At 34.0% G+C, this 72,089-nt stretch overlaps 2 protein-coding genes across 2 annotated transcripts in view; one reads left to right on the top strand and one right to left on the bottom strand.

Annotated features, from left to right (window-relative positions):
* The first annotated feature begins 48,988 nt into the window (after positions 1-48,988).
* Positions 48,989-50,595, top strand: LOC112024867 (probable BOI-related E3 ubiquitin-protein ligase 2). Its single transcript, XM_024057517.2, has 3 exons — positions 48,989-49,299; positions 49,390-49,765; positions 49,884-50,595. Exons 1-3 carry the CDS (start codon positions 49,244-49,246, stop codon positions 50,541-50,543), a joined length of 1,092 nt encoding a protein of 363 aa, XP_023913285.1. The 5' UTR covers positions 48,989-49,243; the 3' UTR covers positions 50,544-50,595.
* A 19,207-nt stretch (positions 50,596-69,802) lies between these two features.
* The window catches only part of LOC112024870 (mitotic-spindle organizing protein 1A), a 5,012-nt gene continuing 2,725 nt past the window's right edge, over positions 69,803-72,089 (bottom strand). Inside the window, exon 2 of the mRNA XM_024057521.2 lies at positions 69,803-70,172. Coding sequence (XP_023913289.1) covers positions 70,157-70,172 — 16 coding nt within the window. The 3' untranslated portion in view covers positions 69,803-70,156. The remainder of the gene's footprint in view (positions 70,173-72,089) is intronic.

The raw sequence follows: 72,089 nt of genomic DNA on the forward strand, positions 1-72,089 counted from the left end.
AATAAAGATAAGAAGAATAAGTAGTTAATATAACATAATTGAGCACATACCCATTGGGCTTAGGCCTTTTGGGTTTAAGTGTGTCTCTATATGTTATATTAATTACTCAAGGAAGCTCCCCAAGGTGTTTATCTCCCCAACAATTGACACGTGGTTCCCATGGATGGCGTACGAGAGACTCATGGATGACGCATTGATGAAGTGAAAAGCCCATTAGTCAAGGGGGAGTGAGTAGGACTTGTTCAAAGCTCACAGAGAGGCAGAGACTCAAGTGGTGCTAAATAATGGTATGGTGCGAGGTTCCCATGGACATGAACGTGCGGGGTTCCCATGGATGTGCGTGCAGGGTTGACACGTGGTTCCCATGGATGACGTACGAGAGACTCATGGATGACGCGCTGATGAAGTGAAAAGTCCATTAAGCAAGGGGGAGCGAGTAGGACTTATTCATGGCCCACAGAGAAGTCTTGAAGCCCACAGAGTGGCAGAGACTCACACGTGAGGGGGAGATTGTTGGGTTACACGTGTGAGTGAAGTCCCACATTGAATAAAGATAAGAAGAATAAGTAGTTAATATAACATAATTGAGCACATACCCATTGGGCTTAGGCCTTTTGGGTTTAAGTGTGTCTCTATATGTTATATTAATTACTCAAGGAAGCTCCCCAAGGTGTTTATCTCCCCAACACAAAAATAAATGCAAATATTTCAACAAAATATAGTTCAACTTATACTCCAAAGAATTTAAAATCCTTTACAGGTAACATCAATCTATAAAATATCAACTTTGATTTAATTATTTGTTATTCATTTAATGAATTTAACCAAAAAAAAAATTAAGCATAAATATGTGCATAAACATAAACAATAATTTTAAATATGTAAAAGAAATTAATTAAGTTTATACATTCACTCTCAATATTCATGTTTTTGTTTTAGGCTGGAGACAAAATATTGAGTCCTTTTAAGTCGGAACTAAATTTTGAGCAAGAAGAGGTTCAACATTTTTTAAACTTGCATTTTTACCCCCAATTTTTTTTTTTTTAAATCACATTAACTTCAAGATTTTCTCCAAAATTATATTTTGGTTACAAATTTCACCAAAATAAATGAATGCCCCCAAAATTACTAAAATTGTCAAATGTCATTTAAATTGCTTTCACATTTCCTAAAAATCTACCTATGGTTTTTCTTTGTGTTGTGTTTCATGTAATTTGGCTCATCATAAGGATTGGACACTTCATGAAATCACATGTTGGAGCAGCTTTGACTTGACATCCTCTTTAGCGAAGAACCAACTTAGTTGTAGTTAATTCAACAAATGCATTTTATCTTTCTGTCAAATAAAATTGGAATGGATGTAATATTGGATCACCATAAACTCAGAGTTCTTCAAATGATTGATGTATATACCTTGGAAGCACACTTAGTGTAATGAGCCACAAACCCCATGTGACTAAAATACATACAAGCACATGAGTGGTAGTGCATGTTGGAACACCAAGAGTTTGGTGCTACTTTATGGATGTCACTCTAACGTGAGACATGACTTAAATCTTCACGATATTTCCATTGTAAAAATTGAGTAATAATATTGTAATTTTTTTCACCATGTAGATATAGTAGAAAATCTCGCTGACTAACAAAGCTTGAGTGTTGTGTTGGAGATTGAAACCCTAGTTATGTCAATTAACGAATTGTAAAGCTAAGTGAATTTAAGCAACAAATTATGCTAACATGATTTAAATCTAAGCTAAACAATCACACACCATACTGCAAAACATAAAATAAAATAGAAATAAAAATTAAATAATGCATTAATATGGTGACATGGAGAAAACCCTAGACAGGAAAAACTTTCCAAGGGCTTATTCATCAACTCTAAGAAAATAAATCCACTAAGATAAAATGGAAGTTTACAATAGATTTAGCCCTAAATTTACTGCTACCAAATGTAGACTTACTAATGTGACTGTCCGCAACTCCAAAATCGTGGACTCTTCTATCGTGAACAATATTTGGACATGAACTCTTGTTCATTACTTAAAGAAATCTCTTGAAGATTCTTCATTACAATAAGAAACCTCTTAATATAAAACACTTTATTATAAAATAAAAGTTATACCTCACAACTGGCGGATACATACAAAGATGACAAGTGGCACAACATTTGATCTATTTAGAATGATGTATAAAAATAATTCCACGTGGCAAATAGCAATTTGCCTATAATTAAAAACATTTTATTTGTGCCAATACATTTTTCATGAATCAATAATAAATGAAAATTTAAAACTCACCCTTAAACATTCACAATTGATTTGGCCAATACGGAAGAAAAATTTATTGAATATGGCCAGCAACAAACATTTGTACAAAGACAAAGTTTAGCTACAAAATTAGTTGTAGCCTAAAACTATAACATTACTCAATAAACATTACTACATAGTCTGAAAATCCAACTAATATTCTTTACTATATGATTTATAAGTTTATATTTTATGCATAATTTAAAACTAAAATAACTTGCAATTTAAATAATTTATTGATGGCATAGTTATTGATCTTTAATTTTCTAGAAAAGTTTGAATCACAGAGGATATAAGAAGAAGATGTAATCAAATGGTAGATTTATCAAAATTCATCTCCAATAAAAAGATATTGAGTAAGATTGTAACTTAAGGCTATAACTAATTTTGTAACTAAACTTTGTCCTGTATACAATCATTGAGGTTCTAACTGGAAACAAAAAAACTAATGTATGCCAATAAATTTTTTGTATGGCAACCAATTGTTCAAAGGCTCTTTTTTTATTAATTAAAAGCTAATTTTTATTTCAATATTACATCGACTATTTCTCTCTTCACATTTCTATATACAAAATGACCATTTAAAATTATTGTGTGGACTACTCTTTCTTTGTATTTCTATATACAAAAAGACAATTAGAAATATACACCAATTCCAATGTAGAAGAGTGTTTCAAGTTTGAACACCTAAAGTGGGTTCTAGTTAGCTCATCTGGTAAAGTCTCTGATGGTTGAATAAGAGATCTAGGGTTCAATTCCCATCTACACCAAAAATCGATTTGTGTCTTGGTCTGATGATAAAGAGCATTCTCAAGAGCGGATGTCATGGGTTGAAACTCTCTTTAAAAAAAAAGTTTGAACACTTAAAGAAAGTTAAATAAAATCTTTTCAAAACTATAAACTAGTGTAAAATAAAGGCAGACATACAAACATGTGAAGAAGAAAATATATAAAAAAAAAAAAATATTGAGTACTAAGAGAATTACCTCTGCTTATGCCTCAAAGAGAAATAAAGGGAGGGGAAGAAAAGACATTTATTTATGTTTTGTTTTGGTAACTAGGTTGTAAAAAAAAATAAAGATATATGGTAATATCTATGAATGTTCAAAATGTACGTAAAACACCATTGAACGTTTAGATCCCAAATTACAAAAAATCAATTCAAGCTTATTATCAAACAATTAATGTGCGAAACATGAATATAAGCCAAACACAGAATTGATAAACAATCTAAGCCAAATATAATCACATCCACAACATAAAATAAATGGCAAAGATAAAGGAAGAGAGATGCAAACACAAGGACAACACTCGATATATTATCGAAGAGGAAACCGAAGCCCTCGGCGTAAAACCTCTCTGCCGCCCTTCAAGCGGTCAATAATCCACTAGAAAATGTAGTTGGGGATACATGAACAGCAATAGACCCTCCAAGCCTAATCTACCCAGGTACCTAAGCCCTCCAAGCTTCTTGCTCCAATGAGGCTGCACCGAACCTTTTTCTTTTCTAGCTTACTGGATTCCGTTATAACCCATAGCATCAACCAATAATCATTGGTCCCTTCCAAACTACTTCCCTTAGCACCAAATGAACCTTCTCACAGACATGGGTGTGATGAGAAAATGATTTGGTCAAGAACATCTCAAGGATGTATCAATAGAGAGGAAGAGAGTAAAGGAATTTGAAGAGTCTTTTAGTGAAGATTGGGGATGAGGCAATCTTCTTTTTCTCTAGGGTTTCTCTCACAAAATTCTCTCTGGAAGCTCTCTACATTTCGTGGGTATAAGGGTCTATATATAGTGGTGTATGTTTGGAATACAAAGAGTCAGTTTTTCCCAAACAGGGTTAGTTGGCGGCTTGGCCTCGCAACCGGTCCAAGTCGTGAGTTCAAGTCGTGAGATAACAGCCTGGCCAGCTTGAGACTTTTGTCCTGTAGTGTGACAACTGGCGTGACCCTTCACTTCCCTGCATGCTTCTCATATGCACAGCATTTGGCAGCTTGCAAGCGTGAGTTAGCCGCGAGTCCCTACTTCTTTGCACACAGATGAGCAATTCTTCACACTCTCTTCACACACTACCCTTACATGAATCTCACCTAAATACAGGGTTACTAAGTGCTAAATTACAAGCAAATTGGTACGGAATAAAGCTAACAAGATGGTTAATAAATTTCAACCTTACAATCTCCCCATTTGGCTATTCCGTGACAAAACCCTATAATAAACTCTAGACTTAACGCGTGAGTTGGGAACAGTTGGAAAACTCACTCACACCTAACTCTAGAATCTGTGAAGCTTTTGAACCATAAGAATAAGAACTCCTGAAACACAACAACACAATAAGTTCATTGTATGTAGAAAACTTGTAATGCATATGGAGCAAGCACAATGCGATCAAGCACAATGAAATAAAGCAATAAACCATGGCAAGACCAAAATAAGAAATCACTATAAACAAGTGATCACAATGCTCATTCACACTTATAATGAACATCCAGACATTCAAGCTAACAAACACAAGGCAAAACACTTGAATGACCAATACTCAACCAATGCACAGTACATGAAGTATATGCATCTAGGAATAAAAATCCTATAAGGACACAAGAGTAACAGTACTTAGAAGGAAATGCATAACATTTAGTTATAAGTACTGATTTAGCAAAGCACACAGGCTGCATAAAGTAAGGTACAAGCCATAGAGCCTACAAAGTGCATAGAAACAAACCCTAAAAGCTTACAAAAGCAATATGGGTACAAAACATAAACAGAAATCTTAAAAACTTACAAAGGTACCAAGTACAAACCAAAAAAATATAAAGTACTAAATAAAATAACATGAATACAGAAATATGCTAAAGATAGGCAAAAGCGATAAACAAAAGCCTGTTTCTCCCCCTTTTGTTGAACTTCTCCTACCAACAGCATCTCCCCCTTTTTGTCATGGAATAGCTATTCCTCATCATCTTCTATCTTTCTTTGAATTTGATCCAATTGAGCTTGGATAGAAGTGAACTTCATATCCCACGAATGTTGAAATGGTGCAAGATGGATGTAAGTCCGGACATCTTTGTACTCAGCTCATGGATAGATGCTACAATAGAGTCTAGCTTCTCATCGATTGAAAATAAACTGGAGCGCGAACTACTGTGGGATGCTGAAGTTTCTGTCTTGATTCCCTTCTTCTATGGTCAATGCTAGCGTTGAATGTGAGCATGTTGATTGGACATGGTTTTGTGCAGGGAAATTCATTATCTGAAGGATGGAGCCCTTTAAGCTTCAAAATCCTTGAAATGAGACAGCAAAAAGGAATGCATATCCTTGACTCAATTCGTAGAACAACTTTTCGAAGGATATGAAAGATATAAGCATAGATGTCAATCTCTACATCAGAGATCAGATCATAAAGGAACAATGCTCGCCCGAGGTTCATATACCTTGTGCTGGATAGGGGATACAGGTTGTGAAACATGACGATCGTAAGCACCCTCAATTTTGGAGAAAGAGATGAAACATTGACTGAGTTCCCATTTAAGGAAAATTCCAAATCTTTTCTAAGAACTTCCTGAAGTACGTCCTCATTTGGATGTAGATCATCATAAACTGGTGAGGTCCCAAGAATTGGCCGATTGATGTGAAAAATCTCTGCTAGGTATGTGGGAGAGACCGAGAAAATTTTTCCTCTAACCCAGCACTTAAGTTCGTCTCCTTCAACAATTGCATTGGCATAAAATTCCTTTACCAAATTTTCAAACGCATCATCAAGATCAGAGAGAAGATAATTTCAATCCTTGCGGGCAAACCATTGAGAGATGTCGGTGTCAAAAAGAGAGTGTTGATCAACAACTCTTTCAATCAATGGTGTAGCATTTTTGAAATAGTTCTCATGATTCTGAAAAGCAGCATACAATCGAAACTTGTTAGGATCGAACACACCTGATGGGAAACAAATCCTTTTTGGTCTAGGAGAGAAATCATCAATTTCAATAACAAGTTCCTTCCCTTTGCTGCTACCTCCTTTAACAGTTGATCTCTTGAATGGGGACATTTTGACACTGCATCATGGTTTATCACAAACAAGAGAAACCAAACAAGACATCAAACATTATTAGCAATGTGTCAGTTTCACACCATGGATGATGAAGAAAACCCTAAACACTTGAGATTTAGGTTCAAACCATGACAATGAGATTGTGTAAACAACCAAAACCACAATAGGTACACAAGATAGAAAAAAAATCAGTATACACACCATCACAAACACACAATAAAAACAAAAAATTAGAAACCCATGTTCGAACATGATAGATCACAAACCACAATAACAGCTCATAAATCAAGAAAATACTACTCAAATCAGAAGTATGAAGTGAAAGAAAGAAAACCCATACTTTTGTGTTGAAGATTTGAGAAGAAATGATGCAGAAATGGAGGATTTTCAAAGAAATACTCGGAGTGTTTGTGAGAGTAAAATGAGGAAGATAATGAATAGTCACTAATATTCGAGGGAAAAATGAAAAACAATTTTAAAAACTATCTTTATAATGCAAAACACACGTTTTTCGCGACTGAATTAAGTCGCCAGTCAGTCGCTAGGGTAAGCCGCGAAACACTGTGAAACCAAGATTTTCAAAAATTCTTCTAAGTGTTTTTCGTGGGTGAAAGGTCCAGTCGCAAGGGGTACTCAGAGATTTTCGCCACACTGAGCCATGAAAATCATAAATACTCAAATTTTGAAAAATTTTCTAAGTGTTTTTCGAGACTGAGACCTTGACTCGCCAGTAAGCTGTGAAAAGTCTCGGAGTGAGCTCGCGACTGGAACATGTGACTGGTTCTACCCGCGATTGAGTCGCCAAAACAGGGCAATACTATTTTTGAAAATTTTGACATTTTTGTAAAAACAAAATACTTTCCAAAGACAAACTAAAACACTCAAAAATCTTTGGGATAATTACACATTACCCACCTATGGTTTGCCTCTAATTCTATGTGCCCACCTGTGGTTTGAATTTTGACACTTTACCCACCTGTGATTCTGACTGTTACCCAACCGTAACCCACCTCTCCACTCTCTGTTACTCTGACATAGAATAAGTAAAAAACAAACCCCAAAATAGATCAAAACACTCACTCACTCCTAAAACAAACCCCAAAACTCACTCACACCCAAAACTCCCAAAACTCACTCACTCCTACAATGGGCTTCGCTTGAGACTCTTAATTTCAGATCCAAGCCGATGAAGGCACTTGCTAACAATTGCTCCTCCTCTGTTCAGCTATGGGCTTCGATTCGCAAACTAAAATGGAACTGGGTTTTGATCGTGGGTGGGTTTTGATTGTGCATGCTCTTGGGTGCCACCGTGGGTATTGAACCTGGGTTTTGATCTTGCATGGTCCTCTGTTTAGCATCAATAGGTAGATCAAAATCCTCTTTAATTTTTAATTTTTGAAACCTAGGGTTTGAAATTGGGTTTTTTAATTCTTTCTTCGGGTTTTTTAATTCTTTCTTTGAATTTGAGTTTCTTAAACTATTCTTGATTCCATCTTTCTTCGAATTGGGTTTTTTTTCTCTTTACTTTTGTTTCATGAAAGATTATAATAGTAGTTGTGTAACTAGTTGCTAATTTAATCACAATATGAAGTTGTTGAGTTGTTGTTTATATACAGCCACTTTCTTTGATTTTATTTTTATAACTTGTTTGATTTTTGTTGTTTATATACAGCCTCTGTATGTGTGTGGAGAACAATGCAAATGTGAGGGACCACAATGCAAATGTGACCCGTTTAATCTATCTATGGTTTGCTAACTTAATTTATCGAGCCATCTCTCTCATGCTAATTGCTTTCCTTCACATGTCAACTACTTTCAAATTTTCTAATATACTTTCTTGGCTGCCAGCCATATATCATAATGCTTATTGCATATACATGTACAGCTTCTCTAGATGCAATTTAAATGACCTTTTCTTAGCCAATAAAAAAAAAATAAAAAAATAAAAATCAGTGCCGCGTAGTTTCCATCTCTATCTTAATGTGCTAATATTGTATCATTATGAAGTTAAATGTTTATTTATTTTTATTGTCTCTGCCTTAGTTGTGAGCCTTGCACAATAAAAAATTTCTAATATGAAAGATCTCATATTCATGTCTACCAGTATTTTGACTGAACAAAAATTCTTTGTAACATAGTTGTAATGTAATGGTTGAGACTTTGCAAAAGGATAATTGTGGAGAACAACTGGGATACACCTGATGGAAGAAAAATGTGTAGTAGATCTAGTGGTGGAATATGATGCACTTAGCAGTCTAGCCTTTATGGTACCTTTGATTGTTGAAACCTTTGCAATGCATTAATGCTAGACTTCAATGTGAGTTTATCTTACTTAATTTGATTAGTGTTAACAATGGTTTATGCTGTCACACATGCTGAAAATTTGAACTATGCCTCTTGTAACAGATTTGTTGGTCTATAAGCTTGTAACAAATTTTTGCTATGTCTTCATCAACTGGCAATGGCTCTACAACTAGTGGTTTCTACCATGCTGAAAATGGTCATTTATGTACCCTTGAGAATTGTGCTCTATGAACAAGTTGAAAAGCTAGTAACTATGGAAGAAGATTCCTCGGTTGTAGTCAATTTAGTATAAGGAACAATTACATTGTTGTATTTGAATTAAATTGAATTATTAGTTGTGATTTATTGTGAACTGTGAAATTAATTGTTATAATTGTAATGATTAGGTTGGTCCCAAATGTGACTTCTTTCAGTGGGTGGATAACGAAACTTGTAAGAGTGACCGTGAAAGGATAAGTATGATTAAGAATGAACTGCAGCTTGCAAATCAGAGAGAAACGACAACTAGGCAAATGGAAGAAAGATCTAACCGAAGGGAAAGAGAAACTCATGAGCTTTATGTAGAAGCTAGGGAGAAACTTAAGAGGGTTAGAGAGAGTGAGAGATTGTACAAGGTTGCACTAGTTTTGTCATGGTTATTTTTCATTTTTGTAATGTTGTTGTTGTGTTTTGCCTCAGTGAACAACAATGTAAGGGCGAGGAACCTTAATCTACCATGATGCTTGGGGGGTGTTGAAATGTGATTGGGTAATTAAATTGTTATTGTATCTATCTCTTGAAATGGGGATGTTGAAATGTAATTGGGATGTTGAAATGTTATTGTATCTATCTCCTAAAATGGAAAGTGTTGTTTTTGTGCAAATATTCTTTAGTATAATTTTTTTTTTTACTTCATTCTGTGATTGATATATATTGGTACAAAATGTTATGTGGAAATGTTAATAACGTGAATGGAACTTGGAACTTGCCAATGATTAATTACCTTCCATAAAAGTATTCTCATTTGGGTTTGTCAATTCACCTTTTACTTTGTGTTGGAAAGATTGTGCAATAATATAAAAGGAGCTAGCACATTTCAGCAAATATGAAAATAGTCTATCAAACAAAAAGATACTATAGCTTGCATATAAAATTGTGGGATATATAATTTATTGGTTCCAGAAGCAGTGTCCAATTTTTTTAGAATATACCAAAATAATACATAAAAATCCACCAATAACAACACAACTTTGCTGTGTCATAATTTTGCCGTGACATAAAGCTCAAAGATATAATTTTCTTTACTGTGTCAATGCACACTTGTGTAAATCCACCAAAAGCACAACACAGTCCTATGTAAATTCACCAAAAGCAAAGACAAGCACAACATAACAAAATACTTTATCCTATGTCAATGCACATTAACTGCTTTTAATAAAAGTGAACAGTCATTGTCACTTTATGTCACATACATACAAAATTGCCAATATTGTTTTTGGCACATCCTGTGACTTTACACTTTACACATCTTCCACCCAAAACCCAACTACTAGTCCACCACACATCAGACATACACATCTTCCAACCAAAATTGCCAATATTGTTTTTGACACTTGACAGCAAATACTTTAAGCAAATACATTAAGCGTGGGAACTATAACAAAAAAAGTAGTTGAAACTTTAACATCTTCCATCTTTATTTACTGCTTTTGGTGCCCTTGCCAGCTGCCTTCTTGCCCTTTCCACCAACTAGTTGAAACTTTGTTGGCCTTGATACACTACACGTTCTACCTTTAAACCCCCTAGCAGTAGCACCACCACTTCCTTCACTTGGTACACCACTAGTGCTCACAGATGCACTTGGCTGCATAACCAAAATCCAACAGTTAGCACTTGGTCCAACAATAGTAAGTAAGAGGAAAAAAAACAAAATAAAAGAAAGTAGAGGTGCTTGAGATGGGAAAGAATCCCATGTCTCTCTAGGGGTATGGAAGCTCAGTTGTGAGGATGAAGAGAACCAGTTGGCTCTAGATCTAGTTGAAGGTTAAGTTGCTGCCTCAGAGCTATTGTTTGGTGCAGGTTGAGATGCAATTTGACCAAAAGCTCTATATGCAGGCTAAGATCTAGTACTTGCTGGTTGAGATGCAATTTGAAGTGTTGCAGTCTGCTTTGTTTTTGTAGATTTCCTTCCTTGTGCCTACAAAGAGGGTTGTACAAGTTACATACACATGAAATATAGGAGGAAATGAATATAGTTCAAAGCATGGAAATACTTACAACTGTTGATTTAGCAAGTCTATCTCTTCTCTGCAATGGAGTTTCACCAGTGATGCCTGCCTTACACCCTCTTGCATTATGTCCTTCTTTATGGAACTTCCCACACTTGATTGTCTTGTTCATCCTAGAAACTTTATAAGGGTTCCTAGGCTTTTCAGGATCTCTTTTTCTTTGCTTTAGTGGTCTGCCAAGTGGTTTATACATATGAGGAGCAACCGGAGCAGGTTGGTTAGTCTTAACCCACTCAGACTAGCCAGGCATTAGCTGTATTATCTCTTTGTAAGTTTCAACAAATGTCTCTTTCCAATAACAAGGATGCACATATTCCTCAACTTTCTCCAGGTTCTTAACAATAGCAGAGATTCCATGTTTCCAAGGAAGTCCTGTCAAATTCCAAATCCTACAGCTGCATGCCTTCTTAACCAGGTCAACCACATGTCTTTCACGACCATTATCAACCTCATATATGAAGCTGCCTGCTAAAGTAGCACTGAAAGGTATAAACTCATGTCTTAACTTCTCTAATTTGTCTTGAATATTAGGGCAAACCTTTCCAATGTATTTTGCTATACCTTTTTGTTTTTTGTATTGTTTGGTCTTAAGCCTAACTCTAATCCACTCCAACATTGCCAAAATTGGCTTATCCCTAGCTTCTAAGATCATGGCATTAAAAGACTCACTTGAGTTATTAACTAAACAGTCATACAAAGCTCTACTATTAAAGTGAGACTTAGACCATTGTGCAGGGTTGATGTCAGCAAGATACTTCCATGCCTTGACATCCAAATCCTTCAGTTCCTGCATTCTTCTCTCAAACTCCCTGATTGTTGTGGCTCCAACACATCTCCATAATGCATCCTTCAACTCCAAGCCCTTATGATTCACTTTAAAACATGTTGAAATGAACTGAGGCATGTATTATTGAACTTTAAATATATGGGTTAAATATGTTAGTACACTACTAAAGTCATACCTTTTGTCTATCAATGATGAAGACCAGATTAAGTTGCTCTAGATTCTCAATGTCATCTGAAAACTGTTGTAGAAACCAAACCCATGAATCTTTGTTCTATTGCTCAACAACAGCAAATACAACTGGGAAAATGTTATCATTTGCATCTCTAGCTATGGCAGAAAGTATTTACCCCCAAAATCTCCCTTTCAGGTGGCACCCATCTAAACCAATGATTGGTCTACAACCTCCCAAAAAACCAACTTTTTGTGCATTATACCTGATATACATTCTCTTAAATTTGGGCTGTTCATTTTCATCTTCTATTTCAATTTGCAAAATAACCCTACTTCCTTTATCATTCACTCTTATCTTCTCTGCATAATCCCTAAGCTTCCCATATTGCAGCTGCTCATCCCCAGTAATCAAGACAGTAGCTTTCCTTTTTGTCCTATACACCTGACTGTAACTTATGTCAATTTCAAGTGCTTGCTTCACATGATGCTGAACACCAACCACTTTCCAATCAGGATTTTTGTCAAACTCCTGCATAAACTTCTTTGCAACATAACTTAAAGTCACTTGGCTATGTTTGAAGGATCTAGGGCAGGTGCACTCTGGATTGAATGTTTTTATTTAGAATGTCAACTCCCCAGATAGTTGAGATGCATAACACGTCCATCCACATTCATTTATACAATAAACTGATATCTTCTTCTTCTCATTCAGCTTGAATTTGATATCTACTGGTTTCTTTATAGCATATTCCCTCAATGCCTCCCTAAATACCTTAGAGTTTGAAAACTTCATTCCTTTCTTTAACTCTGGTTTTCTCATGTCAATTTGGGCATTAAACTCAAGTTCTTTTGCAACAATTGGTGCTGGCTGATCATTATCATATCCTGCTAGACTTTCCATGTCATCTTCAAGAGGTGGGTCAACCCATTCACCCTCTTCAAGAGGTAGGTCAGCTGCAGTAGTCCTATGTGGGGCTGCTAGATCCTCATGTGTAGATGGCCCAGCATCTCCCTCAAAGGGCCTATGTGAGGCTGCTACATTGACACTACCTCCATCATGTGTAGATGGCCCATCACCTCTCTCAGAGGGCCAATGTGGGGCTGCTGCATTGACACTAACTCCATCATGTGTAAATGGCCTATCATCTACATTTCCAAATACATCATCATCAAAATCTGGCCCCTCAAACCCTTCCTCCAACCAATCAATATCTTCTCCATCACTTCCTTCAACATCCACATTACTCACCTCATGCACATCATCATCATCATTTGCTACTTCATCATTACCAAATGGTTGTTCAATTGCAAGTGGCTCCTCACCATCCTCAACATATAATGTTATCTTATCTATAGGTCATGCAGCATGAATCTCATACATATAAACTACATCATCATCTCCATTTATAAGCCTTAACCCTTGCTCCAAATTACCTCTAAGAATAAGATAATGATATCTACTTGTACTAATTGCGCCCACATTAGAACAAATATCTTGTATTTCAAAATAACTAAGTCCATTTGGGTTAACATTATCAACAAAAGAAGTACTACCTCCTAAATATACCAAATCAGGGTTCCACACAAACTTGCCACCATGATGAATCTCAAAATTGAATGCCAAGTCAGCCATCTGCATATAAATACAATAGAATAAAGTATGAGATGGGCTTGCATGTGGAAAAGTATCATGTGGTCCTGTGATCCACATAAAGCACAACACAGAAACAGACAATATTATTATAAGTTTTTGTTCTGTTTATAAATGTAGTGTAGCACTTTTTACTTCAAATTAATTTGTGAGTATTTTTATTAGGAAGGATTATTTGAGTGGCATAAAAGCAAAACTTTACATGGAATGATACCACCCATTGCCTTATGTGGATGCTATGACAAGATAGAAATAATTTAACTTTTACCAGAGTTGGGATGCCTATCTTAAGCTGAAATCTTATGATACTGCATTTGGGACTATTACTTATACTTCTCTTGTAAACTTCACTGAATACCTTTGATTGTAATTCTTTAGAGGTTTCTCTTGTAAACTTACTATATGCTTAGTTCTCTCCTTTTATCAATAAATTTTTCTTAATATATTACAAACATATTTATGACAAAATGTACTTTAACATTTAAAGACAGAAACCAAATTATCAAGGTCTAATAATAATTTTCTACGACCATTAATAAAATATTTCTATCCATCATTTATAGTTCCTTAGATTTTTATCCCTCCAAAAATTCTACTAATAGAAAGAAATATAACAATCCAACTCTTAAGTACTTCATAAATATCATAGGCAAGATATCTCTTACTCAATTTTCTATTCAAAAAAGGGGAAAAAATATTCTTTTTATAGTTTTCTGATCATTTAAACTTTAGATTGTAATCTCTAGACAACCTCTTGTACATCTCCCATGTACTAGGGATTCTCCACTTCCTTTTCAAAAAAATTGCTATTACTTATGTAATTTTTTTTTAATAAAAAAGGATTGTTTAACAACTAAAAATATTGAATCACAACTTCACAGATACAGTTTTTCAACACGCTAACTTCTAAATAAAATCTACAGTTGGTTTATGTCGGACCGTGTGCCTTACCAATCCATCCAACCACCAATTGGTGAAGGATGAGGGGGCACAAATCTTTTATAGCATTCGATCGCAGACCAAGCCCATTGGTATTGGAGCGAATTGTGAAATCCCTCACAATCCCTCCCTCACAATGCGGCTCCAACGACTCGAACCTATGACCTTGGCTCTAATACCACTTGTCGGACCGTGTGCCTTACCAATCCATCCAACCACCAATTGGTGAAGGATGAGGGGGCACAAATCTTTTATAGCATTCGATCGCAGACCAAGCCCATTGGTATTGGAGCGAATTGTGAAAATGTCGGACCGTGTGCCTTACCAATCCATCCAACCACCAATTGGTGAAGGATGAGGGGGCACAAATCTTTTATAGCATTCGATCGCAGACCAAGCCCATTGGTATTGGAGCGAATTGTGAAATCCCTCACAATCCCTCCCTCACAATGCGGCTCCAACGACTCGAACCTATGACCTTGGCTCTAATACCACTTGTCGGACCGTGTGCCTTACCAATCCATCCAACCACCAATTGGTGAAGGATGAGGGGGCACAAATCTTTTATAGCATTCGATCGCAGACCAAGCCCATTGGTATTGGAGCGAATTGTGAAATCCCTCACAGTTTATATTTATCAATGTCAATCTATCAGACCAAAAGAATATCAAACTTAACTATGCAACATCTTCAGAGAGTGATGAAGAGTAATTACCATCATCTGAAAGAAACTGCCATGTGCTTTGCTGTGTGGTTATACAGTACATTTAGCAAGAACAACTCCTTCCCTTACATATTTTTTTCTCAGTTTCCACATAATAAAAAGATGAAGAAAGTCGTTGGAGTCAACCTTAACATTTGTAGGATAACAACATAAATCTTGCATTACTGAAGGTCAACTTCAATTTTTGAATACCAAAGTACATATTACAAACATTAGATGTATGGTTGTAAATAACTCTCATATGAAGCACAAAATATTTTCATTAGCTTGAAATGAACTAAATGCAAAATTAGACTGAAAATGAAAAATACTAAACTGTGATAGAAGTCAACTTGGTCAATTGCACAAGGAATTAAGCAACGAAGATTGTCCTCGCCAGAAAATAGGTGCGGAAATGAACTAGGAAATGAGGGAGCTGCCTGCATTTGCACAAATAAAACATGTTGTATCAATTTCATGGATATTCCAATGGTCTCTTAACCAGCCATCATAGTGTCAAACAGAAATCTAACAACCAATGACAATAACTATTGCAAAAGTTTTTGCTAAATCCTTTATTATGTTGTATATTTGCTTATGTGATATAACAACAAATAAAAATAGCATAAGCAACTGCTGACGTTCCAAAATTATGCCGAGTTCTTCCTCCACCCCCCCTCTTTTTAGTTCTCATAATATATTTATAGAGTTAACCACAAAGGCATTATATGGTTTAAGAAACTCGAAGAAAGAATTAAAAAACCCGAAGAAAGAATTAAAAAACCCAATTTCAAACCCTAGGTTTCAAAAATTAAAAACTAAAGAGGGTTTTGATCTACCTGCTGATGCTGAACAGAGGACCATGCAAGATCAAAACCCAAGTTCAATACCCACAGTGGCACCCAAGAGCATGCACAATCAAAACCCACCCACGATCAAAACCCAGTTCCATTTGAGTTTACAAATCGAAGCCCATAGCTGAACAGAGGAGAAGCAACTGTTAGCAACTTGCTTCCTTGGGTTGGATCTGAAATTAAGAGTCTCAAGCGAAGCCCATTGTAGGAGAGAGTGAGTTTTGGGTGTTTTGGGCGTGAGTGAGTTTTGGGGTTTGTTTTAGGAGTGAGTGAGTGTTTTGATCTATTTTGAGGTTTGTTTTTTACTTATTCTGTGTTAGAGTAACGGAGAGTGGAGAGGTGGGTTACGGCTAGGTAACGGTCAGAATCACAAGTGGATAAAGTGTCAAAATTCAAACCACGGGTGGGCACATAGAATTAGAGGCAAACCACAAGTGGGTAATGTGTAATTATCCCAAAATCTTTTTGTGTTTGAACAACAAAAATTGAGCTTGTGAAAGCACATTTAAACAAGTACAATCACACAAATGAATATGACATTTATTGAACATAGACTTGTGTGTTATGTGTGGATATCAAACATGAGATAGTCCTTAGTCTAATGTGAAGCTTCAATGATCAATTCAATCAAGGCATACATAACTAGCACTAGATAATGTGACTCATCTCAATTATAGAAGTATGCATATATGACCTCCCACATAAACTTGAGTGCAATTCTTTGCAACTTTTCATTTGGCTCCATTTTCAGCGTATCATTTGATCTTTTTGAATAAACATATCTCATTGTGAGATCGATGCCTGAAATTTTGAATATTTCAACTTGATGTGTTAGTCTTTGGCTTTTTGGGCATCATACAATTTATTTTGGTCACTTTCCCTTTTTCCTAGTCAAATACTAGTATGTGCGACAGGCTTTTGCAGCTTAATATCTCTTTTCATTTGAAAATTTACATTTGGTGAGCTCTTTGAGTAAAGCAATAAAATAAAAGTGGGAAGATATATAGGCACAAGTCTATGCATGTCTCAAGATCAACAAAACAATTCACTAATCATTCATGACAAGATTGAAGATCTATTTATAACAGTCACATAGATTTCAGAATTTCTTCCACAAAAATATGAGTGCATAAGAGACAAGTTAAGCTCGTTAAATGCACAAAACCATTAGTACAAAGGTACAAGGCAAAACATGCTTTGAGACAACACTCAACAAAGTTGATCAAACTTTTTAGATTTTCTACTTTTTATGTGTTTTTGGATTTTTTGACACAAAAGAAGAAAAAATTGATCAAAAACAATGTAAAAACATTTTAGAAAGAAGCAAATAAAAAAGCAACAATTCAAAACAAATAAAAGCATAAAGCATACAACTAAACATATTCGCAAAGCATAGCAAGAATTGATGCATGGACATGTTATGATGCTTATGCATGAGTACCGTTCGTCACCCACACGTCACGTGCGTTTGGGGTGATATCCTTAATGGATTGGGTACGAAAGTTAGGACTGTCAAACCTCTTTGTGAAGCTTTCCAAGCAATTTGTGAAGGCACCAATCATCTTCATCATGTCTATTATTCCGGGATCATGGTTTTGACTTCTTGGTTGCTCACCACCCCAAGACCTCTTGTCATTTCTTCTTCCTCGTGAACGAGGAGCGCTTGCATTGTTCAATGCTCTCAGTTTATGACAGTTAGGTCTGGTATGTCCTTGCAATCTGCAATAGTGACAAATGTGATTTGTTCTAGGACCCCGTGGTAATCTTGGAAGTGATCTTCCTCTAGCTTCATGCCTGGTTTCTGATGGATTACGAACTGTATTAAACATCTGTTGATCAGTCGTATTCTTCTTCTTTTCAGTCTTTACTTATCAGGAATAGACTCTTCCACAATTGGCTCTTTGGCCTTCACAAACCTCACTTCTTTGATAACATTGGTTGATGAGCTACTCTCTCCGGTATATCCTACTCCGGACTTGTCTAAGACTGATTTTTAATGAGCAAACATTTCATTGAATTTCTTGGAGGAGACACAATCAACCTTAGCATTTGTTAAAGCACTTCATGCTCAAGAAATCGAATCTTTGAATAAGCTTCCAGCAGCTCTTCATTCATTTTCTCCACTTCACATTTGGCTTCCTTGTATTGCACTAGAAGAGTTTTGTAATCTTCCTCGGCTCTCTTCATCTTCTTAATGGCTGCATTAGCCACCTTAGCATATTCACTGGTCTTCTCAAGGAGAGAGTTTTAAGTCTCTTGCAGTCCCACTGTTTCTCCAGCTTCCTCATCTTCAGACTCCTTAACTATTCCAATAGACTCCAAATCATAGTATTCTCCAAGCTTCTTCACAAGTGTACCCAAATCATCTGAAGACCCCATATGTGCAATGGTCATAAATGCGGAGTAGTTTCCTTCTCCGTCACAACTTTCCTCTAAATCAGAATTCGACGAATCTAAGTCACTCAGAGTAGTGGCATAGACCTTGCCCTTTGACTTCAAATAGTTGGGACATTCCTTTTTGAAGTGTCCATGTCCATTACACTCGAAACATGCAATTCCTTGAGAAGATTGGAAATCTCTACTATCTTTCCTTCGGAATTCTTTCTTCTCCTTCCCGAAACTCTGAAATTTTCCTTTGTCACCAAATTTCCCACCTTTCTTGAATTTTCGGAAGTTCTTTACAAGATACGCCACATCTTTATCTACTGCATCCTCTTCCGAAGATTCATAAGACACCACCCTCTCATCTATTGTCTTAAGAGCGAGAGATTTGCTCTTCTTTTGTGTAGGCAATGACAATTCATATGTCTATAAAGAGCCAACCAGCTCTTGAACTTTAATGTCATCAAGATCTTTGCTCTCCTCAATAGCTGTTACTTTGGCACGAAAACTCTCCGACAGTGACCGAAGGATCTTCCTTACAATTTTAGAATCCTCCATCTTTTCTCCCAAGTTAAATTTGCCGACGACCACCTCATTTAGCTTACTGTAAAAAGAGTCAAAAGACTCATCCTCACTCATCTTTAGCTCCTCAAAGCGAGTGGTCAGCATCTGGAGTTTGGTGCCCTTCACCTTCTTAGTCCCCTCATAAGTTGTCTCTAGAATTTCCCGTGCTTCCTGAGCAATAGTGATATGTGAAATTCTGTAAAATTCTTCTGGATAGATACCACAGAAAATAGCATTCAAGGCTTTACTATTAGCATTAGTCGCTACAAGAGCTGCCTTATTCCAAGTGGATTTGGTAGCCTCCGGCCTAGTCCAACCAACCTCAACAGCATCCCACACAGCATCATCAATAGAACACAAAAACGCCCTCACACGGACTTTCCAAAATGCATAATTATTACCATAAAAAAATGGTGGCACATTTAGGGATTGAGACCTATCCATCTCAAAAATGGGGTCAAGGATCGCACTAAGGTATTTAAACCACATCAAGTGCACCCGCTCTGATACCAATTGAATGTTCAAAATGTTTGTAAAACACTCTTGAACGTTTAGATCCCAAATTACAAAAAATCAATTCAAGCTTATTATCAAACAATTAATGTGTGGAACATAAACATAAGTCAAACATAGAATTAATAAACAATCTAAACCAAATATTATCACATCCACAACATAAAATAAATGGCAAAGATAAAGGAAGAGATATGCAAACACAAGGACAACACTCGATGTGTTATTGAAGAGGAAACCGAAACCCTTGGCATAAAACCTCTCTGCCGCCCTCCAAGCGGTCAATAATCCACTAGAAAATGTAGTTAGGATACATGAACAACAATAGACCCTCCAAGCCTAATCTACCCAGGTACCTAAGCCCCCCAAGCTTCTTGCTCCAACGAGATTACGCCGAATCTTCTTCTTTTCTAGCTTACTGGATTCCACTATAACCCATAGCATCAACCAATAACCATTGGTCTCTTCTAAACTGCTTCCCTTAGCACCAAATGAACCTTCTCACAGACGTGGGTATGATAAGAAAATAATTTGGTCAAGAACATCTCAAGGATGTATCAATGGAGAGGAAGAGAGTAGAGGAATTTGAAATGTCTCTTAGTGAAGATTGGGGATGAGCCAATCTTGTTTTTCTCTAGGGTTTCTCTAACAAAATTCTCTCTGGAAGCTCTCTACATTTTGTGGGTATAAGAGTCTATATATAGTGGTGTGTGTTTGGAATACGAAGAGTCATTTTTTCCCAAACAGGGCTGGTTGGCGGCTTGGCCTTGCGACTGGTCCAAGTCGCGAGTTCAAGTCGCAAGATAACGACCTGGCCAGCCTAGGACTTTTGTCCTGTAGTGCGACAGCTGGCATGACCCTTCACCTCCCCGCATGCTTCTCACGTGCACAGCATTTGGTGGCTTGCAAGCCGCGAGTCAGTCGCAAGTCCTAGTAGCGAGTCCCTGCTTCTTTGCACATAGACGAGCAATTCTTCACACTCTCTTCACACTACCCTTACATGAATCCCACCTAAATACAGGGTTACTAAATGCTAAATTACAAGCAAATTGGCACAGAATAAAGCCAACAAGATGGTTGATAAATTTCAACCTTACAATCTAAAATTTTGGATGGAAGTTATTGTATCTATTTTATGGTAAACGTCTTCTTTTTTTTTTTTTAATTCAAAATAAAGAAGAAGAGAATTGAAAAAACAAAACAAAACAAAAACCATGAGTTAGGACTAAGAAACCCACAAATTCAAAATAGAAGAAGAAGAAATGGTTAAGACTTGATAAAGGTATGAAAATTAAAATAATCATAATAATAATAATAATAAATAGCTTAAAAATAAAATTGAAAACTTGGGCTTAGTGATTGAAGGAATATGGGAGTTGGAGTAGTTCAAATCTCTAAATAAAGAGTGATACTATTTTGTAGGTAGTGTTTTAGTAGGAGTTAAAGATATATTTTTACCAGATTATCTTTTAATTTTGTCTATACTTAAATAGTAGTACTAGCCTTTGAACTGTTCTTTCTTTGTATTTCTATATACAAAAATACAATTTAAAATATACTCCAATTCTAGTGTAGAAGAGTGTTTCAAATTTAAATACCTAAAAAGAGTTAAGGAAAATATTTTAAGAACTATAAAATTGTGTAAAATAAAGACAAACTTACAAATATGTGAGGAAGAAAATATAAAATATAGGACAATTAGCTACAAAATTAGTTGTAGCCTAAGGCACAACCTTACTCAGTATTTTTTTATCGGAAATGAATTTTGACAAATTCACCTTTGGATTACCTATATTCTTCATGCTTGCAAAATTTCTTGAAAATTAAATATCAATAGCTATGTCATCAATAAATTGTTTAAATTGCAAGTTTTGTAGTTTAAAATTATGCATAAAATATAAATTTATAGATTATATAGTAAATAATATCCGATTTGCACAAAATTTGACATGTATATTAAGAGTATAAAAAATATACAATTCAACGGTTAGATTTTAAAAATATGTAATAATGTTTATTTTATTAAGTAAGGTCTACAACCAATTTTGTAACCTTAGGCTACAACCAATTTTGTAACTAAATTTTGTCATTTCTTTTAGTGGGTATAGTACTCACCCAATCTTAGCTGCATATTTTTATTGTTTCAATCCTGACTATATATATATATATATATATTTAGGGTTAGTAGTAAACCTGTTACCAGTAGAATAGGTAGTGTATAAAAACAAAATCAAAAACCAAAGAAAAATAAAGAAATGATAGAATGCAAGATCAGTTTAAAAACAAACAAACAAACAAACGAAGAACGAAATAAAAAGAGGGCGAAGAAGCAGCTAAGTCTAGTGTGCGAATTTTTTTTTTCTTTTCCTGATTTTGGGTTAATTTGTTTGGCTTTCTATATGCCTATATATTTGTAGGCAATTATTACGTTACTCGAATACAATGACAATTATATACTTTTAATTGAAAAAAAAAAAAAAAAAAAAAAAAAAAAAAAAAAAAAAAAAAAAAAAAACAACAACAACAACAACGTTTATTTCCATATAAATGGAAATCAAACGTCAAATGTGAGTTTTTTTTTTTTTTTTTAATTACATGTGTACATGAATAATACGCATATGTTAGGCGTACTAACTAATTGAGTAACTTTCTATTTTGTTGTGGTTAATATGAATATATTTAATATTGTTAACAAGTTTGTATTGTGTACTATTATGTATTTAGAGTAAGAAATTTCATGTTATTTTATATTTCAAGAGATGAACTTCTACTATACATTTCAATATTATTACTAAAAAATTAACAAACTTACCTTTAAATATAAACCTCTATATACACATAAACATAAACCTTTGATTTATCGTTTGAAAATTTAAATAAAATGTACCTATATTGCATGTGAAAACTTCAATAAATTAATTTTTCAATTTTAGTATTTGTGTACGGTTGATAAATGCTACCAAATAATTTTGTGAAATCATGTGATTTCACAACATATAAATATATCTGTCATGTCCTTGTTGATTCTTTATTCCATTTTGAGGTGTCTAAAAACATGGTTTTCTTTGAAAATTAAATAAAAACAATTTTTTTAGAAACAAAATGATTTTTTTTAAATAATATATGACTTATAAGATTAATTTTAAAGAAGATGTTAGGACATATGTATATTCACTTGTTAAGAACATATGTCACTTATTTATGTAAATTGGCTAATCCTTTGACAAAACGCACTCTACTTATAATTGGGTAGTTCTAGGTGTTTTTAATACTTCAAGAAACAAGGTTTCAAGATCAAGTGTTGAAGTCATCAAGTTTATCCAAAAAAAACAAGCTGAAGTGCAAATTCATTAAATCTCGACACCTGTTCGATAGCTCCTCAACACCTGCTATCTGTCGAGAATTATAAAGTCAGATTTTCTGATCTGATTTCCTTGGGATCCGTGAATATGCTTTTGGGCCTTCTTTTCTTCTAACCCTAAACATATAAAAGGATTGTTTTAAGAGCCATCAAATTGCACAAGTTGCAAAAGCATTGAGCAAACTCTGTTTAGCAAATTGTGATAAAAAACGAAGTTCTTGACCTAGTTTATCTTCTCTGAAGAAGTTGCTATGTATTTTGCACCAAAGGGTTTTGTGACCAAGCATCTTCCTGATCTTTATTGTGTAGGATGAACTGAAGAACTTTGCAGCCAACCTCTCCTTCTAAGTTGGTGTTTGAAGTCGCGTACTGGGATCCGCGCATTGGTTAGTCACGTACTTGGGAGCCGTGCATCAAAGGTGAGAACTGTCACTACAGATCAAGTCCAATTGGGTATTGGGGTAAGGGTTCAACTGTAGGTTGATAAGGTACTTGGGATTCCTTTACTTGTAATCGCTTGATTTGCTAATGGTGGAGTTTCGGGAATGGTGACCTGAAAATCACCCGGTGGGGTTTTTGCCGCAAGGGTTTTCCCCATTCGTAAACAAATCACCGTGTCTTTTAATTTCCGCTGCATATTTAGTTGTTTGGTGATTTGTTTGTGTTTTCACGTATTTGCATGTTAAATTGATTAATTAATAACTTGGCTAATTAATTAATTGGTTTAATCACAAGGGGTCATTCAGTTTGTGGTCTATCAGAAGAGGCCATAGTTGGGACAATAACACTAACTATACTTTTGATATAGTTTTCATATGAGAATAGTTATACATATATCATTGTACAAATAATTTGGCTATAGTCATATATTAAAGGTTTTTTCCCTGTGAAATAATTTGATGTAGTGATTGTTATTTAATGTATCTTACACGTGTGAGCCTCAGTGTTTATGGTTCGATATCGAGTGTCCTAGTATATTAAAATTCACTCTCATATATTCTCGTGTCATATGAAGGCATTTGTATTGTACGCCTTGACATCAACCTTATAGATCAATTTAAAAGAGTGATATGTGTGTGTGTGTGTGTGTGTGTGTATTTGTTCAAATCTCTCTCTCTCTCTTTCTCTCTCTCTCTCTCTCATTAAAGTTTTTAAAAATAAATGCAAACATTACAATAAATAAATTTCAACTTATACTCCAAAGAATTTAAAATCTTTTATAAGTAACATCAAGCTATAAAACTATCCAAAAAAAAAAAAAGTGGTCTAAAGTACAGCATCAGTCAATGAGGGAGTGAGTTTTCGGTTTATAAGCATCACTAGTACTTACAAAGATGAGGTCATTTTGTAATTGCTAGTGTTGTAAGTCTTGTCTTCTCACTCCCTTCTTCCCCATCCCCTATGTCTTCTATCTATATTATCTCAAAAAAAAAAAATACTTGGATTTAATTATTTGTTATTCATTAATGATTTTAACAAAACAATTAACCATAAACATGTATTTTAAATATATGAAAGACACTACAAGAAAAATGGGCTATTGCAGCGGGCCGTCCTGTCAGTGTATAGGTCGATTGCGGCGGTCATGAATAGCACTGCTATATATGTACCTTTTAGCAGTGGGTGAAGGTTTACTGCGGCAGGCATAAAACCGCCGCCATATGTGTCTAGAATTCGTGGCATTGACTTTTAGCAACGGGCAGACTGCGTCGCTATAGGCAATCAATCAAAATGGACTAATTGCACCTTTAACGGCGAGTCATGTCCGTTGCTATTGGTGTTCTACCTTTAGCGGCAGGCGATAAGCACTGCTATAGAGATTCATTTAAAACATAAAATGTGCACCTTTAGCTACACTTTTTGAATGCTGCTATAGCTTTTCTTTTTTTTTTTTTCCCTAGTAGGTTTTAAAACCACTGTTTACTAATAAATAAATGGTTCACAGACCTGTTACAAAGAACCTGTAATAGTTTTAGCTCTACTAACACAATGCCACAAATGTAACTAATTAACAACACCACAAATGTCTTGAAACTAAAGTAATATTAACATAGAAATATATTATCAAATACATAACATTGTCGATAACCACCATCTTAAGATTAACAAAAAAAGATGTGGTCCTTTGAATAAAACAACCACTCAAATTAATCTAATACTGTAATCAAAGTTCCAAAGTGTTTAAAAATATCTTTCAACATTTGCAAAAAATGCGATTGTTCTTTCATAGTTCTTTGTACACAAAAAAAGTCCACGAACACCAAGATAAAACTTATAAGCTGCTTGGCTGATGAGATGCGGCTGATGAGTTGGGGAGAGCTAGAGATTGTTGGATTAGAGGAACATCCTACATACAAAGTATGATTACTCAATAAGTGTGAATAAATGGAATAGAATGACAAGAAAATACTACCAAGGCAAAAAATGGAAACAAGTTAAATGAAGACATGTTTCTTATGTTTTAAACCTCTAAAAGCCATTTTAAAATTGACATTCTAAAAGTCATTTATCATACGTGATTGCATTGTGTAGAAATTTGTTTGCATTTGTTTAAGCATGCGAGCCATTCTTTGCTCCATTTCTTCGAATTGACTAACTTTTTCCTTCATTTCGTCAAGAGTGGTAGTGCATCTTGGAATACCAAGAGTTTTGCGCTACTTGATGGCTATCACTCCAACATGAAACATGACTTAGATCTTCACGATATTTACATTTTGAAAATTGAGTAATAAAATTGAAAATTTTTTTCACCATGAAGATGCAGTAGAAATTCTCACTAACTAAATAAGTATGAGTGTTGTGTTGGAGATTTACACCCTGGTTATGCCAATTAACCAATTTTAAAGCTAAGTGAATTTAAGCAACCAATTATGCTAACATGATTTAAATCTAGGCTAAATAATTATATACCATACTGCAAAACATAAAACAATAGAAATTAAACAATGCAATGATATGGTGATGACGAGAAAACCCTAGACAAGAAAAATTTTCTGAAGACTTATCCACCAACTCTAAGAAAATAAATCCACTAAGATAAAATGGAAGTTTACAATAGATTTAACCCTAAATTTATTGCTACCAAATGTAGACTTACTAATGTGACCATGCGCAGCTCCAAAATTATGGACTCTTCTATTGTGGACTATATTTGGACATGAACTCTTGTTCTTTTTTTTTTCTTTTTCTTTTTTTTGAGAAACAACACTTTGATGAATATTATAAAGGTGATAGTAAATCAACAGCAACAAGTGACGAAGTACCTGGAAGAACAGACTCCATCCAAATAGACAATGCAAAAGATAAAAAAGCTCTCATTGTTAAGGCATGTGCAACAACATTGCCTAACCTAACAATATGAGAGAAAGAATAATTCAAAAGAGAACTAGCTAAAGTACACGTATCACTAATTAAATGACTAAAAGAAGAAGAAAGATTGACCCCATTTTTCAAAGAAGTCATAATGGTCTCTGAATCACATTCAAAGGTTGTAGTCTAAGATTACAACCAATTTTGTAGCTAAATTTTGTCTTTTGAAATATACATCAATTCCAGTGTAGAAGAGTATTTCAAGTTTGAACACCTAGTTCCTATTAACTTAACTGGTAAAGTCTCTAATGGTTGAATAAGATATCTGGGGTTCAATCTCCACCTATACCAAAAACCGATTAGTGTCTTGGTTTGATGATAAAAAAACATTATTAGGAACGGATGCCATATGTTGAAACTCTCTAAAAAAAAGTTTGAACACCTAAAGAGAGTTAACTAAAATCTTTTCAGAACTGTAAACTAGTGTAAAAGAAAGGCAAACATACAAACATGTGAAAAAGAAAACATAAAAAATTATTGAATAAAGAAACTTACCTATGCTTTTGCCTCAAAGAGAAATAGAGGGAGGGGAAAAGAAGGCATTTGTTTATGTTTTGTTTTGGTAACTAGGTTGCAGTTTAGAAAAAAAATAAAGATATATGGTAATATCTAAATTTATGGATGAAAGTTATTGTACCTGTTTTCTGGTAGAAGTGTTTTTTTTTTTTTTTTTAAATTCAAAATAAAGAAGAAGAGATTTGAAAAAAAAAATCATGAGTTAGGACTAAGGAACCCACAAATTTGAAAAAGAAGACAAAGTAATGGTTAAGACTTGATAGGTGGACTAACAAGAGTCCTCTCTCTTTTTTTCTTAATCCTAACTGTTTTTTTTTTTTTTTAAACGTGAGTCTTTTTCTTTTCTCTTGGATTTTTGAATCAGTGGCTCAGACGCACTGGAACCTTCCAATAATGAGCTGGTAAGGAATGATTACTTGAAGAATTAGGGAAGTACTGCCTTGTTGAGTTTTGGGTACGCTCTTTCTATTTTAATTTTATATTGTATAGGAATTGATCCTGCTGGAAGGAGATTTATCATTTACTTGTGTAGATGGATAAAGATGGAGGACAACACACATTTCTGCACCTAGGCTAAGAGCTTGCACTAGCGAGGGGGCTAATCTTAGTTTTAGGCTTTTAGCCCATTGTCCGATGAGAATTTTTGTTTTTATATAGATTATTAACATTTAAGTTTAAGTTTTTTTTTTTTTTTTTTGTTTTTTGGGAGAATCAGGTAAGTGAAGTTTTATTAATCAAACAAATCCATTTGGAATACATCCTCCAAATCAACGAGTAGTTCTTCCACCCATATATCAGTGTCAGCAGATAAAACTGCTCTTCATGCAAGGGCATGGGCTAACTTGTTGCCCTCCCTCCTAACATGTTGAAAATTAATCCTTGTAAAATTAGAACCTAAACCATGAATCTCTTTAATCACATGTCCAAAAAAAGTCAGGTTCTCCCTCTTGTTGGTGACTGCCTGGACAACTCGCATACTATCTCCTTCAACAGTCACAAATAAAAGACTTAGCTCCCTTGCAAAAGCAACTGCTCTACTACATGCTAGGCTTTAGCAGCATCCACTGAATGAGGCGCACGAATTTTCTAACTAAGGGCAGCAATTATTTCCCCCTCACTATCACAAACAACAACTCCAATACCTACCATGCTTAAGTTGCCAAAAAAAACTGCATCAAAGTTGACTTTATACACGCCTTCAAGTGGAGGTAGCCAACTCACCGGGACTATTCTCCTTTGAATCTTAGGTGGCTGCTTGTGGATCTCAAAGTACTCTGTCACCATAATCTTAGCTTGCTTGCCGACTTCGTGAAGGGGCCATGAAGGTTGCTTTTCTTGAAGCCTATTGCATCTCTACCACAAGCTCCAAGCAATCGTAAAGAACCAGGCCACATGGAAGATCGATCCTCTGCCCAATACCATTTCAAACAAGTCCGTGAACGTCCAAAATTGGGTCTTATACATCACAACAAAACTGACTTTAGATTTCCAAACTGCCTTAACCTAATCACAAAACCAAAGAGCATGCATAATTGTTTCTTGATGCTCATCACAAAGGGAACAAGTCACATCTAATGGAATGTGTCTCTTGTGAATATTCTCCTTGGTTGGCAAAGAGTCCTTAGTAGCTCTCCATATAAAATGGTGAATTTTATTGGGGACTCGGATATGCCAAATGCCCTTCCAAACCTTCTGATCCTCTAATGAAGTTGAAGCTTGTTCAGCCATTATTGAACCCGAGGCAAGCAAGTGATATGCACTTCGGATAGAATATTCCCCATCTGAGGTGAACAGCCAAACATAAACATCGTCCTATCCAAGTCCACTGACATGGGTCCGTTTAATCTCTTCAGCCTCCCAACTCATAAAAGTATGATCAATCAAATCCTCATTCCAAGATTGGGCATTGGGCATTAAGAATTCACTAACCTGTGAGATATCAGAATTTAATCTAGGAGACAGGATTTTACTGTGTGCAGGGTTAGGTAACCATCTATGCTCCCAAACCTTTATTGTTTGTCCATCACCAACATGCCAAATAGCACCCTTCTGAACAACCTCCCTAGCCTACAGTATACTTCACCAAGCATAGGAGCATTTTGCGGGTGCAGCAGCATCAAAAATGCTACCACTGGGGAAGAACTTCAATTTGAACACCCTATAGAGAAGGGTATCTTTTCGGTGAAAAAGCCGCCACACTTGCTTAGCCAATAAAGCGTTGTTGAAGTGCTGAAAATCCCTAAACCCCATGCCACCAACAGATTTCGAGGAACATAACGAACTCCATTTCACCCAGTGAATTTTCTTCTTCTTTTCTTGCCCCCACCAAAATTTCCTAATCATGGCCTCAATATCCTTGCATAGGCTTGTAGGTAGTCTGAACACACTTATGGAATAGGCCGGTATCGATTGTATGATAGCCTTGATCATGATCTCTTTACCGGCTTGAGAGAGCAACTTCTTCTTCCATCCCTTCATTCTTGCCCAAATTCATTCCTTGACTAATGTGAAACACGCTTTCTTGTTTTTCCCCACAAAGGAGGGCAGCCCCAAGCATTTTTCATAGTGTTGAATTGCCAATACACCAAGGGACTATTTTATAACTTCTTGGGACTCTTCATTAGTATTTTTTCTGAAAAATAAAGTGGTCTTATCTTTATTGACCATCTGACCTAAAGCGCAGCTTCATAAATAGCTAGCAAGTCTTGAATTTTCTCACATCAAGGTGGAGTGGCAAAATAGTAGGCAATCATCCGCGATGAAAAGATGGGTAATCTTTGGCCCACGTCTGCATAAAGAAAACCCCTCAATTTCCCCAGAAACAGAAGCTTTCCTCAAGATAGCATTCAAGCCCTCAGCGTAGAAAAGGAAAAGATAAGGGGAGAGAGGATCCCCTTGTCTTATACCTCTAGTTGGATAGATCATTCCTTTTGGTTCCCCATCCACCAAGATAGAATAAGAAACCGTCGTCACACATTCCATAATCAAATCAACCCATGACTGTTGAAAACCCAATCTCAACAATATATTCTTCAAAAATACCCATTCCACCCAGTCGTAGGCTTTACTCATGTCGAACTTGAATGCCATAAAACCTTTTTTTCCTGAGGCAGCTAGTTTTCATATGATGTAATAATTTGAATGCTATCAAGATATTATCTATGATCAACCTGCCAGCTATAAAAACACTTTGTGTTTCTGAGATAATAGAGTTAAGCAGTGGTTTAAGCCTGTTTGCTATAACTTTACTAATAATCTTATAAATCACATTACAAAGGCTAATAAGCCTGAATTCAATTACTCTTTCAAGATTTTTAACCTTTGGAATTAGGGTGATAAATGTATGATTTATGGATTTCAGCAAAGAACCCGAATTCAAACTAGAAAGTACAGCTTCGATTATGTCCATACCTATGTCTGGCCAGTACGTTTGAAAGAACAAAGGTGGCATACCGTCAAGTCCGGGGGCCTTTAGCGGAGCCATCTCTTTGATTACAACTGCCACTTCCTTTGCTGTGTACCTCTCAACGAGCTTAGCATTCATATCTTCGGTAACCACTGCTTGGACCCCTTCCAAAACTAAATCCAGATTATAAGGGTCTAATGAGGTAAAAAGGCTTCCATAGTAGCCAACTAGCAAGGCTGAGATAGTTTCTTCCTCCCTTTGCCACACCCCCTGATCATCCATTAAGCCCTTAATGAAATTTCTTCTTTCTCGTTAAGTTTTTGTACCATGAAAATATCTGGTGTTTTTGTCACCACACTGTACCCACTTCACATGTGCTCGCGAATGCCACATCTACTCTTCTCTATCCAAAACAAATTTAGTTCCAATTTCAGCCTAATCACCTCTTGATAATCACCCCTCTGCATTGCATTTTCCTCTGCCTTCCATAAAGCCACTTTAGTTTCTCTGATCCGAACTAGCACACTACCAAACTGTGACTTACTCCACTTTTTCACCAGCTTCTTACATTTCTTTAGCTTCTTCGTGACTCTGTACATAGGTGCACCACTTGGATTAGATTCCCACGCTCTTGAGACCGTGTAATGGCATCCTAAATTAGTTAGCCACATTGCCTCAAATCTAAAGGCTTTCTTTTCCACCATTGCTTTTCTCCCTCTGAGTCTAATGTTAACAAAATTGGACAATGATCCGAAGTAAAACAGGACAAGTTTCGGACCCTACCTGTTGGGAATTTTGCTAACCAGTCATAGTTTGCTACTCCCCGATCCAACTGTTCCCAAACCCATTCACCTCGGCGCCTACCTTCTCTTTTATCTTCAACTTTCAGCAGCTCGTTGAAGTCTCCAAAGCAACACTACATCAATTTCGACCCCGAGCGCAACATCCTCAACATATTCCATCCCTCCTCTTTCTATCTCTGTCGAGCTCCCTGTAGAACCCAGTTAACTGCCACGCCTCCTCCGATCCACCATTAACAATCGCATCAATGTGAAATTTCGAAAAGCTGTCTACCCATACAACCACCTCCAGTTTCCATAACAACGCTAGCCCACAACCCCTTCTATCACTAGGAACGATGAACAAGCCATCAAACTCCAACTCCCTCTTCACTTTCTCCATGTGCTTCCTACCTGACCAAGTCTCAGAGAGAAACACAATCTTGGGACCTTTAACTTGCACGATTTCCACAAGCTCTCGAACTGTCCGGCGATTCCCAAGCCCCTGGTAATTCCAGGCTAAGGAATTCATTGGTGTCAACGGGGCTAAGAATCAACCTCCACCATTTGGATTTGTGCATCTTCCACGGCTTGTTTCTTGCCCCTGCCACGTACCTTCTCTTCATCAAAAGCAACCCTCACATTACGCTTTGTACCAAGTATTTTGGATTCACCTCTCCTTTGACTAGTTTTAGTAGCAAACTGAATATGGGCCTATGTTATTCCTCCTCCTACACTTTTTTTTTTCTAGTTTGGGCCACTCAAACTAAAAGGAGACACTTCCTTAACACTCTCAATTGTAATTGGGTCTAACTGATCAGTTATCCAACCGTTGCTCATGTCAAAGCTTGTGGCCAATGGGCCTAGTTCAACACTTGGTGAAAATGGGCTGCCCTCCACATTGTTGCTTCCTGGGCTTGGCGTCAGAATAACTTTGAAATTAGGTGCTCCCTCATGAGAAGTTGCTGTCTCCCACAACATATTTTCTACTACCCTAGACTAGGCTTTTGATTGGTCCAATGCTTTTTCACTCAAATCTGCTTCTTTCTCCCCTTGCTTTCTCCCCAACCCTTTGACTAACTCATTTTTGTGCAAGTTTTTTTTAGCTGCTATTTCAATGCACCAACACTTTTTTCTCTCCATGTCGAGGAGCATGTCTCAAGGTTCGTTTGGTTTGGCACATGTGCCTTACCATCTTCCTTCGAACTCCCACGTGCCTAAACCACCTCCAACCTCTGCACCACCTTGGCGCCATAATCCCTGTGCCTGTTTCCTACACCTTTCTCCACCAAACTTGGTTGAGTCTTGATTGCTTCTCCATAAAATTTCTCCTCTCAGCCAAGCCCCATATTGTAGTTCCTCCTTTTCACCCAACGTGTTACGATCTCTAGATTCTGGGCAATCCTTTAGAGCGTGACTGAGTAAGCCACACTTGTAGCAGAAGTTAGGGAGCCTCTCGTACTTGAACTGAACCCATCTGCCTTCCCCTTCTTCTATATTTATCTTCTTCCCGCAGACCAATCTCTTTGTCACATCAGTGCGCACTCATACGCGTAGGCATCTTGCCCGTTGCACTCCAGATTCAAAGACATCCACTTCCAAAACCTCACCCAGTTTGGAACCAATCGCCTATCCTATTTCCTTCGTCCTACACTTTAAAGGGAGATTGAATATTTGAATCCAGAGAGGTGCCCATTTAAGCTATATTTCCTTCGGAGATAGCTCACCATCAAACTCCTGTATAAGAACTAACTGTTTTTCATAGTTCCATAGGCACATATCAAGGACTTTCTTCTTGTCTTTTCCATCACTAAATTCCACCAGGAAAAGGTCTTCCTCTACCTCAAAAATTTGGACCCCCTTATTTGGCTTCCACAACATCCTCATATTCTTTCTCAGGGCATCTAAACTTATACTTTTATGGGACATAATCTTCATCATCGCACAGTTCTTCCCTATTTCCTTAGCAGTTCTTGTGCTATTGCTATCTATCTCTATACCCTCATCTTCCTCCTCCGTGAAAGAAAGTTTCTTCCATAAAACTTCAAGCTCCTCTGCCATGACCTTCCTTTTCCTCACCTTTATGCGGACCAAACCAATAGGGTAGCCCTCAAAGAAAAAACTACACCAGACCTCACTCAGGGGAGGTCACACTACCTCTTGCAAGAACTACAAGACTCTCTACTGCTACTACATGCACAAGGGCACAAGAGCACTTTTTTGTTACAACGCACCACCCTCTCGAGAAGCTAGTTGAAGAAATGATTCGGAGTTTGAGTTTAAGTTAGACTTATTAGAGAGATAGAGTTTCACTCCTTATAAAGTTTTGATTAAACAAAAATAATTTTGTTTAAAAAAAATGATAATTATGAGTTTGAGTTTAAGTTTAAGTTGGACTTCTTAGAAAAATAGAGTTTTACCCCTTGTTAAGTTTGAACTAAACAAAAATAATTATATTTAAATAAAATGATAATTTTATTTAAATATTGTGCTGATGTGAAAAATTGTGAGAGTTTCAGAGGTTTCAGTTTTATATAATAATAATAATGAATCGCTTAAAATAAAATTGAAAACTTGAGCTTAGTGAATGAAGGAATATGGGAGTTGTAGCAGTTCAAATCTCTAAATAGAGACTGGTACTATTTTGTGGTAATATTTTAGTAGGAGTTAAAGATGTATATTTACTAGATTATCCTATAATTTTGTCTTTACTTAAATAGTAGTACTAGCCTCTGAAAAGTCCATTCCAAATAGGGAAAGTCCTTTAAATAGTAGTACTAACCTATGCACGTGTTCAAAGGTTTTTTTTTTTTTTTTCTAAATTAAATATATTTTTTTTTTCTATATTGCATGAATTGATCTTTCTTTGTATTTCTATATTAAAAAAGCCAATTTGAAATATACTCCAATTCTAGTGTAGAAGGGTATTTCAAATGTAAACACCTAAAGAGAGTTAAGGAAAATATTTTTCAAAACTATAAAATTGTGTAAAATAAAGATAGGCATACATGTAAAGAAGGATGGTGATTCTATCAATATAGAACCTTAAACGACTTGTAGTCTTGCAGTGTTATTGTAATTCTGTATGTAGTTTAGCATCACTGGTTTAAATATAGGATTAGTTATAATAATGTCCACGTGTATGTATTCTGTTAGAGTAGTTAGTTCCAAATCAGTTAGGATTAAGGACCCTATATAATAGGGGATCTGATGTAATCTATTTGATATAATAAAATTCAGTTTTTCTATTTCTTCTTCTTCTAGTTTTTCTCTCTAAAGAATATCAGAGCTCTTTCATAATATCAGAGTCTCTTTCATGGTATCAGAGCCTACAATGGCGTCTTCTGCAAATTCTTCATCGTCTTCATCCTCTGCAACAACAGGATCAACCACGAGTTCTTCGATCACTCATGGTGTCAATCCTTCGTTGCTACTACTGTCAAATATGGCAAGTATGGCTACTGTGAAGCTTGATTACAACAACTATATGGTGTGGAAACATCAGATTGAAGTGATCTTGGTAGCATATTCGATGATCAATTTCATCAATGATGATGATCAAGCTCCGGATCCATTCCTCAAGGATAGCTCAGGTAATTTTACAACTGTGGCTAATCCAGAGTATTTTCAATGGAAGAGTCGTGAGCAAGCCTTATTCACCTTTCTTAATTCAACTCTTTCATCGTCAGTCTTGGCTCTTACTGTGGGTCAGAAATCTGGGAGAGGTGTCTGGAAGGTGCTTGAGAAAAGGTTTGCATCAGTATCACGATCTCACGTGCTCAGTTTGAGGGATGAGTTAATGAGTATCAGGAAGGGCTCAGAGTCAATGGATTCTTTCTTTCAACGAATCAAGGAGGTTAGAGATAAACTTGGAGCTGTAGCAGTTTATGTTGATGAAGAAGAGCTAATTCATCTAGCACTTGAAGCTCTGCCTTCAGAATTTGATGCATTTTGTTCTGCGATTAGAACCAGAAATGATATTATTACTATTGAAGAGTTGAATACACTCTTAAATGCTGAAGAGAGATCAATCAAGAAAAGGTCTAATCATGCTGTTCTTAGAGATTCTACATCATTTGCTATGGCAGCCAATCAATTCAATCAAAATTTTGCAAAAGGAAGAGGCAAGGCTGGGAATAACAGAGGTCGTGGCAATGGAAGAGGTGGTGGAAATCAATTCTCTGGTGGTGGTCAATTCTACCACAATCAGTTTCAGTTTCCTAGTAGTGGTAGTGGTCAATTTCAGAACCATAACAATCCAGTGGAACCTCAATTCATCAATCCACAGAACAAGCCTTCCTTCCATCAAGGACAGAGAGTTGCATGTCAGATTTGTGGCAAGAATGGCCATTCTGCTTTGGATTGTTACCACAGAATGAATTTTACTTATCAAGGTAGGCATGCTCCAGCTAAGCTTGCTTCCATGGCTGCAAGATCAATGGCTGCAACTTCTGGTGCTAATCAGAATCAGGATTGGTTGACTGACACTGGTGCCTCTGATCACATCACACTAGATTTGTCCCAACTTTCTCTTGCTCAACAACCTACAACTGGTGAGTCTGTAACAGTTGGCAATGGGCAAGATTTACCAGTGACACACATTGGCAATGGTAAGCTCATCACTTCCTCTCATAATTTCTGTTTAAACAATATTCTTAGAGTTCCTAGTATTGCTTCCAACTTACTATCTGTTCATAAACTATGCCTCCAAAATAATGCATTTTTTTATTTTGATGCATACCAGTTCTTAATTCTGGATTTACCTACGAGGAAGGTTCTTTACAGAGGGCTGAGTAAGGATGGAGTTTATCCTATACCCTCTTCCACTCTGCCTTCCTCAACTCCTTCTCTTCCAAATTCTAGTGGTTTTGCTGCCCTGTCTCCACAATCTTTACTCTGGCATAATAGGCTTGGTCATCCTTGTGCTAAAGTTTTACTTTCAGCTATGTCTTTGTTTCCTTCAGTCAAAGTGTCCTGTGTTAGTGACATTTGTTCTAAGTGTCCTTCTTGTATAAGTGCTAAAATGCACAAGATTCCTTTTCCTACTTATGTATCAAATACTGAATATCCTTTTCAATTAGTGCACTCTGATGTATGGGGCCCTGCTCCTGTGACTTCTGTTCTTGATCATAGATTTTATGTGATCTTTGTTGATGATTTTACTCGTTTCACTTGGTTATTCTTGTTGCAAAGAAAGTCTGATGTATTCCAAGTCTTTCTCCATTTCAATTCATTGGTTGCAACTCAATTTAATGCCAAAATCAAAACACTAAGATCAGATGGTAGGGGTGAGTTTGTTAATGCCAATTTTAAGTCTTTTTGCTTAGAACATGGTATTCTCCATCAATTTTCCTGTCCTTACTCTCCTCAACAGAATGGTGTTGCTGAGAGGAAGCACAGACAAATTGTGGAGAGTGCTTTATCCATGCTTCACCAATCCAATCTCTCTCACTCTTATTGGTCTTATGCTTTTGTTACTGCTGTGTACCTATTGAATAGACTTCCATCTTCAGTTTTGAAATTTGTTTCTCCTTGGGAGAAACTGTATGGTCACACACCACCCCTTCATGCTTTAAGAACTTTTGGTTGTGCTTGTTATCCTTTGTTGAGACCCTATGCCTCTCATAAGTTTGATCCTAAATCTAAGCAATGTATTTTTCTTGGTTATCCTCCTCAGTACAAAGGATATATTTGCTTGGATGTTGTTACTAGCAAAATTTACATTTCATGTCATTGTGTCTTTGATGAGTCTATTTTTCCTAGTCTTCTTGTTTCTAGTGCTAAGACACCTTCCTCTTCCCCTACTCCTTTGTCCTCTGATGTGTGGTTTTCTTTTCCTCCATTGTCTTCCTTTGACATTTCTCAGTTCAGTCCCATTTCTTCTTCTACTTCTGGTTCAGCTGAGTCCCCTGCTTGTTCTGAGCATTCTTCTTCTGCTCTATCTTTCAATTCTTGTCCTGTTTCTCTTGAATCTAGTCTATCTGGCTCCACTGCTGTTCCTAGCCTTTCTATTTCTGTCCCAACACCTGTCCCTGTGACCACAAATGCCCATCCTATGCTTACCAGGTCCAAGAATGGTATTTCTAAGCCTAAGGTGTTCACTGTTCAGACTGATTACAGTTGCATTGAGCCTCCTTCCTTTTCTATTGCTTCTAAGTTTTCTCATTGGGTTCAAGCCATGGATTCTGAGTTTACTAGTTTGCAGCAGCAGCATACTTGGTCCTTAGTTCCTTTGCCACCTAATAAAAATGTTGTGGGGTGTAAGTGGGTGTGCAAGGTTAAGAAGAATAGTGATGGTTCTATTGCTAGATTCAAGGCTAGACTTGTTGCTAAGGGTTACTTACAACAATATGGTCTAGACTATGCTGAAACTTTTAGTCCAGTGGTTAAGCCTACAATTGTGAGGATTATTCTTGCCTTGGCTGTTCAGTTTGGTTGGTCTCTAAGGCAGTTAGATGTCTCTAATGCTTTTCTTCATGGGGTGCTGCAAGAGGAGGTTTATATGAGCCAGCCCCCTGGTTACAAGGATATCTCCAAACCTAATCATGTTTGTCTATTGCACAAAGCAATCTATGGCCTGAAACAAGCTCCTAGGGCTTGGTTTGACAGCTTTACAACTCAGCTCTTCCATTTGGGGTTTCATGCTTCCTGTGCAAACAGTAATTTGTTCATTCTCATTCATTCCAAGCAGGTTGTTTACTTACTTTTGTATGTGGATGACATCATTATTACTGGTAGTGGTAAGGTCCTTGTTGCTGATATTATTTCTCAACTTGGAGTTTCATTTGCTCTCAAGGATTTAGGTCCTTTACACTACTTTCTTGGGTTACAGATTGAGTATTATGGTGATGGTATTTTTGTACATCAGTCCAAATATGTCAAAGATTTATTGTCCAAATTTCATATGATGGACTGTAAACCTTGTTCTAATCCGTGTGCATCTCCTCAATCTCATGCTCTTGCTGTTAGCTGTTAGTCCTCTTCTCTCTGATCCAACAGCCTATAGAAGTCTTGTTAGTGCTTTGCAATACTTGACATTCACTAGGCCTGACTTGAGTTATGCTGTCCAGAAGGCCTGTCAGTTTATGAGCAAGCCTTCTCAACTCCATCTTGTTGCTGCTAAAAGGATTTTGAGGTACTTGATGGGTACATTGCATAGGGGGATTTATTTTAGGCCTAGTTCTCTCACCCTTTCAGCTTATTGTGATGCTAATTGGGCAGGGGATCCTATTGATAGAAGGTCCATTACTAGCATGATTGTTTTCTTGGGCAACTCTCCTATCACCTGGTCTGCTAAGAAGCAGGCTGTTGTGTCTCGGTCCTCTACAGAAGCTGAATACAGGTCTCTAGCTCAAACTACAGCTGAGTTATATTGGTTGCATATGCTTCTCAAGGACTTAGGGGTTTATTTGCATCACCCTCCTATTTTATGGTGTGACAATGTTTCAGCCCTTGCTTTGGCCTCAAATCCTATCTTTCATGCCAGAACTAAACATATAGAGGTTGATTATCATTTTGTTCGAGAGAAGGTGTTAAATAAAGATATGGTTATCAAGTACATTTCAACCTTGGATCAACTGGCTGATATATTCACTAAAGGCTTGCCCTCTCCTCGGTTTCATGCTTTGTCCTACAAACTCATGGGGTCTTCTCCCCTTCGTTTGAGGGGGGATGTAAAGAAGGATGGTGATTCTATCAATATAGAACCTTAAACGACTTGTAGTCTTGCAGTGTTATTGTAATTCTGTATGTAGTTTAGCATCACTGGTTTAAATATAGGATTAGTTATAATAATGTCCACGTGTATGTATTCTGTTAGAGTAGTTAGTTCCAAATCAGTTAGGATTAAGGACCCTATATAATAGGGGATCTGATGTAATCTACTTGATATAATAAAATTCAGTTTTTCTATTTCTTCTTCTTCTAGTTTTTCTCTCTAAAGAATATCAGAGCTCTTTCATAATATCAGAGTCTCTTTCAATACAAACGTGTGAGCAAGAAAGTATAAAATATATTGAGTATTAAGAAAATTACATCTGCTTATGCCTCAAAGAAAAACATGAGGAGGGAAAGAGAAGACATTTATTTATATTTTGTTTTGGAAACTCTATATAATGATAAATTGTAGTATTGGCAAAAATGAATACTTATAAATATCTGCTTATGATATTTTCAAATTTATAAATTAACCTTAAAAAGAAAAACTGTGTCAACAGGTAGTTTTATTAAAAAGATGGAGAAGAAGGTCCGACCCCTTGGGTTGGGGAGGTGGTGGCGCGCTGCGTGCTACGTGGGTTTTATGGGCTCGAAATTGTTGCTCTCAAGTGTTTTGAGCAATAGAGGCTCCCACGCTCAGAAGTTTTGGGCTTGGGTCACACGACATGTCCTCTCACAACCACATCCTTCCACGACCCTTTCGGGTTCCATTTTCTTATGCATTATATTTACCAACGTCATGGAAGGCATTATTTAAAGGAAAAAAAATTATAATAATTATCTTTTTAGAATTTTAAATTGAAAAATATCCTTTTATTTATTTGAAAGGGAAAAGAAAAAAAAATGAGATTATAAGAGTGCAATAATATCGATTTCATCTATTATACATATTTTAGCCTAGATATCAGTTTTATCAATTGAAATTTCGATAATTTACAAGACATATTAAATAAATAAAATATTAAAACAACAAATATTGCAGCAAATCTGGATGAAGATCTTAGACACTTAGGGGCTGTTTGGTAAGAGTACTTAAATATAATTTTTGTTTTGCAATCTATAAAATGGTGGGTCTCATACTTGAATTTATTGTTTGACTAATATTTTCTAAATATAATTTTCAAAAAACTGTATCCTATTTTCTTGATTTAAAACAGAATTTTGAAAACAGCTTAAGGGTGTTTTCAGGATACGAAAAATGTTTTTAACGACATAGTTGTAAATAAATTGAAAACAGTAGACCCCACATATTTGTCCAAACTTTTTTATCTTTTAAATTTAAGAGTTTATCTTTATCACCAAAAGAATTCTCACATTTCAAATTTCAAACTTATCATTGAAAATAAAATAAAATAAATGATGAGCTCTATTCCCTTATCATTATCCACCAAAAAAAAAAAAAAAGTAATCTACAGATTCTACATGTTACTTTTTGTAAATACACTTTTTTTAAAAAAAATCTCAAAAATAGAAATGGTCTCCCAAACAATTAATTTTGTTTTTAGTATTTTGAAAATTGTTTTTAAAAGCGGGAGCCAAACACGTAAAATATAAAAGTTATTATCTGAAAACTAGTTTCAAATTCAATTTTTTGAAAATTGTTTTTATTTTGTTTTGAAACTTGAGAAAAAAAAATTCTCTTACCAATCAGGCCCTTAATATTTTTTATGCTCAAATTCAATTCTCAAGTTTCTATCCTATAGTCATTATCATGTTACCGTAAAGCTTACAACAATTTTACAATATTTTCAAATTATCCTATCATCTCACACATGGGAATGTGAAAAATGATAAACTAATTTGAGAATATTGCAAAATTTTTGTTAAGTCCCCAAGACTCATCATGTGAAATGTTGTGGGAAATCTTAGGCCTTGATCTTATTGTGTAATTTGGAAATATGATTGATATTTCCAATATTTATCATCAGATCTCAATATCTATTTTATGACATATATAGTTACCCCTTTAACAAATAGAAGATCCCTTCTCCTAAGAAACTTGTATTATTACCATATTATAGTTTTTTTTATTTTTTTTTTAACATATAAGCTATTTTATACATATTAGGGACGTCTCATTCATAACGTCCTATAAAAGATATGGAATTACAAAAGCAGAGGATCCTCATATGCAATCTTTGATTCAGTTTGTTGTCCTCCCCATATTGATAGTCTATCCACCATACCCAACTTGACAATCTAGTTGATCATCGAGGCAGTTGTTGTTGTTGTTTGTATCAGACTTTTAAGAATTTTTCTAGTGAAATTTTTGGGTTTAATTAGAAGTAAAATGCTTTTTAAGGGGGCTACCAAAAAAAAAAAAAAAAAGAATCAGTTAACTATGTTATTTTTTCCTTTGAATCAATTTTCATTTTTTTATGGGGATATGTATAATAGGTGCATCTCCCGTACCACATAACTTAACTTTAAAGTGAGAATGAACTTGTTAATAGGAAATGATTGATTTTTTCTTCTCTCACACACCCAATTACAAGAACATTAAACATGTATATAAATAAGTTTCAATACGTTTTGAGTGGAATTGTGTTGTGCTTTTGTGTTAGACTTTCTTTCTATCTCTCTTGTTTGTGTGTGTGTGTGTGTGAGAGTGAGAGAGAGAGAGAGAGAGTATATTATTTGCTTTAGATATAAGATAAACATATCTTTACCTTATTAAATATGGACTTGTCATATGATTTCCCACTAGTGAAAGATATGACATATGATATGAGTGTGACTAATAAAATATTCACCAATAATTATCCACGAAGAAACTAGAAAATGTGCCAACGGAACATGGCAGTTCTTTGTTTTTTGTTTTTTGTTTTTTTTTTAAAGGAAACATAATAGCTAATTATTTCGTTTTGAATTCGAATACGTAAGTAGGACATCTATTTTGACATTATTTGTGAGAGCATGTCATTGCATAAATGTAAACGTTTATTTCAAACATTGGTTAAGTTCCTATAGGAAATAAAAATTAAAGGGGCAAGATTTTTCATATACATTTTATCGCAAACAACATCTATCTGATTATCTCACAATTAAAGTCTGAAAAGAAATCATAGGACATCCAATTCATGATGACAAGTTTTTTATAATTAAGTAAAAATATCAATCGATTTTTAATGTAAACAAAATTCGAAACCCCAAATATTTTATCCCGCAAATACCGGTTGAACTTACCGAGCCAAAAGGAAAAAGGAAAGCAAAATAACTTTGTACTGTATATTTCATGTCAAATAATAAATCATGAGTAAAGGAAACAGATAACGTTGTCCCTTGGAACGTGCATCACTCTTCAATGCGAAATGACTTGTCCTAAAGTTGAGCATGTTTAGAAATGCAAATGCACATGGCGACATGCCATGAAAGCTGAAAACTCTTAGGTGAAAACCATGAGAAAAAAATCAACAAGACAACAACAAAATGCATAGGGAAACGTGATTTTGCAGAACTATTTTTCCCAAGTAAAAATCTCTCTCTATTTTTGGGAGTACATAATATACATGTTAGTATAGTAACCCTTGCCATATTCAGCTTATTTCCTTTGAATACACAACTCCTTATATTTCTCAAAAGGTTTTTGGTAGCTTCTTGAAATGGGAAATTGATTTTGAGAGTGAAGTCGCATTTGGTAGATTTGTCATGAAAGGTAAAGATAATATAGAAGGGTAGGCAGTGAATAAAAATGCCATCACATAGATAGAAGAGAATCGAGTGCTCTGGCTTTATTTTAGAGAGGGGTCCCATAGACCCCATGAGTGCATGTAGTTTCTCTATAATCTCTCTCCTAAGCTAACGGTCAAATTTTTTTATTTCTGGCAGAGACTGGAGATAGATATAAAGCTAACTCCTTTTCAAGCATCTTGAGCACAAGTAAGGTATGTTTCCAATACAAGATATAATGATAGCTCAACAGACCCCATCATCACAGTAAACAAACATCACAATATGTGTGTTACTTATAACGACAATTATAACTTTGAAAGCAAAAAAATAAATAAATAAATAAAGAAAAGAAAAAGAGAAGGATAAAAAATAAAGGGTACTTTCAATTTTTTTGCTTTGCTTTGCTGTGTTGAGGAACCTTATTCATTAATTATCAACCTCTCTCTGTCTCTGACAAGGAAGAGTGAGCCTTGACATATTCAAAGGTTGGTTTTATATGTTTGTGGAGGTGATGAATGAGATTCCCAAAAAGAAAAAACAAAGCTATAAAGAGAGAGAGAGAGAGAGATTCTCATTATCTGAGAGTAAAAGGTTGGAGATCACATGAAGAATACCAGAACAACTTTAAGTTGAATGGAAGAAAAGATAAAGAAACTATCTCCACAAGTCAAGGTGCACACAATTTGCCCTTAAAAGGGGGGGAAGCACATATACACGATCCCCCATATCTATATCATCTACTTATTCCTTTTCTTAAACTAATTCTAATGTCCTAAATCATGGCAACATGCATTCCATAAGCACTGGCCATCTTTCATTTTTTTAACAAATAAGTACTAAGATTTGAAATTTATGATGTCCGTGACATGATGACAATAATCAATGATGATTTTACGTATACAATTTGAATGCAGCTTCTATACATATTTCATGATAAGAGATTTTACGAGTTGAGTTAGTTGATGTATATCCATCTTTTGAAACACAAAAGCAATCAAAATGTAATATATGAGAGTTGTGAGTTGTGACCACCCCTTTTGTTTTTTCTTCTCTCTTTTCCTACTTTTGGCTACTTTTTTTATGTGTGCTTTCTTTTAGATTTCGGTGGTGGTTAAACGAAAGTATGGTAGATGCGGTTTGGGTTGATGTGAGCAATAATAGAGGTAGAGTGAAAGAGAAAGATGAAGAAAGATGAATGGGGAATCCATCTAGAGCTACTTTTCATCTACTCTCTCATTCTTCAGAGGGTTCCCCCCTCCCCTCTTTTCTGATCAGTCTTTGTCAGCAAGTTTCACGAGAAGCTTAGCATTTATTTAGTCTCTATTTCTTAGCTAACTCGATCTGACTTTTCTTTTAATTTAGATCTCTATTCCACACTTAATTAATTAGACAATAAGTTGTAGAACAAACTAGAGTTTACAATTTATGGAAAAAAATTATTTGTCCAATTCTACAAGTTGGGAATCTTTGTGGATGTCATAGTTAAGCTACAAAACATTAAATTAATTTTAATTGTCTTCGTAATTATTTGAAGCACTCGTGACAAAAAACCAAATCAGTCACCTCTTTTGCTTAAAGCTTTTGCATATCTAATTATCTAATACTTGTGGACTAATCTTTGTAACGTCAAGGACAGAAAAAAAAGGGCCAGCTTGTCATGTTGATGCCTTTGTAACATAGTTTCTGACACGCCATTGTACGGCCTGCCTCATGCGGCATATTATCCTATTCCCATACCATACGTATTAATTAATTCCATTATCCTACCCCATGTGGGTGTTTCATAATTAAGACAAAAACTCCTGTTCATTATTTGACATGTTTGATAATTATAAAGGCTAATGTCCACTTAACTCCTGCGTATAAATCAAGATTTGCAGAATCAACACAATGACCTATAAAAATTGAATTCAAATTAATTTAACCGATAAAGTCTAATCAATCGTAATGAAGTGGACCTCTTAAATTTGAAATATATAAAAAATATATATATAAAAACCTCGGTTGGCTGGTTAATTAACAATTAATGACGGAGTATTTTGTATACTAATCAAACGGCTATTCTATTTGTCTTTGTTGTCTCCTTAAATGAAGCTAATTTGTCTAATCTTGCACAGGTAAAAACATATGAAATGTTTTAAAAAATAAAATCAAAGACTCTGAATTTGGTTTAATTTAAAAGATTGCATTGAAAACATCAAATCCATATCTGAATTCTGCACTTACGGCTAAAAATGTATAAACTAAGTTGGCATCTCCTTGTCCTAGTGCTTCACCTTAGATAATAATTAAAATAAGTGTAATCTCTCTATGCATGTGTTGTGGGAATTCAGGTTCGTCCCCATTGTCTTGTTAAGATGATAATATCAAAGTAAACTTGAGCGTAGGGCATGGGCAAGAAAATGGCAAGTAGGACTAAGTGACAGCTAGCCTGCAGCATCGATTTTGAAAATCACTTTAGGTTACAAGACACTTACCAAATTGTCCATATTCACATATATCTTTGCACATGCCACATGCATTTGTTATTTGCTCATGCTTTGTACGTACCTTTTTTTTTTTTTTTTTTTTTTGCCTTGGTTTGTTGTTAAGATCTACATCTATCTATGCGATCAGATTTGAGGAGTAAAGAGAATGGTGAGAGGCACAGTGCCATAGCTAAAAAGCATCACCCATTACAAGAAAAAAGAAAAAAACTCTTTGCAACGAAATTTTTAATATTAACTTTCTTATATCCAAAATTCTAGTAGTGCATCCATGTAAAGAGTTAAAAAAATATGTATTTTACATTTTACTCCTATATACAATTCTAAAGTTTCATTTTACATTTTTTTGTTTCCTGAGTTGTACCTTATCTTTTCATTTATTGTATTGTATGGTGAGAAAATCCTAAATTAAAATTTTAAATTAACCTGAGAGACCAACCAGATTTTTTTTTTTTTTTTTTTTAGGATCAGGACCAAACAGGTTTTTTTTTTTTTTTAATTGTACATCACTCTCAGCTTAAATATATGGCAAACTGATACACAACCAAACGCTCTGGCAGACTCCGAATGCATTGCAGTCTTGCAGAGAAATTGAATGCCCATCCACTGGTTTGAGAAAATCAATTTCAAAGCTGGCAATAATTGTCATTGAAATTGAATTGGCATGTCAAGGTCAGATTTGGACCATTGGTCAAGGTCAAATAGAGTTACTATTTCTTTTTTTTCTTTTTTTTGATGAAAGGGCGAAAGGTTAAGTTACTATTTCAATAGCAAGATATTAGGACTTACATGTGAAATTCCTATTTTGAAAAAAAAAAAAAAAAAAGATTAGCACATTATTGAAATCTGTCTAATCATTTTTTTTAAAACAACATAGTAGAGATAGGATATTGAAATCTATGATGCCTTTAAACATAAAACTCTTAACAAATTTATCTTATGAATTGAAAATTTGATGTAGAGATAGGACATTTGATTTGAACTTTTTTTTTTTTTTTGGAGAAATATTTTATTTGAACATAAGATCACATTAAGCTACAAAATTCTTGATAAATTTACCTAATGGGTAATGAATTGAAAAATGAAAAAATCATTTCTACCAAGATATACTTAAATAGTTTTTCATTTTGGTTCAAGTTTAAATGTTTTTGCCACAAAATTCAGTAGCAACCAAATGAAACCAAATCTTTAAAGAAGTAGATATACCCTATTCTCAATTATTTTCACCTTTATCTAAGTGAAGGTGTGCATGAACTTGAAGTCTTGAAACTTTAAATTGTACTAATATCTGCTCTGCATAAGCCATGTGCTTATCTACGGAACTTCTATAGGAATGTATGTGTGTAATTTTAGTACTGGCAATCTGATTCAATTCTAATTATCAAGCAAAAATGAATTCATTATAATGACATTTGAACCTAATTAAGATGACATTAAGCCACAGAATTCTTGATAAATTTATTTAATGAGTAATAAATTGAAAAATGAAAAAAACGAATTTCTACCAAAATATACTTAATAGTTTTTCATTTTGGTTCAAGTTTAAATGTTTTTTGACACAAAATTAGCAACAGTTTAAACCTGAATCTTTAGAGAAAGGGATAAATTCTATTCTTAATTATCTTCACCTTTATCGAAGTAAGGTGTACATGAACTCTTTTTCTTTTTCTTTTTTTGAGAAGTTGTACATGAACTTCAACATTCAATTGTACTAATATCTGTTCTGGATATGTCACGTGTTATCTACGGAACTTTCATAAGAAAGAAAGTATTTATAGTACTGGCAATCTGATACAATTTCTAATTATTAAGCAAAAATGAATTCATTATAATGACATTTATAACCGCACGCAAAAATGAGTTCAATTTCTGGTTTAAGAAACCAAGAAGTTCATACAACTTTTACAATCTGGGGCAAGGAACATTGAATCCTGACGTTACTCATTATCAAAGCTTTTTCATTTTTGCTAAGCAAAAAAAAAAAAAAAAGCATTTATGTTCTTGGGAACTTCACTGATTTATTGTAACCTGCAGGATAGGTTTTATATCAGAAAAATTAATTCCTCTCGTATTAGCTTTTACAGAGATGCCTCTGTTTTTTTAGCCTTAGGTGGCAGTAGTGGTACTAGTACACTATATCATTATGGAATTTAACGCCGTAAACAATTAAAGCACATTAAATAAGCTTTGGCTACTTATTTGTTGTTTTTTTTTTGGTTTCCATGCAAATTAATTTTTTTTTTCTATTTTATTTGGAAATATCTTAAAATATTATTTTATTTTAAAAAATAAAAGTTATTAATTTATTAATGTTCCTATTATACATCTATTAATTTACTAATTCAATTTTTTGATAAATTTTTTTAAAAGTAATTTTGGAAACTTATACATTTTTAAAAGGTAGACAAGACAATAAATGATATTCCCTTAAAAACTTTGACTTTTTAAACAAAACAAAAAAAGTGAGACGGATGAAGTATTTTTTTTTTATTGAGGAAATAATTAATGTGGACCATCCAAATTCATGCAATATCAATTTTTCTACACTTAGGGGTGTATTTATAGCAAATCTATATATATATATATATAAGGGCTTAATTTCATGAATAAGTTGTAACCAAGATTTTTCTTTTTCTAAATATAAAAAAGTCGTGTAAACCAGTCATTGAGTAAAAACGACAAAGTCATTAGGTGAGAGAGATTAACGTAAATTTTTCAGCACATGTGAACCATATATTATATAAACTCTATTTTATATATATATATATATATATAAATAGCATAAATATAAAAATAAAGCATTGGATTAAGGATTAAAAATAAAGCATTGGAGATGTCTATAAGTTCCGCATATAGATTTTGACACGTGTAAGGATTAAGGAACCGTCCAAAAAATCACAACCAACGTTTCCCATGCGGAGTCGCATGAGTTAACCTGTCCTCACTGCTACCTTTAAAATTAAAATTAAAATTAAAAAAATTATAAAAAGTAAGAAACTGCCAAAGGACCAAATCCCGACCTTCCCACCCACAACGGCCACTAGCCCTTTTTTCTCAGACAACCTCGAAAAGTGTGGGACCCACACTTGGTCCACGCTGTCACTGTCAACGTGGCCCCCTCACCCACACATTTTTTTTTTATGAAATTTACAATAAAGAAATGTTAGTAACGTTTCGTCAAAACTCTTTTTTACTCCCTATTTATGATACATCCTAACAATTTTAGAAGCGGATAGCGTGTTGAATTGAACCTTAATAGATTAATGAATTCACCACCCGAGTATCTTGTAGGGTCTACAAAACTTACCTTAGTTGTTCCCTATCTTGGTGTTAACAAAATAGTATTAACATAGTGTTTCGTCAAACTTTTTTTTTTACTCTTTATCTATGATACATCCCGAAAATCCTATAAATTGATTGTCCATTGGATTGAACATGAACGGGCTAATAAATCTACCGCCCGAATATCTTGTGGGATCCACAAAGCTTACCTTAGTTGTTCCCTAACTTATTGTTAGCATTTTTTTTTTTTTTTTTGGTATTTATTTACTATTGAGCATTCACACCAATTATGGGACCCATTAAAAACAATCTGGACCCCACATGTGTACCCAAATTTGGGTCCACGCTCATCACGTTGTTCTGTACAGGAATCAGGGACGACTGAGCAGAAAAAGATAAAAGAGAATTGAGTAAAGAGTGGGTGCGTCGGAGTGTAGCTATGTCCACGTGGCACTACCTGGCAGGCCCAGTTCGGCAAATGATACGTGGCAGATGCCCAGTTTGTCAGTTATTTAATCCCACGCTTCAGTCTTTAGTCTAGTCTTTACCTCTTTCTTCGTAAATTTTTTTTTCCTTAAAAAATTAAAATAAAATAACCAAGGCCACGATAAACTCGAGCCTATATTCCGGAAATACCCCTAGTAAATCGCTGGAATTACGGGACTGACCGGATCTTTGTTGGTTACGAAATAGGAGCCAAGTGGGAGGAAGGGCTTTTCTGGTAGTCGGATCCTAAAATAGACAAAACCAAAACCAACACACAAATCTTCCTCTCTCTCTCTCTCTCTCTCTCTTCTTTTACTTTTACTTTGTTATTGTTATTATTCCATCTAAAAAAGTGGGTTTATTTTTTTATTTATTAAAATTTAATTGTAAACCAAACCAAACCCTAAATAAACCCCACCATACAGGCTTGCCACCCCTATTGCATGCCCATTTGTTCATTAGCTCGTCCTTGTCGTTGCCTCTTATATCAATACTATATCTTCTCCCCTTCTAAAAAGCCTAAAGATAAGAAAACCCATTCAACAACAAAAACCCAACACACAACTAAACGCATACAAATAGCTAGAGATAGAGCCAGACTCTTAGAATACACAAACACACAAACAAAAATCAAAAACACAAAACAAAACTCTCCCATATATATCATCTATCTTCATGGCTGTCGAGGCTCGGCATCTCAATCTCTTCCCTTCTCAACTCATAGGAAACAGGTACACATACCTCTCTCTCTCTCTCTCTCTCTCTCTCTCTCTTGTGTGTTTGTTTTGGCAAAGCTAATGGGAAAGCGATGAACTTTGCAGGGAAATGATGAACCCCATTGAAGCAAACACAAACATGTACAACAACAACCAGATGGGATACACATACACAGTTCCATTATCGGGAACAACAACAGAGACTATGTTGCCAGCTGCATACAATTCTTTGATGAACGACTCGATTCCTCAAAAGGCTGCGATAAAATCAGAGAGCGGTCTCACCTATAACATCCCTATTCCCATCTCGAGAAAGCGGTCAAGAGACTCCATGATCAACCCCAGCTTGAGCTTCCTCTCTCATCACCAAACCACTCCTCAGCCACAAAAGAATTGCGGGTCCTTCTCTTTTCTCGGTGAAGACATTTCCTTTCAGATCCAACAACACCAATTCGATATCGACCGTCTCATTTCTCAACATGTACGTATTCACAAACACATACACATCACATGCTTTATTCAATATCCAATACAAAGTCTTTACCTTTTGATTAAAGGGTCACTGAAAGTTTTGGTTTTTGGGTGTTTGTTTTTTTCAGATGGAGAAGGTGAGGATGGAGATAGAAGAAAAGAGAAAAAGGCAAGCTCGGAGGATTGTTGAAGCAATAGAAGTGGGCATGATGAAGAGGCTAAAGGCTAAAGAGGAAGAGATAGAGAAAATTGGTAAACTGAACTGGGCTTTAGAAGAGAGAGTGAAATCGTTGTGCATAGAGAATCAAATTTGGCGTGACTTAGCCCAAACCAACGAGGCCACAGCCAATGCTTTGAGATCAAACTTAGAACAAGTCTTGGCAGCGCAGGTTAAGGAAGAACGCACCCACGGCGCAGCATTAGACGAAGCAGCACTACTCATGGACGATGCACAGTCGTGCTGTGGAAGCAGTGGCGAAGAAGAAGATCATCATCATAGAGACGTTGTTGTTGTTGATGAAGGAGGGAGGCGCACGTTAGCATGTGGGGTGGCGCAGGACAAGGATGATGATGGTAATGGTAATGGTAATTATTATAATGACAATTACAAGACTAGCAGTGAATGTGGGAACAGTAGGTGGTGCAGGAACTGTGGCAAACAAGAGTCGTGTGTGCTGTTTTTGCCCTGTAGACACCTCTGTCTATGTACTGTTTGTGGGTCTACACTTCACATTTGCCCCATCTGTAAATCCCCCAAGAACGCCAGTGTCCATGTTAACATGTCCTGAAAATTTTACATATACCCAATTCACCATAAATCCCAATTTTTCTTTTTCTTAATTTGTCTTTCTTTTCTTTTCTTTTTTTTTTCATTTTGTATGTATTGCTCTCTCTCTCTCTCTCTCTCTCTCTCTTTTGAGGTACATTAAATTTGGAAATCTTCTAGCATTGTAGTTGAAATTAAAAGACCTCCAAAAATCAAAAAAACCAAGTTGTAAATTTGAGCCCATTTTTTAAGGCTAATTTTGTTTGATCCCTTATCTTTTTGTTGAAAAAAAAAAAATTTACATACCAATTCACCATATATCCCAATTTTTCTTTTTCTTAATTTGTCTCTCTTTTTTCTTTTTGTATGTATTTCTCTATTTTGGTAAACTAAATTTGGAAATCTTCTAGCATTGCAGTTCTCCAAAATCAAGAAACCAAGTTGTAAAAGATTTGAGGCCATTTTTTAGGCTAATTTTGTTTGATCCCTTATCTAGTTTTGTTGATTGACATTAGTAGGTTTGTTTTACTTTAACTTTTAGTTTTAAAAACTTTTGAAAGGCCGTGGATAATGCAAGCGTATCATCACAAAACTCTTTGCTCAAGGTAGTTCGGGAGTTGAGGCCAAAAAAAAAAAAAAAGTTAGGGCCAAAGACTCAAGACTCAAAAGAAGTGAAGAGGATGGGAAAGAAAGGATCATACTCATGGATGATGTTGATATAATGTGGGTCCCATTGTGGGACCCAAGGCCAATCTACCTGACAGCTAGTACATTGTAATGTGTAGTATACCAACAACAATAATAATAATAATAATATATTATAGACCAACAACTACTGCTACTACTATTACTAGTCCAGTCCTACTCGTAGTACAAGTACTAAGGGTAAGGGAGGGGTGGGGTTTGGGTCGGAGCGTGTACGTCACGCTCCATTAAGTGAAAGCGTGGGGTCAACGGGATGGTGAAATCTGAAAAAGACAGGTGTGAGGCAAAATCTGACACGTAGGACGCGCGCAAATGTCGCTGTTGTTGCTCTCTGAGCAATAGTTGTACTATATGGCATCGGTATTGGTTTTGGAATTTTGGTATCAGAGCCATATAGCCCCAAGTGGGCAACGCAATGCTCTCTCAGCTTTTTTTTTTTTTTTTTTAAGACCCAAAAGAAAAAAAAACAAAGAAGAAACCGACACCAAAAGGGGTGGTTGGAATAGTCCTCCCAACAACAAAACAAAAATTTAAACGTTAAATTATTGGTTGCGACTATTAAAATAAAAACATTGAAACAAAAAGTAACAAATTTTTCCCACAATGTACGAAGAACTATAAATAAAAAATAAAATAAAATAAAAGTGTATGCATCTTGATATAGTTGCGTATTATAGACGACGACGACGACGACGATGTTATCGTTTCTCTTAAAAAATATCGTCCAGTCAAAATATTATAATTGCTCGTCACTTTTAAATAGGTACTAGAGAAGTAGTACCCACGAGAATAATAATGATTTTTTTTTAGATAGTTTTAATTTTTGGCGTATTTTATTTGCTTTTTATGATAATTCTTTATTAATTGATCAAAACATATTAAATTTTAAATATTTTATTTAATTATAAAAATTTTTGCCTTTTTTTAAAAATTTTTAAAAAGTTTAATTTATAACATCTGCTCTTGATAATAACTTTTTATTATTAGAACAAGATACTAATCAATTTTTGATTTAGACGATGATTAAAACTCAAATTTTTTATTCAATTATAAAAAATTTTATCAGTTAAACTAATTAGATCATATGATAACTTTACTAAAACCAATAATAATTTGTTTAATTTATTTATAATATGGATGTTAAAAGTGAAAAAAAAAATATATATATATATATATATATTATGGGGTACAGCTAAAGTTGGGGGTGGTGATGGTACAAACTACTATGTTTGGGAGAAAAAGCAAACGAAGAAAACGATGATGCGGATTGTGCTTTGTTGCAGTGATAAATAATAGTCGTAAGGGGGGGTCTTAAATGGTGGGTACGTGTGTGTTTTGACTAGTGATTAGTTATTACTGGCGATGTAAATAAATGTTGGCGGTTAGGATTTTCTTTTGGCACGGTTGAATAGGATGGTGATGATGATAAATATACAAATATATTTACTTTTTTGTCAGTCTGTTTTTTTTGGTCTATGTACTAAATGGTCCACCTAATAAACAGGAAAAAAGTAAAAGAAATTTTTTTCTTTTTTTTTTTTGAAGTGGTCCAAAGTTTGAGGAATTTATGGGGTCTTTTAGTTTTACAAGTGATTGCCACGTGATTTGTGGTTGTCATTTCCTTTTACTAGAGGTGGAAAAAGTTTTTACCATATGTGTTTTGGTTACAATGAGTGAATTTGGATAAGAAAACATTGTTTTCTATTGTTTTGCATGTTGGTTGTAATATAAACTTATTGGTTTTTGCTTTTTTACTTATTTTTCATCATTTTATGCTTTCTTCTACTTTTCTTTTCTTTTTTATTTTTAATAATTCTTTCCATTTTGTTAATACATTTTTAGATTTTAAAATGAGCTTTGATTATTTTAAGGAAACATAAAAGTTCATAAAATGATTTAATTAACTATATAATATAGTTACTAATTAATTATTATTATACTTACAAAATGATTTAATTGTAACTTGAAAAATACATCTACTAATGCATCATGATACCCTTTTTCTATATTTTCTTTAATCTACATTTATTCGAAAAATTATATTAAAGAATACAAATAAAAAAGAAACATTTGGATCATTTCTTAATTATCATATAAAGGTAAAAAGCTCAATAAACTTATGGAAATCTCTTTTCTCTTTCTCTACATTCTAGAAACAAAAATAAGAAAATGTTACAACATTTCTTTAATTATCTTCCCTTCTTTCTCTCTTACCTACAATCACAAAATGGAAACTTCCCTTCCCTCTCCTTTTTCTTTCCTTTCCCCTTTACCCCTTTTTTTTCCTTCCCAAAAAGTCAATAGATAAATAAGAGTAATATTGTGAATTCATTGACCTTTTTATGGGAATTGGAAAAATTTGCCACTTACGTAGAGTTCTTACCCTACGTGGAGATAGGTAAACAAAAAAAGCAAAATCAATATGACACTGGACAGAATTATGTAACTCATATTCACAAATACTATATATATATATATATGGGTTGTGTTAATGGACACACCTCCAAATGTCATAATTTTTGTCCGTCACCCAGTTTTATGTCAATATTTTGTTAGCTTTATAGATTTTAGAGTCAACATTATACAATTTCTCTAATTTATCTAATTTTTTTTTTTTTTAATAAAATGGGACTCACATTATTTTAACCTTAACAAGTATCGCACAGTGCTCGTTGACATTTGCCTATATATATTAGTAAATTTTGTATGTATCCATCCCCCCAAAAAAAAGGTCCGTAGAATACTAGTATTTTATGCAAGTTAGATGTATTATTAGTTAGGAGTATTACTTAAAAAAATTATAGTATTTAATAAAAAAACAAAAAAATTATATATCTAGTAGGAATGATGCTACCTTTTAACGAATAATCTTTTCTAACATTTTTGTGGTGTATAAGATACCTGTGTCTTTAACTAGATGGTATCTTCCCCACTTTTCTTCGTTTGTCCCAACTCTAAACTTTAATTTTTTTTAATTAAAAAAAAAATACAAGAACTATCCCATTTACGTTCTTTCGGCTTTGCTTGGTCACAAATCACAATCAAATAGTACTATTTTTTTAGACTTATCTCGCAAAAATCAAAAGGCAGAGATAATTGCCGTCAATATAGGAATCAAAGACCATGCTTTTTTTTTTTTCCATTGACATTTTCCAATGAGTTGTACAAATCACCTTGGAATAAACTCCACCATAAAATTAGGTCTCACATTTATTTTGGGTCTATTATTGTTTGTTTGTGCCACTCAATCAAAAAAAAAAAAAAATATCAAATGCTCAATAGTCTTGCCGCATTTTGGAAGATGCCTAGATTGTTTAGCAATCGCATTCAAACACTCAATTTAGGCTGTGTTTGTTTCAACTTCAAACCACTTCCGGAAATCAATTTCCGAAAAATTGCTGTGTTTGGGTGCTTGGGAAAATTGGGTCAACGGAAATTGATTTCCCCTTTGACCGAAAAAATGCGTCCCGCTGGGTGAAATCCATTTCACCCCCTATTTTCCCTTAAACCAATTTCCGGAAAATTTCTCTCCACTCTCCAAGCTCTCTCACGCAACATCACTCCAAGCTCTCTCACGCAACATCTCACGCAACATCACTCTCCGATCCGGTCAGACCCAAGCTCCAAGCCCAGCGCCGGAGTCGATCCAAGCCCATCGCCCAGCGCCCATCGCCGGCGGCCTTGAACCCACGAACCGCCGATCCAAGCCGAGAGACGATCGCACCGCCGAACCTACGCCCCATCGCACCGCGCCGATCCAGTTCCGGAAAATCGATCGCACCGCGCCGTCGATCGTCGATCGTCGAACACCTTCGAACCCGGCGCTCTTCGCACCGGCGAGTCGCGCCGCGCCGCGCCGTCGATCTTCGTCTTCCTCGATCTCTCCGGTTTTTTTTTTTTTTTTTTTTTTTTTAAGTTTGATTGTTGTTTTTGTTTTCTTTTGAGGAACTGATTGTTTTTGCTGTGGTTGTTGTGTTGTGGTTGTTGCGTTGTTGTTGCCGGAATTTGGTGGTGTTGTTGTTGTTGTTGTTGTGTTGTTGCCGGAATTTTTGTTGCCGGAATTTGGTGGTGTTGTTGTTGTTGTGTTGTTGCCGGAATTTTTGTTGCCGGAATTTATTGTTGTTGCTGTTGTTGTTGTGTTGATATGAAAAATTTTCCGGAAAATAGCATTTTAGAATACATCCAAACACATAAAAATATTTTTCACAACAATTTTCATAATTCACCCAAACACCTTAAACATATTTTCCTTTTCCGAAAAATAACATTTCCGGAAAATATGTATTTTCCGGAAAACATTTTACACGAAACAAACACAGCCTTAATGAGTATTTTGAGAATAAAAAAAACTTAAATAATAAATTGAATTCGAATTATTTTTTTGTTGTTCCAACTAATAGGCCAATTTTAGAACAATATGTCTCATCTGACCCCAAAAAAAAAAAAAAAAAAGCAAAGGGTCCCACACAAAAACAGGTACAAACGCCAAAGTTAGCATTTAATGAGAAAGAGAAATAAACAAAGACAACACAAAAATAATGGGAGATTTTGTTTTTTTTTTGGATGGGATCTTTGACCCCACAACCCCTTTGTGGGACCCTCAGCAAGATCAGGACCATCTGTCCCTTTATGACCGGCACACCCTCTGGCCTCTATAACACGTGAATCTGATTCCCACTCTCTTTTTTTCCTTTTTTCCTTATTATCATCATTATCTACTTAGTTAATTATTCCACAATTAAATTAATTAATTGGCTACTACTATAGTCTATACACATAAGATTAAATTATTGCTATCCTAGAATAGACATTTTGTATTTGACTAGTTTTTGTGCGACAATGATGTATATGTTTATCAAACTATTTGAATTGAATGGTTGGTTTATTTTATTTTATTTTTAATTTTAATTTTTGGTTTAAATGGACTTGCCAACTATAGACTACTTGTTGCCTAGGAATCTAATCAAAAGTTAAAGAACATTTTACCTAAAAAAGAAATGATACCACTTTTGGTGAGTTTTCAAAATATTTTAATCTATTATTATCTAATTGTGAGACTAATTGTAGCATTGAAACACCATAATGGCCACTAGTGGATATGGACAAGACTTTTGATGGGGAAAGAGTTTTTTATTTTTATTTTTATTTATTTTTGTTACTTTTTTTTTCTTTCCATTTATTATTAATTTAATAAGTCATGGAAATAGTTGGCCTTTCTTTGAACACTTTTGTACGTCACTACTTGCCTTCTTGGAAATTATTATTAATATATATATATATATATATATTGGGATAACTCTTGAATGTCTTCTATTACTTTTAATTTTTATGTTTTCTATTTTTTATATGTGTTTTTTTAAGGTTGTATCAAGCCAGTCTAGTAGGTACGAGATGCTTTTGTGTAACTATATATATATATATATTAAAACAGAAATCAAGTTCAAACCTATCATCAAATTAAAGTTATGTATTCGAATTTAGTTTATAAATATTTAAATTTATGATCTTAATTTAATCAAGCTTTTTTTTTTTTTTTTCTATAATACATGAGTAAACATTACAACTAAAACTTTATACCTTTACCTAAATTCATTCTCATCCGTTACCACCATTAGTTATTGTTATGATATTCTTCTCAATAAAAAAAAGTTATTGCTATGATAACATTGATGGAGCTACATAAATAGATTATTTCATGGTCAATCTTATATCTATAATATAACATAATAATAAAAAATCATCAACCACATAACACAATAAAACTTAGAATCACGATTTTAGGTTTTTTTAATGTTATTTATAATTTTTCCACACCACAAACAATACTTACATTATAATAATCAAATCACTTGTTTTTAGGCTTATAAAAGGTGGGATTCAAGTAATAATTCAATGATAATAACATTCTTTGTGATACCTCATATGTCTATAGTTCAAACCCCACGACCTCCTCCCCTACTATTTACTTATCGTAAAAAATAAATAAATAAAAGAAGAGAATAAGCGAAGTTGTTAAATGTTTTTGCTTAGCTCTTTATACGCCAAGCCTTATAGAATAGCTTATAAGAGCTTCACTTGGTTGTTAAGTAAACAAACAAAACAAGTATTCTTTTTTTCTCCCTCTTTCTTTCTTTCTTTCCTTTTTTTTCTAAATGGAACCCCATCACTTCATAAATGTAATTATTCTTTTGTTAGGTAATTAAGAAATCTCATCACATTCCCTTAATTATTTAGCAAATGGATGCATTTAGTCATTTGAAACTTCAAATTTCCTTGTTTTACTTTTACCCTCCATTTGTTTATGTAGAATTTTTTTAAAGTATTTTTTATATTGGAAAACACAGTCAACAAAAAAACTTTTTTTCCTAGGGTCAACGAAATACAATCCCAAAAGATCAAAGAATGTTTTCCAGAATGTCACATTGATCAGTGAAAATAAACTTCACATCACAAAAAACCTCTCATGATATTAACTTATCTATCTTCATGCAATACATATAACAGAAAAATATCTTCTACCTAAATATTTCTAAGGTGGTAACTGAACACATGAATACGCCTATATATATCACCTTATTTTTAGGGTTGCAACTAAACACACAAATACGACTTTGTTTTTCCCAAAAAAAAAAAAAAAAAACAAATAATTATATTGAAACAAACAAAGCGTAAGATTTAGCAAAATCAGTAAGAGTATTAAAAAAATATATATATATATATATATATACACAAACATTTTTCTCTAGTTTTTTCTAACACATATTCATATGACTTGTCCAAAAAAATTGTGTTTGTCTATATATATATATATATAACACCTTATTTTTAGGGTTGCAACCGAACACACGAATACAACTTATTTATATTTTCCAAAAAATATTTTATATCAAAACAAACAAAGCATAAAATTTAGCAAAATCAATAAGAGTATTAAAATATATTTTCACACATTTTTTTCTCTAATTTCTTCAACACATATTCATATGACTTGTCCAAAAAAATATATATGTTGTACTTTAATTTTCTTTCTTCTTCCACCAATTGTTCAAACATACATTTTTCTAAGCATGTTCTAGAGATGGATTAAAAAGTAAATTAATAATTTGAATTCAATGGTTTTGTTTATAGTACCAAAAGCTCATCAGTCATCAGCAACCACCCACCTTCACGCGACTTAGGCATTAATTATTGAACTAAAATTGAAGGTTTCCTACTTCCCATCCCTTGTTGATTATCATAAAGTGTTCCCTGTTTTTCTTCTTCTTCTTTTTCTTAGTTAGGTTAAGTTCCTTTCTAATTAGATACATGTTGTTTGTGCTTTATTTATGACATATAACTATGCATTACACGCATTATTATAGGCGACCCAAATTTAATTGTACACGGCTTAACCATTAAAATCTATCACCCTTTCTTAGTCCTATCAATTGACTAATTGTTTGATATGACTAGTTTATATGTCTCTCATTGATAAATTTCTTTATTACAATCAATTTGCTATGTCTTTCTGATATGTCCCAAAGAATCTTATTGCATTAAATGTTTACGATTTTCTTATTTGGTGAAACTTCAATGCCATTGCCAGTTGGGTTATCAACAAAACATTAGGTCATTACCACACTAGGTCACATCCCCATCCTTTGATCATGGATGATGGCTACAATAAAAAGCAATAATAATAATAAATTCTTTTTAAATAACATTACCAACAATGTTGATTTTTTATTGCTTTTTTTAACAAAAACAAAAATACCCAGAACAAGAACTTTAATTATCACCTATTTTTAAATTTAAATATTAATTTTTTATTTCCTTTATAAAATAAAACAAAAAATACCCATGAACAAGAACTTTAATTATCACCTATTTTAAAGTTAAATATTAATTTTTTATTGCTTTTATTAAAAAAAAAACAAAAACAAAAACAAAAACAAAAATACCCAGAAAAGAACTTTAATTATCACTTCTTTTTAAAGCTAAACTTTTTGTATAATGACATTGGGAATAATAAAGAAAATAATAAAGTTGAAAATTTTATGGAGATGTTTGAGAAGTGTTTTAAAAGTTGAGACTAGTGATATATCTCTCTCCCCCGGTTGGTTCAACCTTTAGCTTAGGTTGTGCTTAATTAAAACTCAAATTCATTGCGTCAACAGGCGGCTAAGAAATTATTTGTTAGTTTCTTTTATTAAAAAAAAAAAAAATTAATTCGTTGCATTATCTTTCACTTCATCATAAACTGCCATACGTTAAGAAATCAGTTTGAACTTTGAACATGGACCCCTCACAAGGTCAGCCTTTTTTTTTTTTTTTTTTTTAAATTTAATTTTCAAAACATTAATTTGAGAAGTACCTATTTCTAGAATATTTTAATTCAAGGATGATAAAATAACGTTATCATTTTTGCTTAAAAGTCAGTGATTGAAAAAAAAAAATTTGTCAAAGAATAATAAATTAGTGATTAAAAGAATCACAATTGTAGTTGCAATATTAATTAAGAGGGTTGGCTGTGGATTACATCGATCAAGCATCATGGGTCGATTAGTGCATACTCATGATGGTGGACCCAAAAAGCTTGTACTGTCATCAAATTTATTCGATAGTGACTGAGAGACATTTGTTAATTTTTTTCTTCAAAGAGATTTTATTCCAATTAAAAAAAAAGGGGGGGAAGGAGGGAATTGAATTTAATAAAAATGATATGGTATCTTTGGATATAATTGGGATTGTCAAAGGAGGTGGATTTAACATTTAAGTAGTAATTTTATTTGTCAAAATGGAACAAATCATGAAGGTGTTTTAGTTGAGTGGTGCATTGCACATTGGAATCCCCAAACCAAACTTTTTCAAATGCCTTTAACCAAATCATCAACCAAGACACACATTTTATTAATGCCAAAGTAAAGCCAACCAACACAAGCACACCCCATGTCTCCTTCCATGGAAAGAGATGTGTGAATAAATAAACTAACCTAACTTCATAGCTTTGGTCCCCTTCCAATGGAATCACACATCTATTTCATGTGGGTCATACTCATATGTCATATCATTACCGCCACCTTTAAAAAAAATAAAAATATTCCTAGTAAATATGCGATATCATTATTATTTTTGTTTTTTTATATAAAGAAAATTAAAATTTTAACCTTTGATTTTTGCTCTGCAATGATTATTTTATATCATGCATCTCAAATCAAGCCATCAATTAAATTGTTTATGTAGGCGTGGTTCAAATCTCAAATTTCTTATTTGAGAGTGAGAAAATTTACTAGCTGAGTTAATTGAAACCTACTTATTTGAAAGATTATATGAGCATGCCGAAATTTATCGTCACGTAATGAGAAAATTTTACTAACTGAGCTAATTGAAACCTACTTATTTGAAAGATTATATGAGCATGCCAAAATTCATCATCATGTACACACTACGCACCGGGCCAACAAAATGCCGACATTGAGGACAATGACACACGACCCAATGGCATATATATATATATATATATATTTCTTTTCTTGAGAACCTAAAGGGAAACCCTAAGTATCAACGCCCATGCTTGTGACTTTTTTTTTTTTTTTTTTTTTTTTTGTATTTTTATCTTTTAGGTTTCAAGGATTGAGCTTGGTGTAAAGAGATGGAAAGGTGTGTCGCATAAGTTGTCCACTTTGGTGATATAAACCATATTCCATTTTTCAGTTGAGGTGGGGCTACCAAGTAATGGACAGTACAAAGCATAGAATATGGATCCAATTTAGAGGAATGGGGGCCATGATGGGAACCCTAACTTTCTTCCCTTGCGAAGGGGGCACTCATGTACTACTCTATCATCTTAGAATTGATTTGCTTGCTTCCTTTTGTTTTCTCCTATGCATATCGCTTTAATTAAGGACCCCACATAGGCACCAATATCACAATTTTTTTTTTGGGAGGTAAGTAACCCATGTCACAAGTCACTTAAGACAAAATTGATAAGACCTAGGCCAGATCAAGTTAGAAATTAAGATGGTCCCAAAAGTAGCATATCTTAAGAATATGAATCATAAGTCAAAAGAAACAAACAATTGTGAAGCTTACCGAATTGTAAACAATCAAGTTTTCAATTCTTGATTTTTTTTTATTTATTATAATGTAGCAAATGGTATTTGGGTCGGTATAATACTAGGTTATGACTTATTCTCATTAAAAAAAAAAATTAATAAAAACAACTAGAAGATATTGCCTAAAAGAAAATTGTAAATCAAAAGGGACTTTATTGAATCCTTGTTGATACTAATTAAAAATGTTTAATTAATTGCATATATGTATCTTTCTTCAAAGGTGACTTGGCTGATTGTTAAGCCTAATTTGTATTTGAAGTGGTCCTTTAACTACACTTTCTCATGTACTATGCAAAGGGTGGTGATGGGTTAAATATTTGTCTTTTAAAAAGGCATGGTGGGTCAAGAAAAGAATCCACAACCTCCCAAAAGAGAGAAAGAGAGAGAGAGCATAAAACCATATTCACCTAGAAATGACATCTTACACAATGGAAAATATTTTCCTTTATGTGAGAATTTCAATGACCCTGCCATGAGTCTACTTTACAAAGATGGATTTGGTGTGATGGGTGGTGGAGTGAGGCAAAAGATAGAGACATAATTTATTGCATTTTTGAATCTAGAAAACCCCACTATGTATGAAACAATGAAAAAGAGAAATTTAAAGAAAAGAAAGAGAGAGGTAGTAAGGAGGAGGGAGCAGTTGCAACTATTCTTTCTTTCTTTCTTTCTCTCTTGGATTGACAGATTGGAGCGTGGAAGTGTAAACATCAGCTTCCCCCACTAACACAATATCCATGTGCTTAGACAATCAAGTCATGCTCACCCCATTAATGTGCTCTTGGACATTGGACATTGTGGCTTATTGCAAACCCAACCTTCCCTTCATCTTGGGTAAAATGACTGTGCCTTTTGCTCTCTCTCTCTCTCTCTTAATAGTGGAGAAAACTTTGTCTAAGGAAAAGTGTTTCCAATAGTTCTTTCTTGTCTACATTAGGCACCACTGCAAAAGCCAACCACTAAAATCATTCGTGTTGTTTTTAAGGTAAGTGGGCAAACATGACATCTTAACATTAGAATGGAATTTCTATGTGGATGGATAGAATATAATGGAATGGGATTGGACTGTGTATTGGCTTAAAATATTTTTTAGAAGTGACCCAAAATGAAATGATCTCTATGAAGAAAAAGAGGAGATGGCTGTACTACAAAATCCTTTTTTTTTTTTTTTTTTTTTTAATTTAACTTTCCCACTTCCTTCTTTTGAAAAGTTTGCACATTCTAATAGTGAGATTGACATGAACTTGAGAGTTGAATGTGACATCTCACATTACACAAGAATCAGCTATCACTTTGGACCAAATAAATGGAGGAAATATTTGGTATTATCACCAAGTGCATAATATTGTGTTGTCTACAATTCTTCGCGTAAATGTGGGGAGTTCTGGCCCACTTTGATAATAAACCATACAATTTTGTCTTTCAAATTCAAACCCCCCCAATTGGATGATTATGACCCCCATGAAATGGTCCAAATATAAGTTTGTACCATTGGGATATATAATGCATAGATCTTATTCAATTTTCAAGCCCACCAACTGACCAAAGTTAGTATTTAAAACTAAGCCTTCGGTGTCATGTTTATCACACTTAAAATATATATATACCTCGACTGATTATTAGATTTTTTGGGTTCATGAAAATGCACTATCATTGTGTCCAATCCACAGGGTGTTTGATGCTTAGTCATTAGTGGAGGGATTGATGCAAATCAAAAGGTTACACATGTACTAATATTGATCATATAATTCGTCACAAGTTGGATGGTTCATATTGACTCTGGTAATGTGTATTATGATCACTTTTTTAAACTTAGAATTTTGGTGCCTTATCCAGCATTAAATAACAACATATGCGAGTATAAACCTCAACCTATCAACGTATTTAAGGATATCCACCTTTTCTTTTCTTTTGTTTTTTGAACTTTTATTTTAGATACATTTTAACTTCTAAGTGGGGAGGGGGGTTCTACAAACATTAAGAGATAGACGTTTGACCTTAAATTTATTGGGCATTTTTTTTTCTTAACAAGACTTAATTACAATCCCGTATTTTAGACTCCTCAGTTAAATTCAACATTTAATTAGCCTTGAGAAAGATAACACCATTTGTGTTGCATTAATCAATGTAACTATGTATTTGAATTTAATTAGTTTGTTTCATTTTTACCACTACATATTCTTAGTGTGATGATCACTCCATAATTATAAGTGCTTGTGGAGTGTGGGGGAGAGGCAAGAGCTGGAGTTCAAATCTCCAAGAGGGAACTTCACACACATATACACTTAGATTAGGCTAAAGTAGAATTTCTATCTTGTATATATATAAAATATATATATATATATATATATATATAGTTTGTTTCATTTTTAGATTTTTCATCACACACATATACACTTAGATTAGGCTAAAGTAGAATTTCTATCTTGTATATATATAAAATATATATATATATATATATATATATAGTTTGTTTCATTTTTAGATTTTTCAATTTCTTTTTATATCCTTCGGTGCGGGGTTTCTTCGGGGCTTGAGAGATGGAATATTACAATCCTACAAGTTTAATTCACTGTTAGGAAATTCACATAAAAGGAAATGAGTGATTATCGATGAAAATATTGTTCTCTTAACAAAATTTGAAAGTAGTGTTCTATAAGTTGATTATTCCCATAACTCCACTCTTGACTCAAATTATATATCCAAAAAGGTTTGCTCTTCTCAATTTCTAGTAGATGTTGAACTTGTTGCCCTATTGGCTAAGAAGGGGGCGAGTGCAACAACTACATGGATCCCTTTCTTTTCTTTTTTGTTGCCAACACTTTCGTAGGTCAAGTTGGAAATGGATGTGCTATTGTGAAACGAATTTCATGCCGCTCAAATCATTGCTTTGTTCTATTATGAGAGGCCTTTTTTTTTCAATAAGGCTCACACTAGGTGCCAAATTTTTATTAATAAACAACAGCCTCGTTATTAATTGACTCCCTTCTTCAATTTAAGCTCCTCTCCCCCCACCCCCTTTTTTTCTTAAAAGCCTTCACTCCACTCATTCTTCCACTTTTAATTAGACATGGCTAAACTGGCAATGACTTAAATCAAAGGACTATAATTCCTCGAGGGAGGGGGAGGATGCTGGACACTACAAGGTGGGTAGTTTATTTGGGGTAGATACCTTATAGAGATTAATTGAGGTGTGCAAAGGTAAATTTAAGCTAATATTCAACTCGTGAGGTAGAAGTGTTCATGGGGGGAAACCTAAGGTACAAAATTTAAGTGTACCTCTTTTTTTTTTTCTTTTTTTTTTTTTTCTTTTTTTTCTCTCTTTCCTTTATTTTTTTTAGCAATAGATTAAGGGGATTATGTCCCGTGAACAATGGCCAAAATGGGTAAATACCCTTAATTTTACAACTATGTAGCATAATGCCTCTCTTTCCAAAATATTTAGCAAAATGCCAATATTTTGGAACTCGATTTTAACAAAATTAAGTTGTGTAAAACTTGAAATCTTCAAAATCAAGTTCTATGTGTATTTTTAAGTAGAACTTGACATTAGCAATATGCATAAAACTCAACATTATTTCCAATTATAATTCAATTTTGTTAAAATTGAGTTCCAAAAATAAGAGCATTTTACTAAATACTTTGGAGAGAATAATATTTTGCCACACATTTTTAAAATTAAGAGTATTAACTATTTACACGCTACACAATTTTAAAATTAAGAACATTAACTATTTACCCATTTTGCCCGTGAACAAACCCATACTCTTTTTATTGTAAAGAGATAAACGAGCTAGCGGAGCTACAAAGTTCAATGGTTGTTTGATGTTGTTTTCAAGTTGGGTAAAGTAATGCCCTCTTATAAATTTTCTTATTATGTCAATATTTTTTGCCAAACAATACAAAATAAAACCTATTTTATACTATGAGAAAAAATATCAAGACCCGTTTAATTAATCCATATTCCAAGTAACAACCCATAGCAGCCCTGGCCGGCATGATGAGTTGATAGAAATTGATTAATAACGACATTTCACTTACCACACATATACGATTATGATTATAATAGCTATCTATCTATCCATCTATCAAATTCTAAGGTACTGCCACCTCAAAGTTCCAGCAAAAACAAACAGGCCATAAGAAACAACAAGACAGGACAGGAGTTAATGAATTGGACCTAGTACTGGGATCCACCAGAACTGTACTTATAATCAGGCCCCATAACTCAAGAAATGTCTTTATTCAATCAAATCTGACTTTTGTAGTCCATAATGGAATTATAGATAGTGATTGCACAAGCTATACCTGTCAAATACCCCATGTCATCACATTATATTCATAGGCCTGCACCTTTAACATTACACATCTTTTCTCATGAATTGAATTTAGACATTTTTTAACAACATAGATACATCCTCTTCTTTCTTTCTTTTTTATTTTATTTTTTATGAAAACAATGACTGAATCTATCCCTAGCACAGTATGAAAACAATGGGGATTTTTTTTTTTTTTTTTTAAGTTGAAATCGCCCCAAACCACCAAGGAAGGTTATCTATAGGGCTATAGTGAGCCGCGTATAAAAATTTTAGTATTATTCACTTTATTTATTTTAAACATGAGTCAAGCTCAATCTCATCACAAAACTAAATTATATGTTTCAATTTGGTTTTCATTTTCAAGTTCAAGTATGTTCATGAGTTACTTGATTAGTTTATTCACTTTTCCCATATAAATAAACGTTGTGAGTATATTTTTAACAATTCACAAAACTATTCTAATACTTAATAACTAAATTATATTTGAAATTATACTATGAGTTAATTAGATTGGATGATTTTTGTTTGTGACCTTAGAAAAATTTGATTCACCAATCTTGTATTGTTAAAATTATATATGATTTTACTACATAATGACTATTTATATTATCAATAACTTAAAAATAATAATTTGATAAAATCTTATGAACTTATTGACAAACTCACACAATCCGATCTCAAGTTTGAATAAATATTTATACACATACATACAAACATATAATAATATATATACTTAAAGTTAGGTTTGAGATTAGCTCATATGCTAAATAAACTAACATGAACAATTTTATATTATCACTTAATAACATTGTATTTGAATGACTTTTGTGACACACTCACCCTAGAATTATATAGCCTCTTTATGCATTTCATGCTTGATATCAACAACTATTTCATTTATAAAAATTAAAATTTTTTATATATCTTAAAATGATGCGCAGAACATGACTTGAACATGACTTTATGGAATGCAATAAATAAAAAATATCGATTAACATGGAATTTAACACATGTTTGAGAATAAAGTACGAATTCCAATGTTGACATTTTCATGATGTTAATCTATTTAAAAAAAAAAAAACCACTACTTGGTGTAATATATCTAGAACTTAACCACAAATACACACACATATATATACACATGCTTCTGTGCACTGTGCACGCATAAATGCACAGAAGCGTGTATTGACCACAAACATCATCAACCCTCCCTCTATAGACACTAGTGTTCTTTTTCTATTTTCCAAATCTCTCTCTCTCTCTCTCTCTCTCTCTCATTTTCAAAGTTTCTTTTCTTATTTTGCTGCGAAGAGGTTGTTAATTCTTTGTTGACATAGAAATTGAAGATAAACCTACTTATTATGCCATCATGTTATGAGGAAACTGACATGGGATTGGGGGGGGGGGGGGGGGGCCAATGTTTGTCATTGTAACCCCAAAAAAAAAAAAAAAAAAATTAATAATATGTAAGGCAAAAGAAAATTACTCCAAACCATACAGGAGATGTGTCGGTCACACCGACACAATAGAAAAACGTCGGATCAAACAAGATTGTTTTTGTTATAGACCCCATTTTTTTATATCAACATTATTGGATGCGCTGTGAAAGATTTATGAAGATTGTAGGAATTTTTTTAAAATATTTTTTGAGTTGAAGCTATAGAAGATTGTAGGTTTGTCAAATATTATATATATTTTTAAGGATCATTTACTTGGCAACTTGGCATACCCAAAAGAGCAGTACTATACATAAAGTTATGAGATACTCAAAAGATTAATGGCATTGGTCAAAAATAGCTACAAGGAAAACAAAACCACCTACTACTTTTAAAATAATAATAATAATAGAGTTTTACTACCGCGTGTCTTTTTGGCATACACTAATAAACTATTTTAAGAATTTTTTAATGAAAAATGAAAAAGTCACTAACTTTTTTGACAGCTTTTCTTAATTCTCCATAAAATGTTTAAAAGCATACATTAACTAAACAATAATAATAAAAAGGTGAGAGAGTAGGTTATTACTACTAATATGAAAAGAAAAGACAAGGGTATCTTTTTCTAGTTCAACCTTCGGAATAGGATTGCAGTTAAAACTGGAAAGGAAGGGTCAAAATTTTGTAGTTTGCTATGATTAACCAAATTTAGCTTGGGATTTTGATCTACAGCATAATTAATTTAGATTAGGGGCCACNTTTTTTTTTTTTTTTTTATTTCATGATAAGACAAGAAAACGTGTACCTTTTTTTTTTTTTTTTTTGAGAATGAGAAAACGTGTACTTTCAAAGCAGTTAATTGGCTGTTTATTTTTTGATAGAATGATTAGATTATTATAGATTCATCACCCTTTTGATAAATTTATAAATTATGGATATGGATATCTTTTAAACATTGTTTTAATTAATGTAGTATGATGATCTAGATCTTCACTTATAAATAGCAAAAACTATCACGTATATGAGTAAATATAAAATAAACAAATCAAAGTAACCTCTTATAAAAAGAAAAGTAACATTTAGCCTAACCTAAAATTTTAAAATATAAGAAAGTGATATAAAGATTCATTATTGTATATGAATTAATACAAAAGTAAACTAGGTATTAAAAAATAATTCTTAATTGGCCAACGCATAGCGTGAACTTTCTCCTAGATGAGTTTCTATATATTATTTCTACTTCATGTGACTCAATGTAAGCATTACACGCGTATGGCATACTTGATACTTATAACGTGTAGCTCACTATAAGCTTATTAAATTTAAAGAGAGTTTTTTGTTTTATATGAAACTTTATTATCTAAGATTAATTTAATTTAATAATTTAATGTTGATAAAAAACTTAGTCTTAAAATAAAATACACATGAAGTCATTCATGATACTAAGGGGGGGGGGGGGGGTGGCCAATGTTTGTCATTGTAACCCCAAAAAAAAAAAAAAAAGAATTAATAATATGTAAGGCAAAAGAAAATTACTCCAAACCATACAGGAGATGTGTCGGTCACACCGACACAATAGAAAAACGTCGGATCAAACAAGATTGTTTTTGTTATAGACCCCATTTTTTTATATCAACATTATTGGATGCGCTGTGAAAGATTTATGAAGATTGTAGGAATTTTTTTAAAATATTTTTTGAGTTGAAGCTATAGAAGATTGTAGGTTTGTCAAATATTATATATATTTTTAAGGATCATTTACTTGGCAACTTGGCATACCCAAAAGAGCAGTACTATACATAAAGTTATGAGATACTCAAAAGATTAATGGCATTGGTCAAAAATAGCTACAAGGAAAACAAAACCACCTACTACTTTTAAAATAATAATAATAATAGAGTTTTACTACCGCGTGTCTTTTTGGCATACACTAATAAACTATTTTAAGAATTTTTTAATGAAAAATGAAAAAGTCACTAACTTTTTTGACAGCTTTTCTTAATTCTCCATAAAATGTTTAAAAGCATACATTAACTAAACAATAATAATAAAAAGGTGAGAGAGTAGGTTATTACTACTAATATGAAAAGAAAAGACAAGGGTATCTTTTTCTAGTTCAACCTTCGGAATAGGATTGCAGTTAAAACTGGAAAGGAAGGGTCAAAATTTTGTAGTTTGCTATGATTAACCAAATTTAGCTTGGGATTTTGATCTACAGCATAATTAATTTAGATTAGGGGCCACAAAGATGCACGCCAGAGAGCAATTTAAAACCATCATCACACCTTATTTTGCATAAATCAGACCATAAAAAGGACATCATGTTGGTGATGGTGAACACTGTGCTTATAACAAATACAAGTGACTTAATAAGAGATACGAACGGAAAGTAGAAAATCAGGAATGGAGATACATTGTGTAAAACCCCAAACAAACATCTATCCGACTGAGCCGTTTGTAATTGGCTTTTTCTGTTTCACTATTCTAAAATATTGATAAGCATAAATTTATGTCATTGTAAAATATATATATATATATATATACACAAAGTTTAATTTGATGAACCAAATTGAAAAAAATACAAGTTTTGATATCAATTGTGTATTTAAAAGTACAGTGACCTCAAAATACCAAGTTCTTAAATTTCCTTTTAGCAAAAACTGTTTTCTTTTTGGTAAGGACAAAAACATTCCCGAAGCTTTCGCCTGTTCTTGCTTAATAATTAAGTTCTATGAAAATTGAGAAGCTAAAATTGATCAAGTCAAATATATGATTTTCTTCTACAACATCATAATATCACCTCACACTAAGCAAACATGAGATTGAAGCCAAGTGATGCTGTCATATCAGAGCTTGAGATTGCCAGACAACGAAGATGAGTGAAAAACAGAGAAGGTAAACTGGAGCTATCTCAAAATATTACATAAATATCAACCTCTTTAGTGGATCTTTACAGCTAATAAGAGAATAAAACTTACTAAAGATACCAAAGCAATGACTATAGTGGAGCTTGATTAGCCGCAAAAGATGGGGGCTTTCATGTATATACTTGCTTTAAGTAAGATTTGTCGAGGAAAATTCTTAAGAGTCAGTACTCCTAAAAGAATCATAAACAATCATAAGAACATATATCAGTGAATATTACTTGTAACTTGAAAATATAAAAATAAAAATAAAAATTTAAGTACCATTCAAAAAGAATAATTAATCTTTGGTGGCTTAAAAGAGAGAGATAGAGACTTAAGTGGTTGTTCATAAAGAATTTTAATCTTCACTTTTACTAATTTACTCAAAACTTATATTGACCATTACTAGGGGCTAAAAAATCATGTAATAGTGCAACGTGCATCATAAGATGCTCACTTAATTTACAAATAAGACACTAATATAACTTGTAACACTCATGGACCAACAAATCTAAGCAATTATAAAAGTAAATCATAATCATCTAGATGTTTAAAAGAGGATGTAACAGTTTTTTATGTTAAGAGCCATAAATTTTTATTTTTCATTTATTTATTCATTTTGTGAAAATATTTGCAAGCCCTCTGTTTTCATAGTTTTTATCGTTTTCATCTTCTCAAGCAGTTCTTTACATTACCTTCATATAAAACAAATATATTTTCCAATATATTTTTGTAAGATTACCTCTTTTTTTTTTTTTTTTTCCTGATAGGTAATAAAAAATTTATTGAAAGAAAAAGCAAAATAAACAAAAGAGGACTCAATGAAGGACATCCTAGATCATAATATTCTACAAATTGAGATTAAATCCGCTCTACAGATAATTATTGATCCTTAAATGTCCTCCTATTCCTCTCCCTCTAAACTACCAGTAAAACCATTCCATACTCTATTTCTGAAAGTCTTGGAACTTTGGTGCCAACATTGGAGCATGGTTCTCAGAACCGGACCAGACCGTGAAAACCGAAAACCGAGATGAAAACCGATTTTTTAAGCCTAAAGAACCGAATTTTTTGTTAATTCTGTGAACTCCTAAAATGGGGGTTGGACCGCACGAACCTGTGAGAACTGTGCGGTCCAACCCCTTAGCAATTTTTTTTTTTTTAAACAACTTAACACAATTTTATTCTACTTAATTAAATTATCCATCTCTTACAAGGTATTAAAAAAAATTATAATTAAAATCCTTCAAAGATATTCAACTTTCCTTCAAAAACTAATCATAAATTTTAATGTTTTCATGGTTATTATTTTATTTTATTAACTTTCTTATTTAATTATTAAATATATGCTTGAAAATTATTAAATTTCCCTTACATATATAGATATATTAGTCAATTTTGCTAGTTTTATAAATTTAATATCTATATTTAGGCTTTAATTAATTATTAAATTAATTATGACATCATCACGGTTCGACTTCAAAAACCTTGAACCTCTCTCTTTTACGGTTCAATAAACGGTCCGGGTCTGAAAACCTTGCATTGGAGGACTCATTTCAGTCTTAGGCATCATCCACTTCACTCCAAAAAGGAACATAACATTCCATAATTCCATAGCCTCTAAACAATGAAGAAGCAAAGGATTCACAGTTTCTTCACTATTTTTATACATGATTCACCACTTTGCCAACACCAAACCTCTTCTAAATTAGTAAGAATTTTCCCCCAAATTGAAAACAACTCACAAAAAGTTTCCCTAATAGGAACTTTTACCCTTCAAACAACCTTCTGAGGGAAATCCAAGCAAACGACACCTCTCAGCATATCATAAAACGATCAAACACAAAAACACCCATTCTTACTCAACCTCCAAAGCATCTTATTCTCCATACTCATTTGGGCCTGAGTGGAATACAGAGTTTCATAAAAAAAAAGATATGCAAACGCCTCCAGTTCCTAATCTGGGGCAGATCTCACGAAAGTAGATTTCCATAGAATTTCTCCATTATGTATCTCAATGCAATTTGATAACATAGCAACTTTGTTAGCAGCTAGTTGAAACACCACGAGATATAAGAAGGCTTGCTTCATATCAAGCCAAGAAATCA

This window comes from Quercus suber, unplaced genomic scaffold (assembly GCF_002906115.3).
Source record: "Quercus suber isolate HL8 unplaced genomic scaffold, Cork oak 2.0 scaffold_387, whole genome shotgun sequence".
NCBI classification, from domain to species: Eukaryota; Viridiplantae; Streptophyta; class Magnoliopsida; order Fagales; family Fagaceae; genus Quercus; species Quercus suber.

Bases quoted from the DNA above. Each gene is read 5' to 3' on its own strand.
- LOC112024867 (XM_024057517.2), top strand. From the start codon at position 49,244: ATGGCTGTCGAGGCTCGGCATCTCAATCTCTTCCCTTCTCAACTCATA. The intron at 49,300-49,389 runs GTACACATACCT...TGAACTTTGCAG, and splicing joins TCTCAACTCATAGGAAACAG to GGAAATGATGAACCCCATTG. The intron at 49,766-49,883 runs GTACGTATTCAC...TGTTTTTTTCAG, and splicing joins ACCGTCTCATTTCTCAACAT to ATGGAGAAGGTGAGGATGGA.